This window comes from Triticum urartu, chromosome 2A, assembly GCF_056163025.1.
Source record: "Triticum urartu cultivar PI428250 chromosome 2A, HENAU_Tu73, whole genome shotgun sequence".
NCBI classification, from domain to species: Eukaryota; Viridiplantae; Streptophyta; class Magnoliopsida; order Poales; family Poaceae; genus Triticum; species Triticum urartu.
Genome location: NC_141874.1, coordinates 63336056 through 63408144, shown reverse-complemented (window position 1 = coordinate 63408144; position 72089 = coordinate 63336056). Strand labels below are relative to the sequence as shown.

General features: G+C 47.2%; 1 protein-coding gene and 1 pseudogene across 1 annotated transcript; one reads left to right on the top strand and one right to left on the bottom strand.

The window, feature by feature from the left end:
- The first annotated feature begins 57215 nt into the window (after nt 1-57215).
- Nucleotides 57216-58146, top strand: LOC147983774 (uncharacterized). The gene is made up of 3 exons (XM_087540861.1): nt 57216-57618; nt 57700-57914; nt 58021-58146. Exons 1-3 carry the CDS (start codon nt 57216-57218, stop codon nt 58144-58146), a joined length of 744 nt encoding a protein of 247 aa, XP_087396987.1.
- A 2178-nt stretch (nt 58147-60324) lies between these two features.
- On the bottom strand, nt 60325-61582 carry LOC147983773 (uncharacterized; annotated as a pseudogene).
- Nucleotides 61583-72089: the final 10507 nt, after the last annotated feature.

Sequence of the window (72089 nt, the reverse complement as noted above, 5' to 3'; positions counted from 1 at the left end):
AATGAAATGGACTCCGGAAGCGGAGGCTGCGCTGCAAGACCTGAAGAGATACCTGTCCTCCCCTCCAATACTTGTCGCACCTAAGCCACAAGAGAAGTTTCTGCTGTACATAGCGGCAACCAATCAAGTGGTTAGTGCTGCGTTAGTAGCAGAGAGGGAGGCAGATGATGAGCCAGCAACCGCGGCAAGCGCATCCAGCGACAAGCAGGGAGCTTCCCCGACAAGCTCTGGTCCCGATAAAGATGGATCTGCGCAGATACACGACGAGATACACAAGAAGATGGTGCAGCGCCCAGTTTACTTTGTCAGTTCCCTTCTACAGGGGGCTAGGTCAAGGTACTCTGGTGTGCAGAAATTGCTTTTCGGCCTTCTCATGGCCTCGAGAAAGCTGCGCCATTACTTCCAAGCACATGAGATCACAGTTGTCACTCGCTTTCCGCTGAAGAGGATACTGCAGAATCCAGAAGCGACAGGCAGGATTGTTGAGTGGGCACTGGAACTGTCAAGCTTTGGCCTCAAGTTTGAAAGCACTTCAACTATCCAGAGCAGAGCATTGGCATAATTTATAGCAGAATGGACGCCAACACCAGATGAAGAAATTCCAGAAACGAGAATCCCCGACAACGAAGCAAGCAAAGAGTGGCTGATGTACTTTGATGGTGCCTTTTCGCTGCAAGGCGCCGGCGCTGGCGTGCTGCTTGTCGCACCCACCGATGAGCACCTCAAGTACGTAGTCCAGATGCACTTCCCCAAGGAGCAAGCAACGAACAATACTGCAGAATATGAGGGCTTGCTTGCCGGTCTCCGGATCGCGGCAGACCTTGGGATCAAGAAGCTCATTGTCAGGGGTGACTCACAGCTTGTCGTCCGCCAAGTAAACAAGAGTTATCAGAGTCCGTTGATGGAAGCTTACGTCGACGAAGTGAGAAAGCTAGAAGAACACTTTGACGGCCTACAAATGGAGCATGTTCCAAGAGCTCAGAACGCCATTGCAGATGGCCTGTCAAAGTGTGCCGCACTTAAGTTACCTGTGGAACCAGGGATCTTTGTGCTCAAGCTGACTCAGCCGTCCGTAACGCCATCAACTGGACAGAGCAAGAAGAGGAAGTTGGTTTCTGGTGACTATTTGCCGGCAGAGCTTCCCGAAGCCGCCGCCAAGAAGGTCCCCAAGATCAACGCCAAGAGTGCTGAGGAGCAGTCTGCTCCGGCAGACCCTAGGGTTGGTTCCGTTGAAGCAGGAGCTCCCGACAAGTTTTGCTCCAGCAAGCTTGCCGGGGAACGTCACGCTCCGGCAGAGCAGCAGGTTCTTGCCGTAGAAGCGGATATTCCCGCAGCAGTCTCCAAGATCAACACCAAGAGCGCTGAGGAGCAAGATGCTCCGGCAAGCCCTAGGGTTTGTTCCGTTGAAGCAGAAGCTCCCGACAAGTTTTGCTCTGGCAAACTTGTCGGGGAACGTCAAGCTCCGGCAGAGCCGCATGTTCTTGCCGTGGAAGCGGATGTTCCCGCAGCAGCAGATTTGCCTTTAGTCCTTGTTGTCGAGCCACAAGCTCCAGCATGGGCACAGCAGATTGTCCATTTCCTTCAGACAGGAGGACTTCCCGAAGAGCAAGAAGAAGCGGAGAGAGTAGCCCGGCAGTCAAGTATGTACCAGTTTGTCGACAAGACACTATACAGAAGAAGACTCAACGGTGTGAAATTGAAGTGTATTCCCTGGGAAGATGGCCAAAGCTGTTGGCAGAAATACATGGAGGCATATGTGGTCACCACATTGGCGCAAGAGCACTTGTCGGTAAAGCTTTCCGGCAAGGTTTCTTCTGGCCAACAGCCCTCCAGGATGCAACTGCACAAGTAACCAAGTGTGAAGCGTGTCAGTTTCATTCCAAGCAGATACACCAACCAGCTCAAGCTCTCCAGACGATCCCTTTATCCTGGTCATTTTCGGTCTGGGGGCTCGACATCCTCGGCCCCTTTCCCCGAGCTGTCGGGGGCTTTGAGTACTTGTACGTTGCAATCGACAAGTTCACAAAGTGGCCGGAAGTGGAACCAGTGAGGAAGGTGACAACACAGTCAGCAGTCAAGTTCTTCAGGTCGATTGTTTGCCGCTTCGGGATCCCTAACAGGATAATCACCGACAATGGCACGCAATTTACGAGCCGCACCTTCACGCAGTACGTCCAAGATCTTGGCGCCAAGGTCTGCTTCGCTTCTGTTGCTCACCCGAGAAGCAACGGTCAAGCGGAGAGGGCAAATGCTGAAGTGCTGCGCGGGCTCAAGACCAGAACTTTTGACAGGCTGCACAAGTGCGGAAGAAACTGGATCGAGGAGCTGCCGGTGGTTCTTTGGTCGATCAAAACGACGCCAAATCGAGCCACTTGACAGACACCTTTTGCTCTAGTCTATGGAGCAGAGGCAGTTATCCCCACGGAACTCGTATATGGGTCACCTCGAGTGCTCGCTTATGATGAGCTCGAGCAAAAGCGGCTGCGACAAGATGACGCGCTGCTCCTTGAGGAAGACCGTCTTCAGGCTGCTGTGCGAGCTGCTCGCTACCAGCAAGCTTTGCGCCGCTACCATAGCCGCAAAGTTAACGCCAGAAGTCTCGAGGAAGGCGACCTTGTTCTTCGGCGCGTTCAGTCCGCCAAGAATTCCAACAAGTTGACGCCGAAGTGGGAAGGCCCTTACCGGGTGAAGCGAGTCACAAGGCCTGGCGCTGTCCGCCTTGAGGCCGAAGATGGCGTAGCAGTGAGCAACTCCTGGAACATCGAGCGTCTTCGTAAGTTTTACCCGTAAGGCGCGGTTGTCGGACCCTGTCCGGCAACCACCCTTTTGTACAAGTCTTGCCGCTGTTGCATGTAATCCTTTGTACAAAGCCAGGCGCAGACCCTGAGCACAAGTAAATGAAGCGCTGGCACCCCGGGGTTATAGCATGCATGCTAGGTCGAGTCTCGTCCTTGGTTAGGGTTGATAGTGCCTAACAGCGGCAACCCCTAGCTTAGAGGTCGAGTGTCTGTCCCTTTGCTTCTCTTTCGTTCGCAGGGCTCGCATATCCTGGCCAGACCGCTTGAGGACGAAAAGAAGAAGAAGGGCGCGCCGGCACCTGGGCCCCGGCAAGCCAGTGTTGCTGGGGGCTGCGAGTACCAAGATTCGTCCACGGCAAGCCAGAATTGCCGGGGGCCGTGATATCAGATAAGTCTTTCGTCCCTCATCATGCATCCTCTTATGGACTGGGGAATGCGAAACCGCGTTTCTTCCCGAAAACTGCCGTGCTCCCTCAACTCTAGGCCCTGGGGCTCGTTCTCGGGGCCAAGTTTGGTCGTAGTCGCGGCAGCAAAGGGATGAAACGAGGAGGCCGCACCCACCTCGTTCCCACCTCCGTCAAAGGCGTGAGAAAGGTCGAGCGACGTGGGAAGGCGGCAGGGCCTGTTGCCGGGAGATAAAATGTCTGTCCGAGGGATACAAAGGATTTGCTCCTTGGCGTGGGTTCAACCCGCGAGACAAATAACCCGGCAAGCATCCCCTTTTCATTAAAAAACATCCCACTCAGGTACAGTCCATAGAGGATGAAAAACATGAAAGAGAGGATTACAAGTTTTAGATGCAGCTAAGGCCCGAAGGCTTACAAATTAAAAAGATAAGATGCCCGTAATCCCTTTCCTATCCCTCTCTTCAGGAGGTAGGTCAAGGAGGCGAAAAGGGCAAAAGGGGCGCCTAGGCGAGCTACGGGTGCCAGAAGACACCAAAAGAACATCCCGGGGGCCGTCCGAAGGCTGGACGGTGATGGCGGCGCCGGAAGCGGGACTCGAAGACGGGGCGGCAGGATGTCAGTACGCTGTCGAGGGCACCACGTCCTCGTACTCCGGCTTGACGACCTTGTCGCCAGCCCTCTTCCCCTTCCGCAGCCTCCCTACGCTAGCCGCCCAAGGAGACGACCCCGGGGAGTTCAAGGAGCCGGCGACACGGATGATGGGGTCACCGGTGCCGCACGAAGCGGCGCCCGACACCTAGTCGGACCCGCCATCCCGCCGCCCGCTACCCTCATCGTCGCTGTCGCTCTCCTCCTCGTCACTCTTGCTCGAGGGGGAGCCTTCACTATCGGAGGAGCTGTCCACGCAGCACTTCGCCCGAGTGCCGAAGCACCCGAAGACCTTGACGGAGAGGAGATCGCCCTCCATCAACTTAAAATAGAGGGTAAACCCCTCCATCAAGCTGTGGATACGGGCGAACGTCTTCCATCCTCGATCAAGATACATCACATTAGGGGCTGGGAATACAACACGGACTCACGTGCTGCTGATCCCACAGCCCCTCATGTGCAGCCTCAGTGTCTCGGGCGGGTCCAACTCCATCGCGCTCGCAAACGGAGCTGGAAGCCGGAGGCGACGACGAGGCGCCCGGCGCAGCCTGACGAAGAACTCGCAAGGGTCGTCCCCTATATGGACCGCCGTGGGGAGAGGAACCGCCGGCGGAAGCGAAGCTGGCGCGCCGCCCCGTCCCCCTCTTCCCCGAGCGCCTCGACCTCGTCCTCGACCTCATCCACGACCTCGCCCCCTCCCTCTTCCCCTTATGGCTGGCTCTGCCACCACGGGCGCGGGAGAGGGAGGGGTGCGCTGTCTGGCGGCGACCCTCGCCGCCACCGATGAAGGGCCAGGGTTCCCTTTCTCCATGGCGAATGAGAGAAAGGGGAGCAGAAGCTGAAGAAAGGAGGAGATGAGAGAGTGCGGGCTTCTGTGCTCCCCTCCCGCTCTTTATAAAGGAGCGAGGTGGGGGCTCGGCCGCCCCGCTCAGCGAATCAAGGCATGGGAAGAGCAGGGAGTCGGGGCCGACCCGCTGCCTCTGCTCGCGACGGCCCAGTCTTCCCGCTTCCACCGTCCGCGACCCCAAGCGCATGGGAGCCGCGTGGCAGGGATGCAGAGCCGAGGCGACGGATGAGGCGGCCTCGCCCCACCCCGTGATCGCGGGGAGTGGACGCCTCGAAAACCGCGCACCGGCCCCGTCCAGTAAATGCACCACGCCCCCACGCCTACCTCCGTTTAGGGAGGAGGGCGTGAACCGTCCCCTTCATCATGGCCTGACGCATGCTCGCGGGGCTTAGCCCCGCGCACGCCGCCCACGTCACCCACGACGCCGCGTTTGACGCGTGCCGTTCTGGGCGTGCGCGGTGGAAGCGGAGAGATATGCGGCGTGACCTAGGCCGCGCGTGCCCGTGCCCTGTTTTGGGCGTGGCCAACAACGCTCGGCACCGTGTATGGCCCAGGCCCGGGGGCTCCTGTCGGTGTACTAGAGTAGGTGTACCCAAGTATCCCGAACTTGTGCACGGGCAGTCGCAGCATCCCGCGGCAAGGCTTGCCGAGTGACCGCCAAGACCTCCGTGGTTCCTTTGGAGCCATTCAAGAACAAAGTGTCCAAGTCAAGAAGACAAGACCCCGGCAAGAGAAGCTTGCCGGGAAGGCCACTCAAGGCATACCAAGAAAACTTGCCGCGACGCGCCACGCGTCCCGGCAAGGCCCGGTGAGCGACAAGCTCCCGAACACGACAAGACGACGACCGCGGCAAGGAGCTTGCCGCGGGAAACCCCCACTTCGTGCCCGCGCTCCAGCACACCTGCCAACGTGTCGCTCTAGGACCCTCCCAAGCACACGTGGCAGGAGGCCGTGCAGCTAGGGGTGCGCGGTGGCAAGCAGGCGCTGACAAGATAACCATCGTGGCAAACGGTGGCGTCCCTAGCGGTCCCTTTCGGTACTGTTTAGGGGACATAGACGGGCAATTAATGCCCTTGTCCCCTGCCGCCAGGGTTAGGTATGATACACTGTAACAGGTGGCTGTGCCTACCACAGCACCTTTCCATTTTTGCCCTTTACCTCCGTTGTCACCTGTCGGTAACAGGAGGCCCGTGTGCAACGTAGAGGGGGGGTTAGCCAGTTCGAACACTCACGCTCGGTCCTGCTAGCCGCCGGTGTGTACTGTAGCACTCCGCGCTCCCGAGCTAGAAATCAATACAAAACCACAAAGCAGGAGTAGGGTTTTACGCATCCGTGCGGCCCGAACCTGGGTAAATCGCTCGCGTGCTTCGCCTCGATCTGCTCTTTGCGCGATCTCCGCCCCCGCCGAACCGAAAGGGACCTGGTCCGCCGGTCCCATAGGTGCCCGTGGATCAGCACCCCGGCACTCTACGCCACTCCAAAATCCTTGAGATACAAAATCATGTGACTATTTTTCAGATGCACTTCTGGATGTTCTAAGAAATTTCGTTACAGATAGACCCTGTACCTCTTCTTGTACTAGTTCAGCATCAGCATGCTGATTAAAATACTCGTAAATCTTTGAGTGTATGCAGTCATCTAGTGTTTCCTTAGAACATGTGGGAGGTATCGATGCGTACAAAATAATCATAGTATTTGTTGTGTTACCGTACCAGTACTTGTGATTCTCTTTCGGAATAATATTACATATGATACTTTTTTTTTGAAAAAACATATGATACTTAAAATCCAAGTGTATAGCGACCGAACCTCACGTACTACGCGCATAATATAATGCAGTAGTCCTGAATTCATGTGCTGCGCTGCAACCTTTTTTGGCAATCAATGCAGCCAAAAGGTGCAAGATAAGGAAAAGTGCAAAGCAGAGCATCTGCTAGATATTTGGAGCGGAATCAATCACCAAACCCATATGCTTGGCTTTCACGGAACACCCAACTAACCAAGCATTCTTCACATGTCCTATTACCAATCTTGACACGATCAGCAACCCCTATGAAGATCAACTTGCTAATCAGGACCACCCAGCCGTAGCATCACATATTAATTAAGTTCCTACATTAGGGAAGAAGATCGAGGGGACAGAGCCTTCAGTATGCGCTGCAGTGCACCCCAAATCGACCCATCTACAGTACACAATGCATGCCCAACTAGGGTATGCCACACGTTTAATTAGCAGTGACCTTTATTTAGGTTTGGTACACATGGTTGGGAAGCTGTTTGTTTTGTCACTGTCAAGTGATACTTTTGTCTATGATGAGTAGCAGTGGAAGTTTGAAAAAATGATGGTCAGTTTGTGTTCCCACATAGCTACTCCCCCCGTTCCAAATTACTCGTCGTAAAAATGAATGTATCTAGAATTAAAATACATCTAGATACATCAATACATGCGACAAGTAATTTGGAACGGAAGGAGTATGTCAAACGCAGGCTGCGCATGTAAAAGATTGTGAAAGCAATTGATCGGCGTCCAAGATAAGAGAGAAAACCAAAAAATCCCTGTGTATCTTCCTGTGAAGTGCTGATATTTTACAGAGCCAAGTAACAGCAGCCTCAGAAATCCATGTGTGTCTATTGACCGTTCAACAGACCTACAGAGTTCCAGAAATGAGGAACGCCTCAGCTGCCGACCTTGGCGCTACTCGGGATCATTCACACTGCCGTCTCTGCTCGTGACTCTCGACATCACTCACCGTATGTCAGTTGAAAAGCCGATGAGAAATGAGAAACGACTCGATCCGTTGTGTGTTTCTTTCCGAGAATGACTGGACCGATCGACGCTGGAAGTACCAGTAGCACTGCTGCTGATGGCTCATCCGACGGTGCTGCGCCGCGGCGGCGGCCTCTTTCGCCGGCGTGCCACGTGCGGAGTTGAGTGCGCTGCTCGGGCACTCCTGATGGCTGATGGCTGATGGCTCCTCCTCCGGTTGGCACTCCGGCCGGCGAACAGGTGGCGCGCGCACCGGGCGTTGCAGATAACGTCGCCAGCAGCGAAGCGAATCTTTTCGAGAGTTTCAGAAGCAACGGCTTCGTTATTTTCTTTTAGGTGTATGCGTTTCGGTTTCTCCATAAACCATATGCGTTGGATTAACACACGTATAGGTTCATTAGCCCCCGCAAAAAAAGGTTCATTAGCCTAACTGAAGCGACCGTTTATTAGCCAAATATACGTATGGGTTTGTGTGATGAATCGTTTTCGAGAAGTTTGAGACTCGGATGTGTAATGAGTGAGTGACCTGGTGATGGATACCTGGCTGCAGAGAGGTGGCCGGCGAAGGCACTCAACAGACCCTTGACCTAGGGATGCAAGTGGACGGCGTCTACGTGTCCGTGACCGTCCGTGAAGCAAAAATTGCATCAATTTTTTATTACTTTAATAATTATGTTAGTTTATTTGTTCTGTTCATGGACGGTCACGAACATGCAGACCACTTGCATCCCAAATCGTTCCGAATATGCTATGTTCCTAGTGCCAGCACCTGAATCGAGTAAAATTCGCACTATTTTCTGGAAGGCTTCGTAAACTTTATTTACCAGATGTATGTGTGTGCTTCAGCTAGCAAGCCTCAGCATCGAGCATCCAGATGGTTACTCCCTCCGTTCCGAATTACTTGTTTTGGATCCGTATCTAGACTCATTTTAGTGCTATATATCTCTGTATCTAGACAAATTTAAGACAAGTAATTTGGAACAGAGGGAGTACAAAGCAGAGGTGACAACAGAAACATTTTTCACTGAGCAGCGGCGAGGTCAGGTGATTGATGCGTGCCCCGCCGTAGTTAGTGGCTGTCACGCGGAGGCGGAGACGTGTTGGTTATTTGGCCGGAGACGGGAGTCAAATGGGCAATCAACGAGCTATCCAGGTGACTTTTGGAGTACAGACGCGAGTGAAGTAAGCGTAAAGCGAATTTTGCCGTGGCTTGTCTGCATGAACGGAACAACGCCACAAGAGTTGAGGCTACTAGCTATTGTAGCATAGCGGAGAACAATATTCATGCCCGGGACGTTTTGGTCTTGGATAGGAATCCAGGCCCGTCAATGGCTAGTATGTGTAGAGATTCATCCAAGCTTACATGCAAGATTTGCCTCATCTCATTAAAAAAAAAGGAAGAGTTCACAAGGTTTTAGGCGAGGTTCAACACTCCTCAACAGATGGAAAAAAACCATCAGGGCATGATAGAACTCAAGTGTTTCGCCCTAGCGGAGATCCAATCCTTTCCTCCAGTCTTGATGTGATCCATGATGATTGATGGCATGGTAAATTTAGATTGTGTAAAGACCAAGGTCTGGACCGGTCACAGACCGATGGAGTATCATGTTGGATGGCTTACGGGGTCCGGACCGCTGGGTACGAACGGATACGGACGGTTTGTGGGTTCATGTTGAAGATGTCTTTTACCCTCGCACGGATATATTGTTGAAATTACTTATTACCATGCTAACAAATACCATTTGTTTAGGTTGCCAAGACCGCTACCACCTGTAATAACAAAGTAGTGACTAGGTAATAATACGCGAACTGAGCATAGTTCAGATGGTTAGATTTCTTATGATTGAACCAATCCATCAGGGTTTGAGTCCTAAAATTGGCATTGGTGATCGTATTTTTCTGGATTTATATTAGGCCTTTCGGCGATGTGGAAAGAGACGTTTCCGTCAACTACGAAGGCATCTGTGACGACTTTGTCAAACTGAAGATGATGTGATGGTTCAATCTTTTAAAGATGCTCATATGGGTAGGGTGTGCGTGCTTGGCTTCATAGGGTCTGCGTTTGTACAAAATAATGACTAGGTTTCATGGGCGTTTGAGAGCCGGATTTTGTGTATTCGGCTGTAGATGCTTTAATATTATAGGACATCTCCAACGCCGGCCTACAACCATCCGGACGTGTTTTGCCATCCAACGTTGTCCTGTATCGGTCAGCTCTTTTTAGTACGTCACTTTTCCTGCAAACCGGAGGCTTCGCTGGCATCCGGACCGCTGCCACTCAAGTGTCCGGCAAACCTTGCCCACCCAAACCCTCTCCCACACACACTAGCCCTAAATTTCCTGCCCGAAGCCATCTATCCGCATCCATGCCGCTCTAGAGCGGCTTCTCTGCATTTATGCTGGCCTAGAGCGAATTTGACCTCTCACTCACGCCGGAATTGAAGAAGCTCGCCGGCCGAGGGCGCCGCCTGTGGCGCATCTGCGGTGTCCGCGCCTGTTAAATGTTGGAGAGACATTTACGACACGAGATGGGATGAATATCTACACACCCATTCAACGCCCATCTGTCAGTCCGCCGCCTTTAAAACATGCTCACCAGCCGAGAAACCAACTCTGGTGCCTCCGCATTGACGCACCCGGATGCTTGGCCTCATCGGCATTCACTATTTAAAGGCGGGCACACCCAACTCACACCACACCACAACCCATCCGCTCAACAACATCGTCCTTCAGTGCACCACATCCGCCATGACCGCGAGCGCAAATGCGTTGTGGGAGAGCCTCTCGACGTAGTAGTGAAGGAAATATGCCCTAGAGGCAATAATAAAGTTATTATTTATTTCCTTATATCATGATAAATGTTTATTATTCATGCTAGAATTGTATTAATCGGAAACATAATACATGTGTGAATACATAGACAAACAGAGTGTCACTAGTATGCCTCTACTTGACTAGCTCGTTAATCAAAGATGGTTATGTTTCCTAACCATGGACAAAGAGTTGTTATTTGATTAACGGGATCACATCATTAGGTGAATGATCTGATTGACATGACCCATTCCATTAGCTTAGCACCCGATCGTTTAGTATGTTGCTATTGCTTTCTTCATGACTTATACATGTTTCTATGACTATGAGATTATGCAACTCCCGTTTGCCATAGGAACACTTTGTGTGCTACCAAACGTCACAACGTAACTGGGTGATTATAAAGGAGCTCTACAGGTGTCTCCAAAGGTACATGTTGGGTTGGCGTATTTCGAGATTAGGATTTGTCACTCCGATTGTCGGAGAGGTATCTCTGGGCCCTCTCGGTAATGCACATCACTTAAGCCTTGCAAGCATTGCAACTAATGAGTTAGTTGCGGGATGATGTATTATAAAACGAGTAAAGAGACTTGCCGGTAACGAGATTGAACTAGGTATAGGATACCGACGATCGAATCTCAGGCAAGTAACATACCGATGACAAAGGGAACAACGTATGTTGTTATGCAGTCTGACCGATAAAAGATCTTCATAGAATATGTAGGAGCCAATATGTGCATCCAGGTTCCGCTATTGGTTATTGACCGGAGACGTGTCTCGGTCATGTCTACATTTTCTCGAACCCGTAGGGTCCGCATGCTTAAGGTTACGATGACAGTTATATTATGAGTTTATGCATTTTGATGTACCGTAGGTTGTTCGGAGTCCCGTATGTGATCACGGACATGACGAGGAGTCTCGAAATGGTCGAGACATAAAGATTGACATATTGGAAGCCTATGTTTGGATATCGGAAGTGTTCCGGGTGAAATCGGGATTTTACCGGAGTACCGGGAGGTTACCGGAACCCCCCTGGGAGGTATATGGGCCTTAGTGGGCCTTGGTGGAAGAGAGTAGAGGTGGCCATAGATGGGCCGCATGCCCCTCCCCCCCTTGGTCCGAATAGGACAAGGAGAGGGGGCCGGCCCCCCTTCCTCCTCTCTCTCTCCTCTTTTTCCCCCTCCGTGAATCCTATTCCAATTAGAAGGAGTAGGACTCCTCCTGGCGCGCATATCCTGGCCGGCCGGCCCTCCTCCCTTGAGCCTTTATATGCGGAGGCAGGGGCACCCCTAGAGACACAAGTTGATCCACGTGATCATATTCTTAGCCGTGTGCGGTGCCCCCTTCCACCATAGTCCTCGATAATATTGTAGCGGTGCTTAGGCGAAGCCCTGTGACGGTAGTACATCAAGATCGTCACCACGCCGTCGTGCTGACAGAACTCTTCCCTGACACTTTGCTGGATCGGAGTCCGGGGATCGTCATCGAGCTGAACGTGTGCTAGAACTCGGAGGTGTCGTAGTTTCGGTGCTTGATCGGTCGGGCCGTGAAGACGTACGACTACATCAACCAAGTTAACGCTTTCGTTGTCGATCTACAAGGGTACGTAGATCACACTCTCCCCCTCTCGTTGCTATGCATCACCATGATCTTGCGTGTGCGTAGAATTTTTTTTGAAATTACTACGTTCCCCAACAGTGGCATCCGAGCCTAGGTTTTATATGTTGATGTTATATGCACGAGTAGAACACAAGTGAGTTGTGGGCGATATAAGTCATACTGCTTACCAACATGTCATACTTTGGTTCGGCGGTATTGTTGGACGAAGCGGCCCGGACCGACATTACGCGTACGCTTACGCGAGACCAGTTCTCCCAACGTGCTTTGCACATAGGTGGCTTGCGGGTGACAGTTTCTCCAACTTTAGTTGAACCGAGTGTGGCTACGCCCGGTCCTTGTGAAGGTTAAAACAGCACCAACTTGACAAACTATCATTGTGGTTTTGATGCGTAGGTAAGATTGGTTCTTGCTTAAGCCCGTAGCAGCCACGTAAAACATGCAACAACAAAGTAGAGGACGTCTAACTTATTTTTGCAGGGCATGTTGTGATGTGATATGGTCAAGACATGATGCTAAATTTTATTGTATGAGATGATCATGTTTTGTAACCAAGTTATCGGCAACTGGCAGGAGCCATATGGTTGTCGCTTTATTGTATGCAATGCAATCGCGCTGTAATGCTCTACTTTATCACTAAGCGGTAGCGATAGTCATGGAAGCATGAGATTGGCGAGACGACAACGATGCTACAATGGAGATCAAGGTGTCGCGCCGTTGACGATGGTGATCACGACGGTGCTTCGGAGATGGAGATCACAAGCACAAGATGATGATGGCCATATCATATCACTTATATTGATTGCATGTGATGTTTATCTTTTATGCATCTTATCTTGCTTTGATTGACGGTAGCATTATAAGATGATCTCTCACTAATTATCAAGAAGTGTTCTCCCTAAGTATGCACCATTGCGAAAGTTCTTCGTGCTGAGACACCACGTGATGATCGGGTGTGATAGGCTCTACGTTCAAATACAACGGGTGCAAAACAGTTGCACACGCGGAATACTCAGGTTATACTTGACGAGCCAAGCATATATAGATATGGCCTCGGAACACGGAGACCGAAAGGTCGAGCGTGAATCATATAGTAGATATGATCAACATAGTGATGTTCACCAATGAAACTACTCCATCTCACGTGATGATCGGACATGGTTTAGTTGATTTGGATTACGTAATCACTTAAAGGATTAGAGGGATGTCTATCTAAGTGGGAGTTCTTAAGTAATATGATTAATTGAACTTAAATTTATCATGAACTTAGTCCTGGTAGTATTTTGCAAATTATGTTGTAGATCAATAGCTCGCGTTGTTGCTTCCCTATGTTTATTTTGATATGTTCCTAGAGAAAATTGTGTTGAAAGATGTTAGTAACAATGATGCAGATTGGATCCGTGATCTGAGGTTTATCCTCATTGCTGCACAGAAGAATTATGTCCTTGATGCACCGCTAGGTGACGGACCTATTGCAGGAGCAGATGCAGATGTTATGAACGTTTGGCTAGCTCAATATGATGACTACTTGATAGTTTAGTGCACCATGCTTAATGGCTTAGAATCGGGACTTCAAAGACGTTTTGAACGTCATGGAGCATATGAGATGTTCCAGGAGTTGAAGTTAATATTTCAAGCAAATACCCGAGTTGAGAGATATGAAGTCTCCAACAAGTTCTATAGCTAAAAGATGGAGGAGAATCGCTCAACTAGTGAGCATGTGCCCAGATTGTCTGAGTACTACAATCGCTTGAATCAAGTGGGAGTTAATCTTCCAGATAAGATAGTGATTGACAGAATTCTCTAGTCACATCACCAAGTTAGTAGAACTTCGTGATGAACTATGATATGCAAGGGATAACGGAAACGATTTCCAAGCTCTTCGTAATGCGGAAATTGACGAAGGTAGAAATCAAGAAAAACATCAAGTGTTGATGGTAGACAAGACCACTAGTTTTAAGAAAAGGGCAGAGGGAAGAAGGGGAACTTCAAGAAGAACAGCAAGCAAGTTGCTGCTCAAGTGAAGAAGCCCAAGTCTGGTCCTAAGCCTGAGACTAAGTGTTTCTACTGCAAAGGGACTGGTCACTTGAAGCGGAACTACCCCAAGTGATTGGCAGATAAGAAGGATGGCAAAGTGAACATAAGTATATTTGATATACATGTTATTGATGTGTACTTTACTAGTGTTTATAGTAACCCCTCAGTATTTGATACTAGTTCAGTTGCTAAGATTAGTAACTCGAAACGGGAGTTGCAGAATAAACAGAGACTAGTTAAGGGTCTCAGTATTTGATACTAGTTCAGCTGCTAAGATTAGTAACTCGAAACGGGAGTTGCAGAATAAACAGAGACTAGTTAAGGGTGAAGTGACGATGTGTGTTGGAAGTGGTTCCAAGATTGATATGATCATCATCGCACACTCCCTATACTTTCGGGATTAGTGTTGAACCTGAATAACTGTTATTTGGTGTTTGCGTTAAGCATGAATATGATTTGATCATGTTTATTGTAATACGGTTATTCATTTAAATAAGAGAATAAATTGTTGTTCTGTTTACATGAATAAAACCTTATATGGTTACACACCCAATGAAAATAGTTCGTTGGATCTCGATCGTAGTGATACACATAATCATAATATTGAAACCAAAAGATGCAAAGTTAATAATGATAGTGCAACTTATTTGTAGCACTGTCGTTTAGTTCATATTGGTGTAAAGCGCATGAAGAAACTCCATGCTGATGGGATTTTGGAATCACTTGATTATGAATCACTTGATGCTTGCAAACCATGCCTCATGGGCAAGATGACTAAGACTCCATTCTCCGGAGCGAGCAACTGACTTATTAGAAATAATACATACTGATGTATGCGGTCCGATGAGTGTTAAGGCTCACGGCAAGTATCGTTATTTTCTGAACTTCACAGATGATTTGAGCAGATATGGGTATATTTACTTGATGAAACATAAGTCTGAAACATTTGAAAAGTTCAAAGAATTTCAGAGTGAAGTGGAAAATCATCGTGACAAGAAAATAAAGTTTCTACGATCTGATCGAGGAGACAAATATTTGAGTTGCGAGTTTGGTCTTCAATTAAAATAATGTGGAATAGTTTCACAAACTCATGCCACATGGAACACCTCAGCATAATGGTGTGTCCGAACGTCATAACCGTACTTTATTGGATATAGTGCAACCTATGATGTTTCTTACCGATTTACCACTATCGTTTTGGGGTTATGCATTAAAGACAGCTGCATTCACGTTAAAAAGGGCACCATCTAAGTCCGCTGAGACGACACAATCTGAACTGTGGTTTGGCAAGAAACCAAAGTTATCGTTTCTTAAAGTTTGGGGCAACGATGCTTATGTGAAAAAGTTTCAAACCCAAATCGGAGAAATGTGTCTTCATAGGATACCCAAAGGAGACTGTTGGGTACACCTTCTATCACAGATCCGAAGGCAAGACTTTTGTGGCTAAATTCAGAATCTTTCCAGAGAAGGAGTTTCTCTCGAAAGAAATGAGTGGGAGGAAAGTAGAAAACTTAATAAGGTAATTGTACCTTCTCCCTTATTGGAAAGTAGTTCATCACAGAAATCTGTTCCTGTGACTACTACACCAATTAGTGAGGAAGCTAATGATGATGATCATGTAACTTCAGATCAAGTTACTACCGAATCTCGTAGGTAAACCAGAGTGAGATCCGCACCAGAGTGGTACGGTAATCCTGTTCTGGAGGTCATGCTACTTGATCATAACGAACCTACGAACTACGAAGAAGCGATGGTGAGCCCAGATTCCGCAAAATGGCTTGAGGCCATGAAATCTAAGATGGGATCCATGTATGAGAACAAAGTATGGATTTTGGTTGACTTGCCCGATGATCGGCAAGCAATTGAGAATAAATGGATCTTCAAGAGGAAGACGGACGCTGATAGTAGTGTTACTATCTACAAAGCTAGAATTGTCGCAAAAGGTTTTCAACAAGTTCAAGGTGTTGACTACGATGAGAATTTCTCACTCGTATCTATGCTTAAATCTGTCCGAATCATGTTAGCAATTGCCGCATTTTATAAAATCTGGCAAATTGGATAAACAAAACTGCATTCCTTAATAGATTTATTAAGGAAGAGTTGTATATGATACAACCAGAAGGTTTTGTCAATCCTAAAGATGCTAACAAAATATGCAAGCTCCAGCGATCCATCTATGGACTGGTGCAAGCATCTCAGAGTTGGAATATACGCTTTGATAAGTTGATTAAAGCATATAGTTTTATACAGACTTGTGATGAAGCCTGTATTTACAAAAAAGTGAGTGGGAGCACTACAACATTTCTGATAAGTATATGTGAATGACATATTGTTGATCGGAAATAATATAGAATTATTCTGCAAAGCATAAATGAGTGTTTTGAAAGGAATTTTCCAAAGAAAGACCTCGGTGAAGCTGCTGACATATTGAACATCAAGATCTATAGAGATAGATCAAGACGCTTGATAAGTTTTTTTTTCAATGAGTACATACCTTGACAAGATTTTGAAGTAGTTCAAAATAGAACAGTCAAAGAAAGAGTTCTTGTTTGTGTTACAAGGTGTGAAATTGAGTAAAACTCAAAACCCGACCACAACAAAAGATAGAAAGAGAATGAAAGTCATTCCCTATGCCTCAGCCATAGGTTCTATAAAGTATGCCATGCTATGTACCAGATCTATTGTATACCCTACACTGATTTTGGCAAGGTAGTACAATAGTGATCTAGGAGTAGATCACTGGACATCGGTCAAAATTATCCTTAGGGGAATAAGGATATGTTTCTCGATTATGGAGGTGAAAAAAAAAGGTTCGTCGTAAAGGGTTACGTCGATGCAAGTTTTGACACTAATCCAGATGACTCTAAGTCTCAATCTGGATACATATTGAAAGTGGGAGCAATTAGTTAGAGTAGCTCTGTGCAGAGCATTGTTGACATAAGAATTTTGCAAAATACAGATGGATCTGAATGTGGAAGACTCGTTGACTAAACTTCTCTCACAAGCAAAATATGATCACACCTTAGTAAACCTTTTGGGTGTTGGTCACATGAAGATGTGAACTAATCACATAAAGATGTGAACTATTAGTGTTAAATCACATGGTGATGTGAACTAGATTATTGACTCTAGTGCAAGTGGGAGACTGAAGTAAATATGCCCTAGAGGCAATAATAAAGTTATTATTTATTTCCTTATATCATGATAAATGTTTATTATTCATGCTAGAATTGTATTAATCAGAAACATAATACATGTGTGAATACATAGACAAACAGAGTGTCACTAGTATGCCTCTACTTGACTAGCTCGTTAATCAAAGATGGTTATGTTTCCTAACCATGGAAAAAGAGTTGTTATTTGATTAACGGGATCACATCATTAGGTGAATGATCTGATTGACATGACCCATTCCATTAGCTTAGCACCTGATTGTTTAGTATGTTGCTATTGCTTTCTTCATGACTTATACATGTTCCTATGACTATGAGATTATGCAACTCCCGTTTGCCATACGAACACTTTGTGTGCTACCAAACGTCACAACGTAACTAGGTGATTATAAAGGAGCTCTACAGGTGTCTCCAAAGGTACATGTTGGGTTGGCGTATTTCGAGATTAGGATTTGTCACTCTGATTGTCGGAGAGGTATCTCTGGGCCCTCTCGGTAATGCACATCACTTAAGCCTTGCAAGCATTGCAACTAATGAGTTAGTTGCGGGATGATGTATTACAGAACGAGTAAAGAGACTTGCCGGTAACGAGATTGAACTAGGTATAGGATACCGACGATCGAATCTCGGGCAAGTAACATACCGATGACAAAGGGAACAACGTATGTTGTTATGCGGTCTGACCGATAAAACATCTTCGTAGAATATGTAGGAGCCAATATGAGCATCCAGGTTCCGCTATTGGTTATTGACCGGAGACGTGTCTCGGTCATGTCTACATTGTTCTCGAACCCGTAGGGTCCGCACGCTTAAGGTTACGATGACAGTTATATTATGAGTTTATGCATTTTGATGTACCGAAGGTTGTTCGGAGTCCCGTATGTGATCACGGACATGACGAGGAGTCTCGAAATGGTCGAGACATAAAGATTGATATATTGGAAGCCTATGTTTGGATATCGGAAGTGTTTCGGGTGAAATCGGGATTTTACCGGAGTACCGGGAGGTTACCGGAACCCCCCTGGGAGGTATATGGGCCTTAGTGGGTCTTGGTGGAAGAGAGGAGAGGTGGCCATAGATGGGCCGCGCGCCCCTCCCCCCTTGGTCCGAATAGGACAAGGAGAGGGGGCCGGCCCCCCTTCCTCCTCTCTACCCTCTTTTCCCCCCTCCGCGAATCCTATTCCAATTAGGAAAGGGGGGAGTCCTACTCCCAGAAGGAGTAGGACTCCTCCTGGCGCGCATATCCTGGCCGGCCGGCCCTCCTCCCTTGAGCCTTTATATACGGAGGCAGGGGCACCCCTAGAGACACAGGTTGATCCACGTGATCATATTCTTAGCCGTGTGCGGTGCCCCCTTCCACCATAGTCCTCGATAATATTGTAGCGGTGCTTAGGCGAAGCCCTGCGACGGTAGTACATCAAGATCGTCACCACGCCGTCGTGCTGACAGAACTCTTCCCCGACACTTTGCTGGATCGGAGTCCGGGGATCGTCATCGAGCTGAACGTGTGCTAGAACTCGGAGGTGCCGTAGTTTCGGTGCTTGATCGGTCGGGCCGTGAAGACGTACGACTACATCAACCAAGTTAACGCTTTCGTTGTCGATCTACAAGGGTACGTAGATCACACTCTCCCCCTCTCGTTGCTATGCATCACCATGATCTTGCGTGTGCGTAGGAATTTTTTTGAAATTACTACGTTCCCCAACAAGTAGAAGCACGTGGTGGCCGCCCTTATGACCGCCTGATACGTCCATTTTAGATCATTATTTTCTACTGTAATTTATCTTATTTTAATGATATACTTCACAATTTTGTGCAATTCTAAAACCATTTCTATCTCAAAATGCACATTATACAAAGTGAGAGGGATTGCTGGCAGCTGAAATTCTCGACCTAAAATATCAACAGAAGAGAAAGCAATTCTTCGGAGCTCAACATGAAGCATGGATATTTGGAGAATTATTTTGGAATAGATGACGAATTATGGAGCAAAGATATGCTAGAAGGGACCGACTAGCCAGACACATGTACAGGTGGTGCGGTGTAGCCCCTAGTCATCGCGTCACCTGTCCATGTGGGGCCCTGGTGGCTCACCTCCTGATGCCCTTTGGCCATAAATTCACATTTTCCCTAGAAAAATCACAGAAAAAAATTGAGACTTTCCCCATGGTCTGCGGGGAGGAACTTGAGCGGAACATTTTTGCTCTCCGGCACGGTTCTGCCAATGAACTTCCCTCCAGGAAGCGAAAATCAAAGCATTCATTATCACCAACACTCCGCTCATCATGGGGATCATCATCTTCATCAACATCTTCATCAGCACCATCTCATCACCAAACCCTAGTTCATCCTTTGTATTCAATCTTTCTATCAAATATCAGATTGGTACCTGAGGGGTTCTAGTAGTGTTGATTACATCTTGTAGTTGATGCTAATTGGTTTAATTGATGAAAATTATTGTATTTAGATTGTTAATTATACATTTATACCCACTGATCATGATCAATATGATGAGTTGTGGGTGGTTCTATTTGTTTTTTAGGAATGTGAGAAGTATTTTTACAAGTAATCATGTGAAGTTGATTACCGTTCATTGTTTTTATATTATGTTGTGTTGTTTTTCCTCTAGTGGTGTTATGTGAACGTCGACTACATGACACTTTATCATTGTTGGGACTAGGGGAAGGCATTATGGAATTAGTTTGTAGATGATGGGTTGCAGGAGTTATAGAAATCTAAAACCCAGTTTACGAGTTATTCTGTAAGGGACTGTTTTGGATCCACATGTTTAATGCTATGATTAGATTTATTTTAATTACTTCTCTTGTAGTTGTGGATGCTTACATGGGGAATATAATCATAAGTGGATATCTATTCAAGTAAAGACAGTACCTTAGCTCTGGCCTACCCACATAACACTTATCAAGGCAATGAACGTAAGTTAATGAATGGTGGTGAAAGTAACTTGGTGATATTCGTGTGTGTCCTTAAGAGCATTTTAATTATAAGAAATACCACCGACTTTTTATTAGCACAACTAAGGATTGGGACACTTGCTGCACCTTGCTATATTATTACTTGTTACCTTGTTACAAATTATTTTGCTACCAAACTATCTATCAAAACTATCTTACAACACATGCAGTGAAATCCTTGCTGAAAAATGCCTATCAATTTCTTATGCTCCTTTTTGGGTGCAACACTCTTACATACCAAAAGGACCACGATTGATTCCTTATAGTTGTGAGTCATCACTGCTTGGCAGAGCCGCCGTGCCACCACACAATGAAGACTGGCTCCAACAAGGACTCCGTGCCGCAGCAGGAGCAGGTGTATGCCAGCTTGATGATGGACAAGGCGCAGGCGCAATTCAACATCGTCATGGCGGAGGAGTAGCCAGCGCTGGCACCTATTTCGGCTTCTGGCAGTCGCGGGAGGAGCAATGGTACAACCCGTTCCTTCTCGAGTAGCACCAGCTGACAGATGGCCAAATCTATGGGAGCGCACGAGCGAGGAAGCCATGGCCACGACGAACCACAACTTCGTCGCCAAGCAGCGGGTGCTCTACGAGGCCCCTCGCGCCCACGCCGCGACGCGGTTGGACGCGGAGGTGGCGCTGGCGATCGCGAACGAGAACAGTTCCAGTTGCGCGTCCTACGCACCGCCTAACAACGTTTGGCCACGCCGATGGGACGACGGGCATGCCGGCCCTCCACGTCCATCATAGACCTCTCGTCCACCGGCGACGGACAAGTCGCAGACTCCGACGAGGATGAGTATGGCATGGAAGGAGGTGGGGCCTCAGGTCCCAAGTAATCCGGTTTGTCTCCCATGTTCTACCCTTCCTCCTCCGCGACCACACTTCACTTCGCGGGCCTTATCTGCGCCATTCATGGAAACGGCGAGATGAGCCCGGTGACCGCCGGAAGGGAACAACAAGGACATGGGGGGACTACCGACCGGTTCCGCCATAGGTTATGTTTATGTTCGGTCATTTTTTTCCTTTTCAAAATGTAATGAATGTGATCCAGTTTAAATGAAAATCGTCCAGTTTGCATGTAATTCGTCCAGTTAGTTGAAATCCGGCTTGAAACATATGTGGCTAAGCTTGGATGGCCGATTCTCGCATCAATATTCGTGGACTGATCCACCCTGATCACGGACGGATGCGGTGTCCGGTTTGAGGGACAACATTGGAGAAGACCTAAAGTAGTGGCTCTGTTGCTGTAACACGGTCGCTGGCTAGATCGTGTTGCTTTCAGGTTGATGATCGGAGTGAACTGGGGGTCCCTGAACTGACAAAAGAACTACTGTAGGAGTACCACCCAAGATGCAAAGATTAGGAGTCGGATTCAGTCATGAGTACAATTTGTGATGCATGGCTCCTGTAATTATATCTCGAGGTAGGGCACGAGCCATCTTTATCAAGTGAGGAGACATTTTTGTCCAATCCAGCAGGGTACAAATCGGTCGTTTTGGGGAATCAATGGGTGACCAGTTGTATCTTGATGGATCGGTTCTTGTACTCTCTGCGAGGGTCCTACGTTTGCCTGCATATATCCGATTAAAGACACCATCAGAGAATATATAATGCTGGCATGATTCCGATCACTCGTGAGCTGAGCTATTTGCATGATTAACTAACGCTGTGCGGATGGATACCCTCCTGCGGAACATCACATCGACCAGTCGTCTGTTAGCGCGGGAACAAGACAAGATGGATAGATCATCATGTCCTGCGTGCCTACGAATTTAAAGATACGACTCCCTAACTACCCTCCAAAAGAACCATGCATGGCTAATGGCTTAGCTATTGATCGAAGACAGGAGCACGCATGTGGTACACATAATCGGTGGCCACGTAGTACGTAAGTAACTCAGTGCCGCGCCGAGACTTCAAAACTAATCGTTGCAATGTTAATCATGAAGTTGCATAACGCTTTCACAGAAATGAAATTGTAAACTAATTATTGATTGATTTGCTTTCGGCAGCACAGTCACTTCCCGGCCGTCGTCAAACACGGTTGGATTCTAGTTAAGTTTACGTCTTTGGGCGGGATGAACACAGCTATGATTTGCTGCCTTCAAGCAGAGGTCACCTCGGTCTCGGTTAAGCGTACAAGCACACGACGTGTAACCCATTTTGTTTCTTTCACTGTACTTAACCGCGGTAATGCGCCTGCCCTTCCAGAAGAATTACTAGGGCCTGCTAAGCGCTTTATTGTTATTCAACTTAGCGTATAATCATGAGATAATATCTTCTAAATTACTGCTGTTGCTATCTGAATGTCATTCTGAGTAGATGCTAATTATTGCTTATTTATGTCTCTAGGTCGCACTCTAGTGCAAGTCACATCGGAGAAGAGACGGGCTGCTTATCCTTGGTCCAGAAGTTAAAACTCACTGGCTTCAGTATGTTTGATGTCAATTTCTGTTTTTTTTAGTTGTACACTTTGATCGTCCATAGATATATACAACCATCTTGGAAAAACCGGCTTGGTGGGGCGCCTCATGACAAGTCATTTTTGACAAACGAAAAAAGAAATTAATTGTAACTCTGAAAGAATTGTGCTTTCTAGTCCGAGGGGTGGGAGTGTTGGGAATGCATCCCATGTCTTAATAGATTATGATGGATCTGCCGCCAATGGTAATGGGAGACATTTCCCAGTATTGACAACTTTTTTGGCTACTTCAGTAGGTGTGATGTTACCATTTATTTTTTTCCTGATTAACTGGCAGAAAAACGACCTTTACAACCGTCTTTTTGGCGGGGATAAACCGGAAATGGCGCGAAAAAGAATGTCGACTACTCGCACAAAAGGAAACTACATGAATGTTGCATGCGGATGTTGGCCAAGGCTTGATGGGCCACCAAGAAAACCACTACACACGTGTGCTTTCTAGCGTGAGGGGCGGTAAGAAATTCGTCCCAACATTAGTTTATAGATTGCAATGGATTGGGCACAAAGGTGATGGGTAAAATGTCCAACACCGCCCTCTAGCTGTTTCAGCAAGCTTGATGTTGCTTTTGGTGGTTATTTTCGAGTAACTCGCGGGAACTCTGTCGGAGCCTAGCTGAAAATCCGCACGAAACGACGGGCCGATAACTCAAGCAAAAGGAAACTGCACGATTTATGCACATGGATGCTCGTCTAGGGTAGGTGGGCCACCTCACGGCAGGTCATTCTTTTGCAAAATAATAATAATAATGTCGCTTCCTCAAGGAAAGCACACTTTCTAGTCTAAGGGGCAACAAGGGAATTAATCCCACCGATTTATAGATAGCGATAAATCATGCCAAAAAAAATCGACACATGTCCCAGCATTGACCGCTTTTCGGCACCTCCGACATGAAAGGGGCAAACTCTATAGCCATAGGTGTGTAACTGTTTCTTTGCTTTTTATTTTGAGAATCTACCATTTCTTTGCTCGCAAGACACAAGTGGCAGCTTGGGCTATGGGCTTGGCCCATGATTGCAAGATTCTTCCAAGTGAGAATTTTTTAGGTAATGCGATCCTTGCAATTTCCTTTCATATTTTTGCTGTGTGAAAAGGTTGCCCATGGGCCATGGCTAACAAAGCTACGTTCACCCCACAAAAAAATGCATCCAGTAGGCTGTGTTGGTACAATATTTAGTACATATGCATGGTATGCCTCTGTAACACTATGTAGACTTGAACGGCGAATTGTTTACTCTGGATACAAATCAACATATTAATCAAATATGATAGCACACTTACTTTCAAGTCATAGTTTTGGAGCTCCATGCGAGGATCATGTCATCACTCATCATTGCAACGGATTTCAGAAGACTATCAACCCGGCAACGACGGAGCTATGTGGTGGGCGGGGCACAACCCCCAGCCTTGGAGATATCCCTAAAGATTTTTTATTTAAAGGGCGTAGATTAGAAAAAAAAAATAGCGTTTGCCCGCCTCCTCCCCTGCCAACTCTTCATCTTTTGCGTTTCGCCCATCCTCCCTCCCCCAAATGTTTTGGGTCTAGCTCCGCCATGGCAACCCGGAGTTTGTAACATGAAATCTCATTCCATCCACTAGCCAGCCCTCCACGTCACGTCACACATGTCAACGTGTGATAATTTAAATCCACAAGCACACACGCTTTTCTACACACTTCATGACACGAGGTATCTGGACCCTGGAGCAATATTGGTAAAAAATTTCTTGCAGACCAAGTAGAAGGAAAAATTCGTAGAGTTGATGAGATGGAGATGAGTAGATGCCACCTGGATAAGGATATCCCCATGTATATGTATCTGGCGCCTCTACGTCACTCCAAAATCTTTGGGATACAAGGCGAGTCAATCTTCTGAGAAATTTCGTTACAGATAGGCTCTGTGTACCTCTTCTTGCACTAATTCGGCATAAGTTTGCTGATTAAAATACTCTAGAATCTTTCAGTATGTTGCAGGAATATACTCTTTGTTTTAAACACATGTTGGACGTATCAGTGTGTTAAAAATAACAAATGTTGTCATTGTGATCCTCTTTGGAATCTACTACATATGATACTTTAAATCCAAGTATACTGAGGTAGCAGTACTATGCACATAATATAATGCAGTAGTCCTGAATTCATGTGCTGCGCTCCAACCTTTTTTTTGCAATCAATGCAGCCAAAAGGTGCAAGATAAGGAAAAGTGCATATGGTTGGAGAGTTGTTTGTTTAATTAGTGGTGCACCATAGACAAAAGGTGCACCCCAAATGCATGCCCAACTAGGGTATATGTCACACGTCTAATTAGTGGTGACCTTACCATGTTAATTAGGTTTGGTACACATGGTTGGAGAGTTGTTTGTTTTGTCACTGTCGACTGTTCTTATTTGGAGTACAAAAACCTAGCCAAGTGACACTTTTGTCTATGGTCGATCAGATTCAGAAGTACATGAGAAGTTGTGAACAAATGACGGCCAGTTTCTGTTCCCACGTCGCTATGCCAAACGCAGGCTGCGCGCGTAAAAGATCGTGAAAGCAATTGATCGGCGTCCAAAGACAGAGAGAAAACAAAAGGATCAAGAGTAGAAGTAGTAGTAGTAGCAGCCTCCTGTGAAGTGCTGATATTTTACGGGGCCAAGTAACGGCAGCCTCAGAAACCCACATGGGTCGATTGGCTGTTCAACGAACGGAGCTGCAGAGTTCCAGAGATGAGGAACGCCTTGGCTGCCGGCCTTGTCTCTACTCGAGATCACTCGCACTGCCGTCTCAGCTAACCGACCGTATGTGAATGTGAGTATGTCAGTTGAAAAGCTGATGAAATGACTTGATCCGTTGTGTGTTTCTTTCCGAGTCAGGCGGCCACATCAACCGATCGATGGACGTTGCAAGTAGCACTGCCAGTCATCATCCGACGATGCTGCGGCGGTCTCTCCCGCCGGCGTGCCACGTGCGGAGTTGAGTTGAGTGCGCTGCTCCTCCTTCGTCGTGGCACTTCGGCCGGGTCCTCCTCCTCTTGGCACTCCGGCCGGCGGACAAGTGGCGCGCGTGCACCGGGCTGTTGGAGCTAACGTCGCCAGCAGCGAATCTTTTCGAGAGTTTCAGAAGCAACTGTTTGGTTATTTTTTTTTAGATGTACACGTAGCAAGTGTGTGCGTTTCTCCATAAATCTTCATTAGCCTAACTGAAGCAAACCGTTAATGAGCCAAATATATGTATGTGCGTGTGTGATGAATCGTTTCCGAGGAGTTTGAGATTCGGATATGCCATGAGTGACCTGGTGATTGCTGCCTGACTGCAGGGAGGTGGCCAGCGAAGGCACTCAACAGCCCCTTGACCCACCTCAATCCCGAATATCTTAGTGCGAGGCTGCGAGCACCTGAATCGAGTAAAATTCGTGCTATTTTTCGGGAGTCCTCTAAAACCTGTTTATGAGATGTATGTGTGTGCTTCAGCTAGCGAGACATTAGCATCAGCAGCACGAGAATGGCAACCCAAAACAAACTGATCAAAATTGGTGTGCCGGTCAGTCAGTCAGCCAGTGTGTCTGTAAGCAGGCTAGCTAGGCAGGTAAAGATACACTCTCAGCTGAAAAGAGAGCCGGTGCATCAAGCATCATGTGCAAGTGCAGGCCAGATGGTTACAAAGGAGAACTGACAATAGAAACCTTTTTCCGTCGACGAAACTTTTCTTGTTCTCTCAGCATATGGCCGTGGATATCCATATGCATACAGTGGCCGCCATTATCACAAGTGGAAGCTAGAGGCGGCCGAGCGGGGGTGAGGTCAGGTGATAGACGCGTGCTGGCCGGCAGGACCCGCCGTGAGAAGTCAAGCCGAAGCCGTAGTTAGTGGCTGTCACGGGAAGGCGGAGGCGTCCTGGCTTGATTCGGCCGGCCGGAGACGCCAGTCAAAAGGGCAATCAACTAGCTATATATCCATGCATGTCCATCGTAGGTGCGATGCGCCGGTGGAATCTCAGCAAAATAAATGAAAAGTCGGTCCGAACACGCTTAAAATTGGCACGGACTCACGCACTCAAACATCTTTTATGCAAAAAAAATTAAATAAATCAGTTATTTTATTTTATTTTTGTTTTACGGGCAGGAGCAGACGAGCTTGGAAGCCATTTCGCCACTCTCCTATTATATGCCCCGTCTTTGCATATTACAAAAAGTGCACTTTCAGTGAAAATTGTGTGCAAGTTTTTCAAGTATCTTTTCCTTTTTCTTTCTTAAATGGTACTCCCTTGTCCCTCAAAAAATGTCTTACATTATGGGATAGATGGAGTATTACCAATGCCACTAGTTCATTCTTACTTAGAAAATTTTATTCATGTAATTTGGTTTTGATTTTGGTTTTATTTAAGGGTAACACCAATGCCCCCAATTCATTACTTCGTAGGATTTTTTTTGAAAATTCAACTATTATATGCTTATTCTTTATAAATAACATAATTTCTGTGTAAATTGGGTGTAAATTTTGTCATTATTTCTATTAATTCATTTCAAACAAATTCTTCTGAAGGGGTAATATCGTTGCCACTAATTCATTCTTTGCTAGAAAACTATATTATTTGATTTAGTTTTATATGTTATATTATTTCTTCTTCTTAAAGGTATCACCAATTTCACTAATCCATTCCTGTTAAATATGATGAACCCACATTTGGTGTTCTCCACATATGACATCTGTCTTTCCTCTAAAAAATGCCCACACACTTTTGCCCCTTCTCCATGTGGCGCACCACTTCGTTCCACCGCGTGTTAATCGACAGAGTGGAGCTTCAGGACCCAATAAGGATTTGATCGCCGACCCAGGCGTGCACAAGGCAATGGACCGCCTAGTTGAAAGGGCAATCCTTGCAAAGGTGGATGGCAGTTTCCAGAGACCCAGTGCAACAATGACAAAAATGTTGACGAGGTCATTGCACTACCAGCCATTGTTGTGAAGGACTAGTATTTCAGTAGATTTACCGAGAATGTTTTCTTGATTTTCTTGAAAAAAAACTGCATTTCATTGTGAATCACGGACCGTCGTTGAGAATAAAAGTATACTACTCCCTCCGATCCAAATTAATTGACCCAACTTTAATACAACTTCATTTGATCCTGAAATGTCAACAGAAGTACTGTACCACCCAAGATGCAAAGATTAAGAGGGTGCTTGGATACGTTTTAATCTCATGACTAAAAGTAGTGGGACTAAAACTTGCTAGCCTCACCCATGCTTGGATCCAAATAATAAAGAGACTAAAATCAAGTTAATGAGCATTTATTATTCTCCAAACCCTCCAATCCAGAACTCGTCGGTGCTAAAGGAGAGGAGTTAAATAAGAAGAGAGAGGACTAATCCACATTTTAGTAGGGGTACCCCTGATTAAAAACTTTTAGTTTCAAGATTAGTTTTAGTCCCTCTTTAATCAGGGGTGCTTGGAACTTTAGCCTCTTAAAGAGACTATTTTTAGTCAAACTAAAATAAGTTTTTTGGATCCCAGCACCCTTTAAGAGTTGGATTCAGTCATGATTAATTCAATTTTCTGATGCATGGCTCCAATAATTAATAGCTCAACGAAGGGCACTAGCCATCTTTATCAAATGACGAGACATTTTTGTCAGATCCAGCAGGGTACAGATCGGGCGTTTTAGGGAGTCAATGTGTGACCAGTCGTATAATGTGATCGATCATCTGTTGTACAGTACTTTTTACGAGGGTCCTACGTGCCTACGTACATACTCCCTCCGTTCCGAATTACTTGTCGCAGGTATGAATGTATCTAGATGTATTTTACTTCTAGATACATTCATTTCTACAACGAGTAATTTGGAACGGAAGAAGTATAATGCTGGCATGATTTCGATCACTCGTGAGCTGCGCTATTTGCATGATTAACTAACGCTGTGCAGATGGATACCCTCCTGCGGAACATCACATCACCGCCGTCGATTAGGGCGGGAACAAGACAAGGTGGATAGATCATCATGTCCTGCGTGCCTACTAATTTGAAAATACGACTCCATAACAACCCTCGAAAAGAACCATGCATGGCTAACTAGATCGAAGACAGGAGCATGCATGCGGTACACATAATCAACACGTCAATTATCAATTATCAATTATGAAGTTGCATAATGCTTTCACAGAAATTGAAATTTTGAATTGATTTTTTAAGTTGCTTTCGGCAGCACTGTCACTTCCCGGCCGTCGTCAAACACGGTTGGATACTAGTTAAGTTTACGTCTTTTGGAGGGATGAACACAGCGAGGATTTCTGGCTTCAAGCAGAGGTCACCTTGCTCTTGGTTAATCTCAAGCACGACGTGTAACCCTTTTTCTTTCTTTCACTGTACTTAAACACGCTGTAATGCGCATGCCCTTCCAGAAGTAGTATTATAAGGCTGCGAAGCACATTATTGTTACTATTCAACTTAGCGTATAATCACGAGATAATATCTTCCAAATTAGTGCTGTTGCTATCTGAATATCTTTCGATGTAAATGCTAATTATTGCTTATTTATGTTTCTAGGTCACACTCTAGTGCAAGTCAACACAGAGAAAGGGACGGGCTGTATATCCTTGGTCGAGAAGTTAAAACCCACTGGCTTCTTCGGTAAGTTTGATGTTGCCTTTTGTCTTTCTTTTAGTTGTGCATTCTGTTCATTCATAGATATCAACTTTTTTTGTGAGGCTAAGGCTGGCTATAGTGGGAGTAACATAACTAGTATCATATACTTGGGACTCGTAAACATACTTATGTGGCAGATAATTAAAGAAGAGAGAGAGAGGGTCATAGTAATATAGGTAGATACCGTAACATAATAAATGTTATGCTACTATGTGTCATACATGGTAATAAATGAGACCACATATGATACTACTTTATGATACTGTGTACTATAGATGTAGTTACACTAGTATCATATGCATGATACTAGTATATGTTACACCCCACTATGACCAGCCTAAGACGAAAAACATGCTAGGTGGGCCACCTCATGCCAGGTCATTTTTGACAAATGAAAAAGAAATTAATGGTTACTCGGGAAGAAATGCACTTTCTAGTCTAGTGAGGGAATTTATCCCATCATTGACTAATAGGTTGTGATGGATCTACTGCCAATGGTAAAGGGAGACATGTCCCAGCATTGACTGCTTTTTGGCTACTTTAGTACGTGTGATGTTGCTCTCTTTTTCACCGAGTAATAGGAAGAAATACTATCTTCACAATAGACTTTTGGGCAGCAATAAACTGAAAACCGCATGATAAGGCATGCCAACTATTCACGCAAAAGCAAACTACATGAATTATTCATGTGGATGTACTCCAAGGCTTGGTGTGCTACCTAAAAAACCACTACACACGTGTGCTTTCTAGTGTGATGGGCGGCAAAAAATTCATCCCACCATTTGTTTATACATTGCAATAGTTTGTCTATGAACCGTGATGGGGAAGGTGTCCAACACTTCCTTCTAGCTATTTCAGTAAGCTTGATGTTGCTTTTCATTTTCTTTCAAGTAAGCCCATGAAAGTCTGGCAGAGCTGGGCTAAAAACCAGCACGAAACGGAAGGATAATAACTCGCACAAAAGAAAACTACACAATTTATGCATGTGTGGATGTTTGTCTAATAAGCTAGGTGCCCCCCCCCCCCCCCCCCCCTCCCCTCACCGTAGCTCATTCATTGGCCAAAAATTAATTGTACGGTTCCTCGAGAAAAACATGCTTTCTAGTCTAGACAAGGGAATTTAATCCCACCAATTTATAGATAATGATGGATCGGCATCAGCAAAAATCAACACATGTCCCAGCAGTGACAATTTTTCCGCACCTCCGACATAAATGGCGCAAACATTAGATCATCTACAACCGAACTTATCAAATCCGACCCCTCAAACGCCCGCGGATGCGTCCAGGCGCGTCGCAGACACTGATCGGTCACACCTCAAATAACTGGTTCCACAACCGGTTACCTTAAATTAGAAACCTCAAATCCATACTATTACATGCAACGTAAACCTAATCTTAAGAGGAGCACGTCCGGCTCTGTCGTGCCCATGTCCGGCGGCCGGCTACACCCCTCAGAGTGGTCTAGTCGCGGGTGATGTAGAGTAAGACATGGGACACAGCCCGACTCATGGGACTCAAGGCGACGCCGTCTCCCATGCCCTACTCTTCCTCGTTGGAGCGCGGAACCCTGCCGTTGCCGGTGGACGTCAGATCGATGATGGATCCGTCATGGGAGGAGCCGCGACATCCACCAGGACACAGGTGCGGCACGCGGGGTTGCGGGCCATCCGTTGGGGTGCCAAAGAATGCGACTTCACCTCTCCAAACATCCACTGCCCCGAGGGTTGCCACCACCTCCAGCGCCCGCTGCCTCATACGGCGGGAACACCGCGAACGCGGCGCCATGTTATCGTCAGACGACGCCCATGGTGCGTTCGTGGCCTCGGTGCGTCAATGGAGGGGTTGCGCGTCCGCCACCGCGTTCGGACGCTAGACGGACCGCACCGCCTTCGGTGAGGCAGCGACGGCACACCTAACGCCGGATCCATGAGCCATTTGGGCAGACACAATGGATTCCCGACAGAAGTAGTCCGACCGCTGCCTCGGACGGGTCTCCTCCCGGGAGCGGTGAAGTGCAAGCCGTACGACCATCTCCTCCTCAGGGCCGCGTGGGATGAGCTCGGGGTCGACGGATCTGAAGGTGTATGACTCGGATCCACTGCTTGCGATGCTAGAGAAAGCCGAAGATCGCCGGATGGGAGCTTCTGTGGTGGAGGGGAGTGGAGCGAAGTGGCTAGGGTTTGGTCTGGGGAGCGGATTGGGAGGAATATATTTGGGGTCGGATGGGTCAGCATGGGCCAGGGACGACGTGACGGACGCCCCTCATATCCGCCTCAGATTTGAGCTGGATATATGAGGGGTGCCGGTCAGTCTGGATGTATGAGGCCTGTTTGAGGCGCTCGTCTGGGTTGATTTTTGGTGACCGCTCAGTGACCGGGCCGTCTGTCCGGACATTTCAGACGGGTTTGAGGCGCCCTGGTGTAGATGCTCTGATAGCAATAGGTGCGCAGCGATTTGTTGCTTGATAGACACAAGTGTCAGTTTGGGCTATGGGCTTGGCCCATTATTGCAAGATTCTCCTAAGTGTTTTTTAGGTATTTCGAGCCATGCAATTTCCTTCCATATATTTGTTGGGAAAAAAGGTAGTCCATGACCAACAAATTGCAACCACCCCACAAAAAAAACTACATCTTTTTTTTTGAGGGTACAAAAAAACTACATCTGGTAGGTGCAGCTGGTTGAATATTCATTAGAGATGCATGATCCAGTTTTGAGTGGATGGAATCATGGTTCGTCAACACTATGCAGACTTGAACGGCGAATTGTATACTATGGATACAAATCAACGTATAAATCAAAAGTGATAGCACACTTTCCGATAATATTTTTGGAGCTCGATTGGAGGATCGTGTCATCATTCATCATTGCAACGGATTTGAAAAGACTATCAACGCAAACTTTGAGTGCCTTGGTGGGCCATGAGAGAAGGCTGTAACCGGAAGTCTCATTTCGTCCATGAGCTAGCCCTCCACGTCACGCCTGACGTGTCGACGTGTGCTAGTTTAAGCCAAATGCATGCACGTCACTATGTAGCTGGACCCTGGAGCTACGGAACCCCGCCCCTCGCATATTTGGTTTGGTAGTAATACTTTTTCTTGTAGACCTAGTTGAAGGGAAAAAAACTGTAGAGATGAAATGAAGATTAGTAGATGTCACCTGGATAGGTCCATACGATGTTTGTTGTGGAAAAGATGCTAGAGAATGTGTCATGTACAAGGGATGTGGACGTCAGGATGTATAGGTAACATGGAGCCTCTTTTCACCCCAAAATATTTGGGATACAAGACGAGTCAAAGAAAGCAAATTATGTCATTGCTTTTCAGATCCACTTCCGCATCTTTTGAGAAATTTCGTTATAGATAGGCTATGTGTACCTCTTCTTGTATTAATTCAGCATAAGTGTGCCGATTAAAATACTCCAAAATCCAGCAGTATGCTGGATGAATATACTCTCTATTTTAAACACGTTGGAGGTATCAGTGTGTAAAAGATAAAAAATGTTGTTTTTTGTATTATCCTACCATTTGTGATCCGATTTGGAATCTACTACAACATATACTACTTTAAATCCAAGTATGCTGTGGTAGCGGTACTATGCGCATAATATAATGCAGTACTCCTGAATTCATGTGCTGCGCTCGAACCTTTTTTCGTAATCAATGCAGCCAAAAAGTGCAAGATAAGAAAAAGTGCAAAGTAGAGCATCCGCTGGATATTTGGAGCTTGAATACCGGCAAGATATCAGTCACCAAACCCATGCTTGGCTTTCATGGTACAGCCAATTGGATCCGGCTTGCCTGCTCCCTTCCTGTGCTCTTATCCGTGCTCCCACCTCATTCAACGGCTGTTTTTTTTCTTTCTAATTTAATCATCTTCTTCCCGATTTTAAGGGGGTGGGGCCGGGCCTTATTTTGTTCCAATCAAATCAAGCCACGTATGCGGGAGTACGGATGGGGATGGGCACACGGGAGGGGAGCAGGCAAGTCTCGTCCCAGCCAACTAACCTAGGCATTCTTCACATGTTCTATTACCAATCTTGATATGATGAGCAACCCCTATCTAGATCAACTTGCTAATCAGACCGACAGAGATCAACCACCCAACCATAGCATCACATATTAATCAAGTTCCTACATTAGGAAAGATAGAGAGGACAGACCGACAGAGCCTTTAGTATGCATTGAAGTGCACCCAAATCGACCCAATCTGTAGTACCAAATGCATGCCCAACTAGTGTATGCCACACTTGAATTAGTTAGCACCAGGTTAATTAGGTTGGAGAGCTGTTTCGTCACTGTCTGTCCGATTGTTCTTATTTGGAGAAGGATTACCTAGTAAAGTAATACTTTTTTTGCGAGAAAATTTCCGATTTATTCATCTTAAGTCATGACAGTACAACGTCCATGGTAGATCAGGAGTTCCATGCGAAGGTGGGAGCAAATGACGGCCAGTTAGTGTTCTCACGTGGATTTGACAAATGCAGGCTGCGCATGTACTAGTAAAAGATGGTGAAAGCAATTGATCGGCGACTGAAGATAGAGAGAAAACCAAAAGATAAGAGTAGAAGTACTGGTATCTCCTGTGAGGTCCTGCAGAGTTCCAGAGATGAGGAACGCCCTGGCTGCCAAAACTGCCACTCGTTCCAACCGTATGTCAGTTGAAAAGCTGATGAAATGACTTGATCCGTTGTGTGTTTCTTTCCGAGTCAGGCGGCCACATCAACCGATCGATGGACGTCGGAACTAGTACTGCCAGTCCTCATCCTAACCTAACGAACAGGCCAGGTGTGGGGAATCTGCTGATGGCTCATCCGACGGTGCCGCCGGCGTGCCACATGTGGAGTTGAGTTGAGTGCGCTGCTCGTGCTCCTCCTCCGCTTGGCTCTCGCGCCGGCGAACAAGTGGCGCCGGGCGTTGCAGACAGATAACGTCGCCAGCAGCGAATCTTTTCGAGAGTTTCAGAAGCAAGGGTTTGGTTTTATTTTTTTTAGGTGTACACGTAGCAAGCGTGTGCGTTTTTTTATAGACCATATGTGTTGGATTAACACACGCATAGGATCTTTAGCCTAATTGAAGCACCGTTATGAGCCAAATTTATGTGTGGGTTTGTGTGATGAATCGTTTTCGAGAAGTTTGAGATTCAGGTGTGTCATGAGTGACCCGGTGATGGCTGCCTGACTACAGAGAGGTGGTCAGCGAAGGCACTCAACAGGCCATCATTTGTGGAGCCCCCTTGACCCGCCGCAAAGCTTCCGGAAATAGACAACGCTGCTGTCCCATTTGCCAGAAAGTTCTATATCCTGGAATATCTTAGTTCGAGCACCTGAATCGAATATCCGCGTGCACTAGTTTTCAGAAATGATGTAAACTTATTAGAGCATCTCCAGCCGCGTCCCCAACAAGACCCTCCAGGTGACTTTTCGCCCACCGGCGCTGAAAAATCGACCCAGTTACATTCCAAGGGCCAATTTTTCGTCGGCTCAGTCCGAAATTGGCGCCGGCGGATCCAACCCGAATACGGCGCGCTGGGGGCGCTCGGGGTCGCCGGACGAATCGTTTTTGGCGCGAAACAGCCGCGGCCCCTCCTTGCCAGCGACTCGTCTCTCTTCTTGCCGCTTCGTTGTATTTATCGCCTCGTTTTCCGTGGCGAATCAATGCCAAAGCTGCCGCGCTGGTCAGCCTTCTCCATTGATGCCTCACGGGCGGCGCAGTGACCGGACGACGCGCGTCGCCTCGCTCGCCACGCATACACGCGGCACCTCCGCCTATATAAGCCGACCCCCAGCACGCCGATGACACACACAGAGTCTCCACCATCGCAGCGCCATTTCTCCCCCTTTCCTCCCTCTTCTCTCGCCGTCTCCAGTTCAAAGCATGGCCGAGCGCTTCCCAGGCGACGGTGCGGGGGCGAACGGCTTCGGCCGCCGCCACCTTCACGAGGACGAAACTCGGCTCCTCTTCAAGGCCGAGTACCCGGTCCCGTCGGACATGCGGGTGCCCGGGTCGTGGAGGATCAGCGCCGGCGGGGTCCCGGTGCCACCACCGCCCACCGGGGCGGCGCGGCGTCCGGAGACCGCGCGTATCTGCGCCTCTCTGCCGCGGGCGGCGAGGGAAGGTCCACGGTACGTCCCCGACAACCCGCTCTAGGAGCCCTATTTCCGCCGCCGCCACGCCGAGCAGCTCGAGGCCACCAACGGCGTCGTGCCCTCCGGAAGGCCCAACTCCGAAGGCCGGCGCCGATGGTGGGGCGTACCCAGTCGTACGCTGGAGGCGGTCCTCGAGCACATCGAGGGCGGCCACACGCCGAGGCTGAAGTACCCCGCTCCCCCGTCCATCTCTCGCCGGCGTGGGAGCTCATGGACACCGAGGCGCATGGACCCGGGGGCGTCCTCCTCGTCGTCCGGCCGCTCGTCCGACTCTCCCTGCCTCCGCCCCGTCAAGCCGGAGCCCCAGGACACGCCTGTCAGCGCGCGCACCCGCAGCTCCACGTCCGCATCGACAACTCCGCTCCCGCCTCTGGCCGCCTCGTCCTCGTCATGCCGAAGCCGGAGCCCGGCCTCCCCGCGGAGTACGAGGAGATAGCCCGGCACGACTTCTCCGACGAGGACGCCCTACGGTGGGCGCGGGACGACTACCTCTGCGACGAGATGGTCCGGCAGCGCCGTAATCGTGGGCGTGAGAACGAGCACGGCGTCGTAATCCTCGACAGCGACGACGACAAGGACGTCCCCGGACCGTCCAACCCATCGCGCCAATCGGGGAAGGGTTGCAGCAGGGACGGCGGCCGCGGAGGAGGCGGCGACGACGACGGCGGCGACTACACGCAGTTCTACCGCCTCCTCGGCATGTAGAACTGTAAGGGCGGCGGGCGGCGAGGAGCGGCGAGGGAGACGACGAGGAGCAGCCTAGTAGCGTTTTTTTCTTTTTGTAAAATATTTCAAATATGTACGAACTCACTGAAATTTTGTAAAATATTTTAAATATGTACGAACTCACCGATTTTTAGCGCCTCTTGGAGGGCCAACAGCTGGAGATGCTCTCAGGGAGATAAGTATAGGTGTGTTGCAACTAGCATGCCATCAGCGTCTGGAGCACAAGAGTGGCAGGCGAAAACAAACGAACCGATCTTTTTTTTTTCAAGGATACAACTGATCAAAAAATGTGTGCCAGTCAGTCAGTCAGCTGGTCAGTGTGTGTGCATGCGCTTTTTCTTCTTCTTTCTAACGGGTGTGTATGCAAGCTAGTTAGCTAGATACGGAAGTAAAGATATACTGAGAGTGGCCGGTGCATGAGGCATCATATGTGCAAGTGCAGGCCAGATGGTTACAAAGCACAACTGACAATATAAACCTTTTTCCCTTGACAAAGCTTTTCTAGTTCGCTCAGCTCGTCCCGAACCGGATAGCAGCATATGGCCGTAGATATCATCCATGCACTCAGTGGCGATCACTACCACCAGTAGAAGCTAGAGGCGGTGAGGTGATGCGTGCCGGCAGGGCCCGCCGTGAGAAGTCAAGCGGAAGACGTACGTAGTGGCTCTCACGCGGAGGCGGAGGCCGGCCGTAGTCCCGAGTCAAAAGGGCAATCAACAAGCTATCATCCATGTCCATTGCAGGTGCGGTGCGGCGGTGCCCTGTAAGAGGAGATACTAGCTCGATAGATAGTGGATTGATTGATGGGGCCGGGGAATCAAGTAAGCGTAAAGCGCGCTTTGCCGTGTCGTGTCTACGTGAACGGAACAAGGCCATATAAGGGTTAAGATATGTATAGCCAAGAACAAGATCCGGACCCGGCACGTTTTGTCTTGGATGAGAATCCTGGACCGTCGATTGCTCTAGTGTGTACTCGGAAATTGTAGCCGGTTCTAGTTGTTATGTGTCTATGTAATGGTTCCAAAAGTATAGAAAGAAATGGTTCTAAAACTATAGCAAAATGTGATCAGGATTTTTCGAGCCTTCGGTATAATAGCATCTCTAGGAGTGAATTGCAAGAAACCACCACATTTGGGCCTTCTCTTGCAGAAAACAATCTGGTCGCTAATCTTTTGCAAAAGTCACCGCGTATTTAGTAAAAGTTTTGCAGAGTGCACTGAACCTGTCATTTGGCGCGGTTGAGGGCGTTTCCGACAGGTGGGGCCCAATTTGGGTGACGTGGCCTAACGGACGCGCGGACGGCGCTGTTTGGTTAAGACCGACGCGGTCTGGTCGCGCCGGACAGACCGACCGCCCGCACCCGACCAGACCAGACCTCTCCCTCCAGCTCCAATCCATGGCGACGACGAAACCTGGCAGTGTGGACAGCGGCGGCGGAGTTGCTGCCGGTGGGGATGCTCCCGGCGGCGGTGCTGGAGATCCACCGGAGTTCTGCGGGAGCTTCAATCCCTCGAGCGCGCTGCCTCTTCCCCAACCGTCGTCGCCGCCAAAGTCGTTGGAATACGCGGTGGCTACTGCGTTCGCCCAGGCGGTGAAGGCCAATCCGACGGGCAGCCAACATTTTGCCTCCTCCTTCGGCGGTGTGGAGTAAGTCACCCTCCTCCTTCTTTGTCATTTCCCCGATTGGCATTCTAGGGTTAGGGTTCTATGGTTAGTGTTCTTGGGTAAGTGTAGTACGGTTAAGGTTCTAGGGTTAGGGTTCTAGCATTAGGGTTAGTGTTATATGATACCCTCTTTGTCACATGATTGTTGGTCTCACAGAAATTAATTTTAACATGAGTAATTTGACAGAAATCCTCTCTGTCTGTTGTTTGATCAAATACTGGTCTTCATCAACTTTAGTATTGTAAATTGAATCAGAAATTTCTGTTGCCACCAATTTTAACACTGTTAACTAAATTTTTTCAACTTATTAATAGGGCTATGAACTGACCCATTTAACACCAATCCGACCTCTTAACAATAATTTTAACATTGTTAAATGAATTATTTAATCTTATTCTTATACCTGTTAACTGACCTACTTAGCAGCAAAATTAAATGAATTTTATCTAAATTTGTAGCTTGGATGATGAAGAATGGGAAGTGAGGTTCCATTTCCTAGACAGAGATAACTTGGAAAGAACAATCTGTTTATTAGACATAACCTTCTGGAATCTCATTGCCCTAATAGAGGTAGAAGGCTATAGTTCAAGGGATTTTATGTATTATGTTAGAGATCCAAGAGTTGGGGTGTCAGGAATGGAAGGATTAACTGATGATGACAAGGTGGAAGAAATGTTGGATCACATAGCTAGTAAAGGAAAGAATGTTGTTAACATTACAGTTATGAGAAGTGATGCACCTAGACCAGTTGATTTGAACATTGGTCATGTTTATGAAGAGCAGGTTCCTTTGTCAGAAATAGGTGTACCAGTTGTCTATGAGGTAGACAATTCAGGAGTTCTTTTCCCCAGTCCAGTGAAACACCAACCACAACAGTCCAAGTAATGAACACACAGGAGAGCTCTTGTTTGTTAAAGCAAAAGGGCCCAAGTGAACCTGAGTTTGCTTTGGACAATGGTAATGAGAGGCATGAGTATTTCATAGAGACAGACCATGAGCAAGAGCACATTGAGCAGATGATGGAGCAGAAAAGAAATGAAGAAATTCAGAGGTACAAGAGTAATAAGATACAAAGAGAGAAGTACAAGGCAGCAAAAAGAAAACTCCCACAACTGCTTGCTGAGGAGTTCACTGATAGTGAAAGTGAGGATGAAGATCTAGACGATGAGAACATATTGGCTAGGTTGGAGGCAATGAAGAGGCATAGGGATGATCCACTATATCACTTTGAAGGAGACACTGATGTAGAAGAGCTATATGGACCAGATGAGGAGGAGGAGTGAGGGAGTCCTGAATTAGGGGGTGTCCGGACGGCCGGACTATACCTTCAGCTGGACTCCTGGACTATAAAGATACAAGATTGAAGACTTCGTCCCGTGTCCGGGAGGGACTTTCCTCGGCGTGGAAGGCAAGCTTGGCGATACGGATATGTGGATCTCCTACCATTGTAACCGACTTTGTGTAACCCTAACCCTCTCCGGTGTCTATATAAACCGGAGGGTTTTAGTCCGTAGGAAAACATACAGAACAACAATCATACCATAGGCTAGCTTCTAGGGTTTAGCCTCTCCGATCTCGTGGTAGATCTACTCTTGTACTACCCATATCATCAATATTAATCAAGCAGGACGTAGGGTTTTACCTCCATGAAGAGGGCCCGAACCTGGGTAAAACTTCGTGTCCCTTGCCTCCTGTTACCATCCGGCCTAGACGCACAGTTCGGGACCCCCTACCCGAGAGCCGCCGGTTTTGACACCGACATTGGTGCTTTCATTGAGAGTTCCTCTGTGTCGTCGCCGTTAGGCTTGATGGCTCCTACGATCATCAATAGCGATGCAGTCTAGGGTAAGACCTTCCTCCCCGGATAGATCTTCGTCTTCGGCGGCTTCGCACTGCGGGCCAATTCACTTGGCCATCTGGAGCAGATCGAAAGCTATGCCCCTTGCCGTCAGGTCAGATTTGGAAGTTTAAACTACACGGCTGACATCCGCGGGGACTTGATCTTCGACGGATTCGAGCCACTGCCGAGCGCCGCACTGTCACGACGAGCATGATCTAGCTCTGCCGCCGAACAGTGCCCTGGAGGCCGCACCCGCATCGGCTTCGACCCTTAATTTGGAGCCAACTGCGATGATCGAGGATGGGTGGTTGGACGCCGCCTCAGGGGCTGCGATCCCAACGGCGATCGAGCCGAACACCAGCCCCGCACTCCACGAGACTCGTGACTCCAAGGAGCCGGACTCCGAACCCTCCGCGTCCCTGCCAATCGAATCCGATTGGGCGCCGATCATGGAGTTTACTGCCGCGGACATCTTTCAGCACTCGCCTTTCGGCGATATTCTGAAGACACTAAAGTCTCTCTCTTTATCAGGAGAGCCCTGGCCGGACTACGGTCAGCAAGGTTGGGATACGGACGATGAAGAAATTCAAAGCCCACCCACCACCCACTTTGTAGCCACTGTCGACGATTTAACCGACATGCTTGACTTCGACTCCGAAGACATCGACGGTATGGACGCCGATGCAGGAGACGATGAAGAACCAACGCCTATTGGGCCCTGGAAAGCCACCTCGTCATATGACATATACATGGTGGACACCCCAAAATAAGGAGATGGCGATGGAACAGCGGAGAATGACCCCTCCAAGAAACAGCCTAAGCGCCGGCGTCAGCGGTGCCGCTCAAAATGCCGCCAAAGCAAATACGGTGATTCCAGCACGGGAGATAATAATACTCCGGAGAGTGCCGAAGAAAACCCCCTCCAGCAAGATTCAGCACAGGAGGATGGAGAGTCCAGCCCTCATGAGAGAGCGGCAGACAGAGAGGTTGAGGACGATAATTATATGCCTCCCTCCGAAGACGAGGCAAGCCTCGACGACGACGAATTCGTCGTGCCAGAGGATCCCGTCGAGCAAGAGCGTTTTCAACGCAGGCTTATGACCACGGCAAGAAGCCTCAAGAAAAAACAGCAACAGCTTAGAGCTGATCAAGATTGGCTAGTCGACAGATGGACTGAAGTCCTTGCGGCCGAAGAGCATAAACTCGAACGCCCCTCCAAGAGCTACCCAAAGCGCAGGTTTCTACCCCGATTAGAGGAGGAAGCACTTAAACCTATATCACCAGCACTTGATACGGCCGACCGGCCACCTCATGGCCGCGATAGAGAGGCCTCTCAGCCCTCCACTCAAGCCGCACCCCGTACCAAGGCACGGGAAAATGCGCCAGACCTGCGAGACATGTTGGAGGACAAGGCAAGGCAAACAAGATCAATCTACGGATCACGTGGGCGCCCCACGACTCGAGACGATAACCGTCACGCCGGACACAAATCCTGTAGGGCCGAACACAGTAGACAAAGCTCATTGGAGCTACGTCGTGATATAGCCCAGTACAGAGGCGCCGCACACCCACTATGCTTCACAGACGAAGTAATGGATCATCAAATCCCCGAGGGTTTCAAACCCGTAAACGTCGAATCATATGATGGCACAACAGATCCTGCGGTATGGATCGAGGATTATCTCCTTCATATCCACATGGCTCGCGGCGATGATCTCCACGCCATCAAATACCTCCCACTCAAGCTTAAAGGACCAGCTCGGCATTGGCTTAAAAGCTTGCCAGCAGGATCAATCAGTTGTTGGGAGGACCTGGAAGCCGCATTCCTCGACAATTTTTAGGGCACTTATGTGCGACCACCAGACGCCGATGACCTAAGCCACGTAATTCAGCAGCCAGAGGAATCGGCCAGGCAATTCTGGACATGGTTCCTAACAAAGAAAAATCAAATAGTCGACTGTCCGGACACAGAGGCCCTAGCAGCCTTCAAGCACAACATCCGTGACGAGTGGCTTGCCCGACACCTTGGACAGGAAAAGCCGAAATCTATGGCAGCACTCACAACACTCATGACCCGCTTTTGCGCGGGAGAAGACAACTGGCTTGCTCGTAGCAACAATATGACCAAGAACCCTGGTAATTCGACTACCAGGGACAGTAGTAGCAGGTCGCGTTGCAACAAGCAGAAGCGCCGCATTAACGGCGACAATGCTGAGGATACGGCAGTTAATGCCGGATTCAGAGGCTATAACTTCGGTCAGCAGAAAAAGCCATTCAAAAGAAATCCTAGGGGCCCGTCCAGTTTGGACCGAATACTCGACCTCTTGTGCCAGATACATGGCACCCCCGAAAAGCCGGCCAATCACACCAACGGGGATTGTTGGGTGTTCAAGCAGGCAGGCAAGTTAAATGCTGAAAATAAAGACAAGGGGCTGCATAGCGATGACGCCGAAGAGCCCCGGCCGCCGAACAACAGTGGACAGAAGGGTTTTCCCCCACAAGTGCGAACGGTAAACATGATATACGCAACCCACATCCCCAAGAGGGAGCGAAAGCGCGCGTTAAGGGACGTATACGCGGTAGAGCCAGTCGCCCCAAAGTTCAACTCATGGTCCTCCTGCCCGATCACCTTTGATCGAAGGGACCATCCCACTAGCACCCGTCATGGCGGATTCGCCGCATTGGTTCTAGACCCAATTATTGACGGATTTCATCTCACTAGAGTCCTTATGGACGGCGGTAGCAGCCTGGACCTGCTTTACCAGGATACAGTGCGGAAAATGGGCATAGATCCCTCGAGGATTAAGCCCACCAAAATGACCTTTAAAGGCGTAATACCAGGTGTAGAGGCCAACTGTACAGGCTCAGACACACTTGAAGTGGTCTTCGGATCTCCGGATAATTTCCGAAGCGAGGAGTTAATCTTCGACATAGTCCCATTCCGCAGTGGCTATCACGCACTGCTCGGACGAACCGCATTCGCCAAGTTCAATGCGGTACCACACTACGCATACCTTAAGCTCAAGATGCCAGGCCCTCAAGGAGTAATTATGGTCAATGGAAACACCGAACGCTCCCTCCGAACGGAGGAGCACACGGCGGCCCTTGCAGCAGAAGTACAAAGCAGCCTCTCCAGGCAGTTCTCCAGTCCAGCCATTAAACGTCCGGACACCGTCAAGCGCGCCCGGAGTAACCTACAACAAGACCGCCTGACACGTTCTGAGCAGGCGTAGCAATGCGGACCCAACCCCAGCCCTCGCAAAAATGCGACACCAGTGCTTCGCGTACATAACTACGCTCTAGAAATACCATGGGTACAGGGGGAGGGGCACCATCATGGCACGCCCGAAACACGGCTTCAACCGCACCAGGGGCTACCGATTTTTAAATTTTCTCTTACTTTCGGGACTCCATTCTTCGAAAGGCCTGTTCGGCAGTTCAATTGCCGCACAAACGATGCAAGAACCAGGGAAGCAGACAAGCCATGCCGCATTACAGAACTCGCAGGTGGTCTCTATCACGAGCAGTATACCTGTTTCGCATACCATTCCGCAGCCTGCCCCTGGAACGGACATGTTAAATAGTCCAACCTTTTGCTTATCGCATTATTTGTATCGTTCTGCTTTGATCGCAGCCCTTTTTAATAAACAATGCATAGCTTCTGTCTATTTTTGCATTACTCTTTTTTTTACAAATATATGTTCCTTAACGACATGTTGCACCCGTACACTTTGGTACGGCCAAAATACGCCAGGGGCTTTAGTACCCCTCAATATGGTGTGAGAAGTCCGAACACTTTAACAAGTGCGACACCCCGAACTTATAGCATTATATGCATCGGCTCCGAATCATGTCTTGGGTCAATAGTTGGGTTTGCCCGGCTCCTATGTTTTGGTGCCTTACGTTCCGCTATGTCGGCTAAGGTAGCACTAGGAGAACTACTGCGATTGTGCCCCAGTTGAGCTGGGTCGAGCACCTTAGTAGAGAAAGCTAAAACTGACTGTCATGATGAAGCGAGAGCTGGTCGCTGTTCGAGAGGTTTTTTGAGTCCCTAAAGACTTATGCCGCTTAGAGCGAGGAGTCGGCTATGTCCGGCCAAGGCGTGGATAGCGCCCCGAACTCGGTCTTCCGAATACCAGGGGCTTCGCCGAAATTTAAAATTATAGAATTCTATGGCTAAGTGAGAGTGTTCACGCATTATAGTCTGATTGCCTTGTTCGTTGTGCTAAGTGCCTCCCTCGAAGGACCCAAACATGGGAAAAAGAGCGCCCAGGTCTATCCCCGAACACCCCAGCACTAGCGGCACGGGGGTAGAAGCCGACGAGTCGCCATCTCTCAGAATTGATAAACAGCCGCATAGAAGGTAATATTTTAAATTCCAACAGCATTGCTTAGCGCATATGAATAAGTTTTCAGCGCACAGGACAAAACGAGCGAGTTTTACTCAAAATTTACATCCCTGGAACATTCATCCACCATAAGGCGGGCACCCTTCAGAACATCCTTATAATAATTCTCGGGCTTGCGATGCTCTTTCCCCAGCGGTGGCCCGTCCTTCACAAGCTTCTCAGCATCCAGCTTGCCCCAGTGCACCTTAGCACGGGCAAGGGCCCTACGGGCACCTTCAATGCAGACGGAGCGCTTGATGACTTCGAGCCTTGGACAGGCCCCCACCAGCCGCCGCACCAGCCCGAAATAGCTCCTAGGCAGAGCCTCTCCAGGCCACAGCCAAACTATGAGGCCCTTCATGGCCTGTTCGGCCGCCTTGTGGAGCTCGACCAGTTGCTTCAACTGGTCGCTCAGGGGCACGGGGTGTCCGGCCTCAGCATACTGAGACCAGAACACCTTCTCTGTCGTGCTGCCCTCCTCGGCTCGGTAGAATGTGGTGGCATCGGACATGCTACGGGGAAGATCTGCGAATGCTCCTGGAGAGCTCCGGATTCGGGTAAGTAACAAGTAACTCACGTTTATGTGTTTGCTTTGCATAAAGAATGCCTTACCCGCCGCTATCTTTTTCACCGCATCCAACTCCTGGAGGGTCTTCTGGGATTTGTCCTTGGCAGACTTGGCATTTTCAATAGCCACCGCGAGCTCGGACGCTCGCGTCTTTGAGTCAAGCTCCAAACTCTCATGTTTTTTCATGAGAGCCTGGAGCTCTTGTTGCACCTTGCCAACCTGGGCCTCATACTTCTCCCGCTCGGTGCGCTCCGTGGCCGCCCTCTTCTCGGCCTCGGACAGCGCTTGCTTAAGGGTCGCCACCTCAGACATGGCCCCTACAATAGCCACGATAATCCTGTCATTTTTTGCAATTGCACCTTTTTTATATATATTTAAACAAGGTATTTCTTACCTTCCTTGTCCTCGAGCTGCTTCTTGGCACGCCCGAGCTCTTGCTCGGACTGCTCGAGGTTCTGCTTTAGCATGTCCACTTCCGTAGTCAGTGCGGCGGACGCCAGCAGAGAAGCCTGCATACGCATATTGACTCCTTTTTGTTAGACTCCTGCGAATTTTATTTGATCCTCTATTCGGCTTTTCTTCCCGAACGCCAAACAGAGCATTAGGGGCTACTGTCTATGCGGTAAGATTATTTACACATTCTTTACTTACCTCAAAGCCTGTTAAAAGGCTAGCACAAGCTTCAGTCAGTCCGCTCTTGGCGGACTGAACCTTCTGGACCACCCCACTCATAATGGTGCGGTGCTCCTCGTCGATGGAGGCGCCTTTGAGCACCTCCAACAGATTGTCTGGCGCCTCCGGTTGGACGGGGGTCACCGGCACACTGGGCTTGCTCCTCTTGGAAGGAGGTCGCCCGCCGGACTCTGAAACCTTTGAAGGTTCCGGAGCGGTGTCCGGCCTAGAGCCGGACTTGGAGCCCTGGGGGTTTTATCCCCTTTACTCCTGGAGTCCGGGAGGTTGCCTTGCGGCGCCTCCAGGACCACCTCCTCCTGGCTTGGAACCTGTTGGGACAACACTTCGGCGTCGTCCGTAGGGCGGGGGGAGGTAGCCGTTGGAAGAGAATTCACATCCGACGAGTCCAGTGAACCGCTTGACGATGCGTCGAGCCGGTCTTTGGGTGGGCTGCATAATCATATTCGACATAAGGGAAAGCTGTGCAATAAAGGAATACTATGAATTACTCTGGTATCCGGATACTTACGATTTCGCCAAGGGCTTGGCCCTGAGCGGCCACTCCTCTCCGCCGTCGTCGGCGTTGGTGGAGTAGTCCGGAGGAAGAGTTTTCCCCTTCTTGGACCCTTCGGCCTCCCCAGTAAGGGCGGCCTTCCTTTTCTTCTCTCCCCCGCTAGAGGGGGAGAGGTCTCTTCTTCCTCCTCCTTGCCTTCACGGGAGGAATGCGCCTTGGAGCCGTCGGATGATGAACCCGACACCTCCTGGCGCCAGGCACTTGTTCGAGTCCCCGTGGCCTTCTTCATGGCCTTCTTCTCCGGAACCACATAGGGTGCCGGAACTAGCAGCTTCGCCAAGCGGGCATCGGCTGGGTCTTCGGGCAAAGGAGCCGGACAGTCGATCTGTCCGGACTTCGCCTGCCAATCCTGTCAAAGGTAAGGGAGCTTAGATCCCGCATAGAGTTAAACTATGAAAAACTAATACCCTGTAAAAGGTACAAACTGTTGGAAATATGCCCTAGAGGCAATAATAAATTGGTTATTATTATATTTCCTTGTTCATGATAATCGTTTATTATCCATGCTAGAATTGTATTGATAGGAAACTCAGATACATGTGTGGATACATAGACAACACCATGTCCCTAGTAAGCCTCTAGTTGACTAGCTCGTTGATCAATAGATGGTTACGGTTTCCTGACCATGGAAATTGGATGTCGTTGATAACGGGATCACATCATTAGGAGAATGATGTGATGGACAAGACCCAATCCTAAGCCTAGCACAAGATCATGTAGTTCGTATGCTAAAGCTTTTCTAAATGTCAAGTATCATTTCCTTAGACCATGAGATTGTGCAACTCCCGGATACCGTAGGAGTGCTTTGGGTGTGCCAAAAATCACAACGTAACTGAGTGGCTATAAAGGTACACTACAGGTATCTCCGAAAGTGTCTGTTGGGTTGGCACGAATCGAGACTGGAATTTGTCACTCCGTGTAAACGGGGAGGTATCTCTGGGCCCACTCGGTAGGACATCATCATAATGTGCACAATGTGATCAAGGAGTTGATCACGGGATGATGTGTTACCAAACGAGTAAAGAGACTTGCCGGTAACGAGATTGAACAAGGTATCGGGATACCGACGATCGAATCTCGGGCAAGTATCGTACCGCTAGACAAAGGGAATTGTATACGGGATTGATTAAGTCCTTGACATCGTGGTTCATCCGATGAGATCATCGTGGAACATGTGGGAGCCAACATGGGTATCCAGATCCCGCTATTGGTTATTGACCGGAGAGTCATCTCGGTCATGTCTGCATGTCTCCCGAACCCGTAGGGTCTACACACTTAAGGTTCGGTGACGCTAGGGTTATAGAGAAATAAGTATGCGGTAACCCGAAAGTTGTTCGGAGTCCCGGATGAGATCCCGGACGTCACCAGGAGTTCCAGAATGGTCCGGAGGTAAAGAATTATATATAGGAAGTGCTATTTCGGCTATCGGGACAAGTTTCGGGGTCACCGGTATTGTACCGGGACCACCAGAAGGGTCCCGGGGGTCCACCGGGTGGGGCCACTTGCCCCGGGGGGCCACATGGGCTGTAGGGGGTGCGCCTTGGCCTGTATGGGCCAAGGGCACTAGCCCCAAGAGGCCCATGCGCCAAGAGATAAGGGAAAGAAAGAGTCCTAAAGGGGGAAGGCACCTCCAAGGTGCGTTGGGGAGGATGGACTCCTCCCTGGCCGCACCCTTCCTTGAAGGAAGGGCCAAGGCTGCGCCCCCCCTCTCCCTTGGCCCTATATATAGTGGGGGGAAGGGAGGGCAGCAACACCTAAGCCCTGGCGCCTCCTTCTCCCTCCCATGACACATCTCCCTCCTCCCGCAGCGCTTGGCGAAGCCCTGTTGGAATCCCGCTACTTCCACCACCACGCCGTCGTGCTGCTGGATCTCCATCAACCTCTCCTCCCCCCTTGCTGGATCAAGAAGGAGGAGACGTCGCTGCTCCGTACGTGTGTTGAACGCGGAGGTGCCGTCCGTTCGGCGCTAGGATCATCGGTGATTTGGATCACGACGAGTACGACTCCATCAACCCCGTTCTCTTGAACGCTTCCGCGCGCGATCTACAAGGGTATGTAGATCCACTCCTCCCTCGTTGCTAGATGACTCCATAGATTGATCTTGGTGATACGTAGAAAATTTTGAATTATTGCTACGTTCCCCAACAGTGGTATCAGAGCTAGGTCTATGCGTAGTTTCTATGCACGAGTAGAACACAAAGTAGTTGTGGGCGTTGATTTTGTTCAATATGCTTACCATTACTAGTCCAATCTTGATTCGGCGGCATTGTGGGATGAAGCGGCCCGGACCGACCTTACACGTACTCTTACGTGAGACTGGTTCCACCGACTGACATGCACTAGTTGCATAAGGTGGCTAGCGGGTGTCTGTCTCTCCCACTTTAGTCGGATCGGATTCGATTAAAAGGGTCCTTATGAAGGGTAAATAGCAATTGGCATATCACGTTGTGGTTTTTGCGTAGGTAAGAAACGTTCTTGCTAGAAACCCATAGCAGCCACGTAGAACATGCAAATAACAATTAGAGGACGTCTAACTTGTTTTTGCAGGGTATGCTATGTGATGTGATATGGCCAAGAAGAATGTGATGAATGATATGTGATGTATGAGATTGATCATGTTCTTGTAATAGGAATCACGACTTGCATGTCGATGAGTATGACAACCGGCAGGAGCCATAGGAGTTGTCTTTATTTATTTATGACCTGCGTGTCAACATAAACGTCATGTAATTACTTTACTTTATTGCTAACCGGTAGCCATAGAAGTAGAAGTAATAGTTGGTGAGACAACTTCATGAAGACACGATGATGGAGATCATGATGATGGAGATCATGGTGTCATGCCGGTGACGATGATGATCATGGAGCCCCGAAGATGGAGATCAAAAGGAGCAATATGATATTGGCCATATCATGTCACTATTTGATTGCATGTGATGTTTATCATGTTTTTGCATCTTATTTGCTTAGAACGACGGTAGTAAATAAGATGATCCTTCATTAAAATTTCAAGAAAGTGTTCTCCCTAACTGTGCACCGTTGCGAAAGTTCGTCATTTCGAAGCACCACGTGATGATCGGGTGTGATAGATTCTTACGTTCGAATACAACGGGTGTTGACGAGCCTAGCATGTACAGACATGGCCTCGGAACACATGCGAAACACTTAGGTTAACTTGATGAGCCTAGCATGTACAGACATGGCCTCGGAACACAAGAGACCGAAAGGTCGAGCATGAGTCGTATGGTAGATACGATCAACATGAAGATGTTCATCGATGTTGACTAGTCCGTCTCACGTGATGATCGGACACGACCTAGTTGACTCGGATCATGTAATCACTTAGATGACTAGAGGGATGTCTATCTGAGTGGGAGTTCATAAGATGAACTTAATTATCCTGAACATAGTCAAAAGGTCTTCGCAAATTATGTCGTAGCTCGTGCTTCAGTTCTACTGTTTAGATATGTTCCTAGAGAAAATTTATTTGAAAGTTGATAGTAGCAATTATGCAGACAGTAAAAGGCTTATATCCTTAATGCACCGCTTAGTGTGCTGAACCTCGAACGTTGTCTGTGGATGTTGCGAACATCTGACATACACATTTTGATAACTACGTGATAGTTCAGTTAAACGGTTTAGAGTTGAGGCACCGAAGACGTTTTGAAACATCGTGAACCATATGAGATGTTTCGAGGGCTGAAATTGGGATTTTAGGCTTGTGCCCACATCAAGAGGTATAAGACCTCCGACGATTTTCTTAGCCTGCAAACTAAGGGAGAAAAGCTCAATTGTTGAGCTTGTGCTCAGATTGTCTGAGTACAACAATCATTTGAATCGAGTGGGAGTTGATCTTCCAGATGAGATAGTGATGTTTCTCCGAAGTCATTACCACCAAGCTGCTAGAGCTTCGTGATGAACTATGATATATCAGGGACATATATGATGATCCTTGAGATATTCGTGATGTTTGACACCACAAAAGTAGAAATCAAGCAGGAGCATCAATTGTTGATGGTTGGTGAAACCACTAGTTTCAAGAAGGGCAAGGGCAAGAAGGGATACTTCATGAAACGGCAAATCAGCTGCTGCTCTAGTGAAGAAACCCAAGGTTGAACCCAAACCCGAGACTAAGTGCTTCTGTAATAAGGGGAACAGCCACTGGAGCAGAATTACCCTAGATACTTGGTAGATGAGAAGGCTGGCAAGGTCGATAGAAGTATATTGGATATACATTGTGTTAATGTGTAATTTACTAGTACTCCTAGTAGCACCAGGGTATTAGATACCAGTTCGGTTGCTAAGTGTTAGTAACTCGAAACAAAAGGCTACGGAATAAACGGAGACTAGCTAAAAGGTGAGATGACGATATGTGTTGGAAGTATTTCCAAGGTTGATCAAAGATCGTACGCTCCCTCTACCATCGAGATTGGTATTAAAACCTATATAATTGTTATTTGGTGTTTGCGTTGAGCATAGACATGATTGGATTACGTCTATCACAATACGAATATTCATTTAAGGAGAATAATGGTTACTCTGTTTATTTGAATAATACCTTCAATGGTCTTACACCTAAAATGAATGGTTTATTGAATCTCGATCGTAGTGATACACATGTTCATGCCAAAAGATATAAGATAGTAATGATAGTACCACCTACTTGTGGCACTTCCACTTAAGTCATATCGGTATAAAACGCATAAAGAGGCTCCATGTTGATGGATCTTTGGGCTCACTCGTTTTTGAAAAGTTTGAGGCATGCGGACCATGTCTATTGGTGTATATGCATGAAGAAACTCCATGCAAATGGACCGTTTGGACTCACTTGAGACATGCAAATCATACCACATGGGCAAGATGACTGAAAGCCTCGTTTTCAGTAAAATGGAACTATAAAGCAACTTGTTGGAAGTAATACATTTTGATGTGTGCAGTCCAATGAGTGCTGAGGCATGTAGTGGATATCGTTATGTTCTTACTTCACAGATGATTTGAGTAGATGTTGAGTATATTTACTTGATGAATCACGAGTCTGAATTAATGAAAGGTTCAAGTAATTTCAGGGTGAAGTTGAAAGATCGTCGTGACAAGAGGATAAAATATCTATGATATGATCATAGAGATGAATATCTGAATTACGAGTTTGGCATAGAATTAAGACATTGTGGAAATTGTTTCACAACTAATACAGCCTGGAACACCATAGTGTGATGGTGTGTCCGAACATCATAACTGCACCCTATTGGATATGATGCATACCATGATGTCTCTTATCGAATTACCACGATAGTTTATGGGTTAGGCATTAGAGACAACCACATTCACTTTAAATAAGGCACCACGTAATTCCGATGAGATGACACCGTATGAACTATGGTTTAGAGAAACCTAAGCTGTCATTTCGTAAAAGTTTGGGGCTGCGACGCTTATGCGAAAAAGTTTCAGGCTGATAAGCTCGAACCCAAAGAGGATAAATGCATCTTCATAGGACACCCAAAATAGTTGGGTATACCTCCTGTCTCAGAACCAAAAGCAATAAGGGATTGTTTCTAGAATCGGGTCCTTTCTCGAGGAAATGTTTCTCTCGAAAGAATTGAGTGGGAGGATGGTGGAGACTTGATGAGGTTATTGAACCGTCTCTTCAACTAGTGTGTGGCAGGGCACATGAAGTTGTTCCTGTGGCACCTACACCAATTGAAGTGGAAGCTTATGATAGTGATCATGAAACTTCAGATCAAGTCACTACCAAACCTCGTGGGATGACAAGGATGCGTACTACTTCAGAGTGGTACATGATCCTGTCTTGGAAGTCATGTTGCTAGACAACAATGAACCTACGAGCCATGGAGAAGCGATGGTGGGCCCGGATTCCGATAAATGGCTCGAGGCCATAAAATCCGAGAGAGGATCCATGTATGAAAACAAAGTGTAGACTTTGGCAGAACGGCTCGATGGTCGTAAGGCTATTGAGTACAGATAGTTTTTAAAAGGAAGACGGACAATGATGGTAAGTATCACCATTAAGAAAGCTCGACTTGTCGTTAAGATGTTTTCTGACAAGTTCAAGGAGTTGACTACGATGAGACTTTCTCACTCGTAGCGATGCTAAGAGTCTGTTGGAATTATATTAGCGATTACTGCATTATTTATGAAATATTGCAGATAGGATGTCAAAACATTGTTTCCTCGATGATTTCTTGAGGAAAGGTTGTATGTGATACAATCCGAAGATTTTGTCAATCCTGAAAGATGCTAATAAGTATGCAAAGCTCCAGCAATCCTTCTAAGGACTGGAGTAAGCATCTCGGAGTTGGAATGTACGCTTTGATGAGATGATCAAAGATTTTGGGTTTATACAAAGTTTATGAGAAACTTGTATTTCCAAAGAAGTGAGTGGGAGCACTATAGAATTTCTGATGAGTATATGTTGTTGACATATTGTGGATCAGAAATGACGTAGAATTTCTGGAAAGCATATAGGGTTATTTGAAAAGTGTTTTTCAATGGAAAACCTGGATTAGGCTACTTGAGTATTAAGCATTAAGATCTATAAGGCTTAATAGTACTTTCAAATGAATACATACCGTGACAAGATTTTGAAGGAGTTCAAAATGGATCGGCAAAGAAGGAGTTCTTGGCTGTGTTATAAGGTGTGAACATTGAGTAAGACTCGAAACCTGACCGCGGCAGGAAGGACGAAGGTCGTCCCCTATCCTTTAGACGTAGGCTCTAAAATATGCTATGCTATGTACCGCACCTGAAATGTGCCTTGCCATGAGTCAGTCAAGGGGTACAAGAGTGATCCAAGAATGGATCACAAGACAGCGGTCAAAGTTATCCTTAGTAACTAGTGGACTAAGGAATTTTCTCGATTATGGAGGTGGTAAAAGAGTTCGTCGTAAAGGGTTACACCGATGCAAACTTTGACACTAATCCAGATTATTCTGAGTAGTAAACTGGATTCGTATAGTAGAACAGTTATTTGGAATAGCTCCAAATGTAGCATAGTAGTTGCATCTACAAGATGACATAGAAATTTGCGAAGTACATACGGATCTGAAAGATTCAGACCCGTTGACTATAACATCTCTCACAAGCATAACATGATCAAACCCAGAACTCATCGAGTGTTAATCACATGGTAATGTGAACTAGATTATTGACTCTAGTAAACTCTTTGGGTGTTAGTCACATGGGGATGTGACCTTGAGTGTTAGTCACATAGCGATGTGAACTGGATTATTGACTCTAGTGCACGTGGGAGACTGTTGGAAATATGCCCTAGAGGCAATAATAAATTGGTTATTATTATATTTCCTTGTTCATGATAATCGTTTATTATCCATGCCAGAATTGTATTGATAGGAAACTCAGATACATGTGTGGATACATAGACAACACCATGTCCCTAGTAAGCCTCTAGTTGACTAGCTCGTTGATCAATAGATGGTTACGGTTTCCTGACCATGGACATTGGATGTCGTTGATAACGGGATCACATCATTAGGAGAATGATGTGATGGACAAGACCCAATCCTAAGCCTAGCACAAGATCATGTAGTTCATATGCTAAAGCTTTTCTAAATGTCAAGTATCATTTCCTTAGACCATGAGATTGTGCAACTCCCGGATACCGTAGGAGTGCTTTGGGTGTGCCAAACGTCACAACGTAACTGAGTGGCTATAAAGGTACACTACAGGTATCTCCGAAAGTGTCTGTTGGGTTGGCACGAATCGTGACTGGAATTTGTCACTCCGTGTAAACGGGGAAGTATCTCTGGGCCCACTCGGTAGGACATCATCATAATGTGCACAATGTGATCAAGGAGTTGATCACGGGATGATGTGTTACGAAACGAGTAAAGAGACTTGCCGGTAACGAGATTGAACAAGGTATCGGGATACCGACGATCGAATCTCGGGCAAGTATCGTACCGCTAGACAAAGGGAATTGTATACGGGATTGATTAAGTCCTTGACATCGTGGTTCATCCGATGAGATCATCGTGGAACATGTGGGAGCCAACATGGGTATCCAGATCCCGCTGTTGGTTATTGACCGGAGAGTCATCTCGGTCATGTCTGCATGTCTCCCGAACCCGTAGGGTCTACACACTTAAGGTTCGGTGACGTTAGGGTTATAGAGATATAAGTATGCGGTAACCCGAAAGTTGTTCGGAGTCCCGGATGAGATCCCGGACGTCACGAGGAGTTCCGGAATGGTCCGGAGGTAAAGAATTATATATAGGAAGTGCTATTTCGGCTATCGGGACAGGTTTCGGGGTCACCGGTATTGTACCGGGACCACCGGAAGGGTCCCGGGGGTCCACCGGGTGGGGCCACCTGCCCCGGGGGGCCACATGGGCTGTAGGGGGTGCGCCTTGGCCTGTATGGGCCAAGGGCACCAGCCCCAAGAGGCCCATGCGCCAAGAGATAAGGGAAAGAAAGTGTCCTAAAGGGGGAAGGCACCTCCGAGGTGCCTTGGGGAGGATGGACTCCTCCCTGGCCGCACCCTTCCTTGAAGGAAGGGCCAAGGCTGTGCCCCCCCCCCTCTCCCTTGGCCCTATATATAGTGGGGGCAAGGGAGGGCAGCAACACCTAAGCCCTGGCGCCTCCCTCTCCCTCCCATGACACATCTCCCTCCTCCCGCAGCGCTTGGTGAAGCCCTGTTGGAATCCCGCTACTTCCACCACCACGCCGTCGTGCTGCTGGATCTCCATCAACCTCTCCTCCCCCCTTGCTGGATCAAGAAGGAGGAGACGTCGCTGCTCCGTACGTGTGTTGAACGCGGAGGTGCCGTCCGTTCGGCGCTAGGATCATCGGTGATTTGGATCACGACGAGTACGACTCCATCAACCCCGTTCTCTTGAACGCTTCCGCGCGCGATCTACAAGGGTATGTAGATCCACTCCTCCCTCGTTGCTAGATGACTCCATAGATTGATCTTGGTGATACGTAGAAAATTTTGAATTATTGCTACGTTCCCCAACACAAACAACTTACCGCGCTAGCGTGACGCTGCGCGCTGAATCCGCGATCCTTGGTAGCGGATGCGGGAGCCTCGGCGCCCTTGAAAAGCACCTTCCAGGCATCTTCGTACGTCGTGTCAAAGAGCCTGCTCAGAGTTCGGTGCTGCGCCGGGTTGAACTCCCACAGATTGAAGGCCCGTTGTTGACACGGGAGGATCCGGCGGATGAGCATAACCTGGACTACGTTGACAAGCTTGAGCTACTTGTTCACCAGGGTTTGGATGCATGTTTGCAGTCCAGTCACCTCTTCTTTGCTGCCCCACGACAGGCCCGTCTCTTTTCAGGACGTGAGCCGCGTTGGGGGTCCGGACCGGAACTCGGGGGCTGCGACCCACTCAGGGTCGCGCGGCTCGGTGATGTAAAACCACCCCGATTGCCACCCCTTCAGGGTCTCCACAAAGGAGCCCTAGAGCCATAAGACGTTGGGCATCTTGCCCACCATGGTGCCTCCGCACTCCGCCTGGTTTCCGTGCACCACCTTCGGCTTGACATTGAAAGTCTTGAGCCATAGGCCGAAATGGGGGCGGATGCGGAGGAAAGCCTCGCACACGACGATAAACGCCGAGATGTTAAGGATGAAGTTCGAGGCCAGATCATGGAAATCTAGGCCATAGTAAAACATGAGTCCCCGGACGAATGGGTGGATAGGAAAGCCCAGACCGCGGAGGAAGTGGGGAAGGAACACTACCCTCTCATGGGGCCTTGGGGTGGGGAGGAGCTGCCCCTCTTCGGGAAGCCGGTACGCGATGTCGTTAGACAAGTATCCGGCCTTCCTCAGTTTTTTGATGTGCCCCTCCGTGACGGAGGAGACCATCCACTTGCCTCCCACTCCAGACATGGCTGGAGAAGGTTGAGGTGGGGAGTGCGGACTTGGGCGCTGGAGCTCGAGTGCGCATAAATAGATAGGCAAAGGAGGAAGAAGGCGTAGGTGAAAAGGTGGGTCCTTATCCCCTTATATGGGTGGACGCAACTACGTGTCACCACCAGCCTGGTAAAACTCGCTTATCTCCAAGCGCCGTAATCAATGGCGCAGTTGGGTTACCCACGCCCGTATTGATGAGAATCCCGGAATAAGGGGACACGATCTCTGCTTTAACAAGACGTGCCAAGGAAACCGCCTCGCATGACACACTGATGTGGGATAATAAAACGATTCGAATAAAGGCTTGGCCGTGGTGTTGTCATGCTACGGAATACGTCAGCAGATTAGATTTGTGTAAATATTATTCTCTCTATGGCAATATGTGGAAACTTATTTTGCAGAGACGGACACTATCTTTGTGTTCAAAATCTTCTATGAAGTACTTGGAGGAGGAACCCGTCTTGCAATGCCGAAGACAATCTGCGCGCCGGACTCGTCGTCATTGAAGCCTGGTTCAGGGGCTACTGAGGGAGTCCTGGATTAGGGGGTGTCCGGACGGCCGGACTATACCTTCAGCCGGACTCCTGGACTATGAAGATACAAGATTGAAGACTTCGTCCCGTGTCCGGGAGGGACTTTCCTTGGCGTGGAAGGCAAGCTTGGCGATACGGATATGTGGATCTCCTACCATTGTAACCGAGTTTGTGTAACCCTAACCCTCTCCGATGTCTATATAAACTGGAGGGTTTTAGTCCGTAGGACAACATACAGAACAACAATCATACCATAGGCTAGCTTCTAGGGTTTAGCCTCTCCGATCTCGTGGTAGATCTACTCTTGCACTACCCATATCATCAATATTAATCAAGCAGGACATAGGGTTTTACCTCCATCAAGAGGGCCCGAACCTGGGTAAAACTTCGTGTCCCTTGCCTTCTGTTACCATCCGGCCTAGACGCACAGTTCGGGACCCCCTACCCGAGATCCGCCGGTTTTGACACCGACAAGGAGAATGAAGGAAGAGATGAAAAGGAAGGACATGAGGAGCCACTAGATGAGGGCTTGAGAGGAGGAAGCAGTGTAGGAGGAAGCAGTGCAGGAGGTAGCAGCTGCACAGGAGGAAGTAAGAGGAGGGGGAAGGGGCCAACAACAAGATCCCATGCAAGTTTGGATCAAATCATAGAGCAAGGCTGGGCACCTTCATCTGATGAGGAGAGCAACCCAGGTGACTTAAGTCAGGAAGAGAATGATTAGGCTCAGCTTCCACCATTTAAGCTACCAAATGGTAGGAAGAGCAGGGCCAAAAAGAATAAAGTTAGGGTTTGGTATGATGAGAAGAGGGAAAACCCACAAGAACAGTTTGTCAAGAAACTTTGTTTCCTAGATGTGCAGCAGTTTAGAAGGGCACTGCTTACATTTCACATCTCACAAAACAAGAACTACTCATTTCATAGGAATTGCTCAGATAGAGTTATTGTAGTTTGCAGTACAGACAACTGTCCTTTTTTCATTGCTGCTTCCAAAATTGCACATGAGAAGACATTTTGCATAAAGAAAATGAACTTGTACCACAATTGTTCTGCTGTTGAAGAGAGCACCAACGTGACTGCTAGGTGGTTGGCACATGAGTGTGAGCAACAGTTAAGGTCTGACATAAACACACCACTCCAGGCAATAATGGACAATTTGAAGAAAAAACATGGAATTGAAGTGTCCATTCACATGGCCTACAGGGCAAGGAAAGCAGCTAAGGAAGTTGTCCAAGGAGATCAGAGGGCACAATACACTAGGATAAGGGATTACCTCCAAGCTGTGCTGGATACCAATCCTGGAAGTAGATGCATTGTTACAACAAAGCATTTAAAGACTCATCCTAACAAAAACCCTATATTTCACGGCTTGTTCATGTGCATCAATGCTTGCAAAGAGGGCTTCCTAAATGGTTGCAGACCCTTCATAGGTATTTGCATAATTATTTTCCCAACATCTTTCCCATTGCATTTGGTTATGTTTGGTACTAATGTGTTATGTTTGGTTTTAGGTGTTGATGGTTACTTTGTTAAGTTGACAACAGGGCAACAAATATTGGCTGCAACTGGGAGAGATGGTAATAACAACATCTTTCCCATTGCATTTGCAATTGTTGACAAGGAAGACACTGCCAGCTGGTCCCGTTTTCTAACCCAGCTCAAGTATGCTCTTGGTGGTGAGTCAGGGAAGTATGACAACTACACTATCATATCTGATAGACAAAAGGTACCTCACACATCATCATTCTTATATTTACTGAAGTTTTACCATGCTTAGTACTGTCAAATTGTTTGTTGTTATACTATATTTTGAACACTAGTTATTTAAATAGGGCCTTCTTAAAGCCATAAACAATGTCTTCCCAAATTGCCCTCAAAGATACTGCCTTAGACATATTTATCAGAACTTTCAAACAGCTGGCTTTAGAGGTGAAGAGTTAAAGAAGTATATGGATTAGGCTAGTTATTCATATACCGAGCATGGTTTTGATCAAGCAATGGAAGACATGAAAAGAGAGTGTAAGGCAGCTTGGAAATGGCTTAGAAAGATACCCCAAGCATACATGGGCTAGACATGCCATGGACAAAAATTGTAAAACTGATTTGGTTGTTAACAATATTAGTGAAGTTTTCAACAAAATGATACTTGATGTGAGAGGGAAACCAATTAAAACCATGGTTGATGGCATCAGAACTAAATTGCTAGTTAAGTTCAATGCAAACAGGACCAAGACTGAGACAGCCAAGTGGCAGATATGCCCAACATATGCTGAAAAGCTAGAAGAAGCAAAACACCATGCTAGATACTGTCAGTCCATCAAAGTAGGACCTGATCTATACCAGGTTAGCAGTGGAGAAAGCACATATGCAGTAAATCTGCAAGTGCACACATGTGGGTGCAGCAAATGGGACATGACTATGTTCCTTGCAAGCATGGTGTTTCTGCAATTAACAAGGCAAAACTTCATTCAGAAGATTTTGTTAGTGATTTCTTCAAGAAACCGATGTACCAAGAAGCCTACAATCCAATTGTGTATCCTGTGCCTAGGCTTGATCTATGGCCAAATACTAGGACCCCTGACATAGAACCACCAGTTTTCAGAGACAAGCCAGGAAAGAAGCAGACTAAGAGGAGAAGGGATCAGTTTGAGAAACCAGCTCACAAGGATACTTCAAGGATGACAACAATAACTTGCAGCAATTGCGACTTGACAGGTCAAAGGTACACTAGCTGCCACAAAAATCTGAAGCCAGCCCTAGCAATGAAAAGGAACCAACACCAGGTTAAATCTTGTGTATATATGTTTTCACTGTAGGTTAAATCTTGTGTATATTTAATACTATGTTCTAATCTGTCTATATGTTGTCACTGCAGAAAAACAGGAGAGTTGATGCACCAATGGCAGCTCCATCTGCTCCACCGGCAGCAAGGGCAAGAGCTCCTGCTGCAACAGTGCAACACCAAGGACAACTCCATCAGCTCCAGCTGCAACTAGGGCTGCAACTAGGGCTGCACCTAGGGCAGCTCCTTCTGCTCCTGCTCCAACAAGACCAAGTTCATCTTCTGCTGCTGCTGATAGGCCTAGTTCATCTTCTGCTACTACTGCTAGGACAAAGGCAAAGAGAACATTCATACCACCAAGAGTGTCAGGTACTGGAAGAGTGAGAAAGCCATCATACAAGATGTCTAACCGGTTCAATTGTTCTCAAGGCAGCAAGAAGTGATGTCATGTTGAAACATGTTTAATTCAGCCTGTTTTCGCTAGTTTGTGATGAAGAATATTAAGAATTTCATGTTGAAACCAGTTAGTTCAAGTCCAAGTGGTGGACTATGTAATGTACCTAATGGTTGTGATGCACTATGATACTCTGGTTATGATGATATGATGATGAACTTATTAGTTATGATGTTTTCAAGAAGTTTTCATTCTGTTGTTGTGATGATGATCATAGTTTTCATAGTTGATATGATGATGATCTTAGTTTTCATGGTGTTGATATGTTGGTGATCATAGTTTTCATAGTTGATATGATGATGATCTTAGTTTCAATAGTTGATATGTTGATGATCATAGTTGATATGTTAGTGATCATAGTTTTCATAGTTGATATGATGATGATCTTAGTTTTCATGGTGTTGTTATGATGGTGATCACTTGGGCATTTAGGTTGCCTCGGCGTCGACAAACCCCAAAATGGATCCACTTGGGCATTTAGGGTGCCTCGGCGTCGACAAAACCCTAAATGGATCCTCTTAGCCATTTAGGGTGCCTCGGCGTCGGCAAAACCCTAAATGAATCCACTTGGGCATTTAGGGTGCCTCGTCGTCGACAAGACCCTAAATGGATCCATTTGGGCATTACTAATAATTCATCACAAGCCAATAATTTAAGAACAATTGAAACTGATAATTCATCACAAACTCAACTTAATCCAAGCTGATAATTCATCACAAACTGAACTTAATTAAAGCTGATAATTGAAATTGATAATTCATCACAAACAACATACAATCCAAGGTTCATTGCTACAGAAATAATAGAGTTCACCATAATAAATCTTAACACATTACAAGCTTTCCTCCATAGCTACTACAAAAGACATCATTGACACACATGGTCAGACAACAACACAACTTAGTCCTCATCACAAATAGCCTTAATCTGGTGAAGCTTCCTCTTGTTGCTATCACCTGCTGTCTTGAGGTCAATAATGCAGGAAGCAAGAGTACTCTTCTCCATGGTCAACTTCTCCTTCACTTTCATCAGCTCAGCAATGCAACAATTGACCTGATCATTCTCTTTCTTCAGGTCAGCATAGCAAATCTCCAAAGTCCTCTTATCAGAGCTCAACTTTTCCTTCTCTTTAAGATGGTTGAACTTCAAATTCCTAATGACAGTGGCTTGAGCTACATGAATTTGCTTTAACTGGTCAACAACAGCCTTCAATTTTTTGATCTCAGCATCCTTTGCCATGCTGCTTTCCACACTCACTGAAATGTTCTCAGCATCATTCTTCTGGTTTACCTCAGGCTGGCTATCCTTATAATCCAAGAGGTTGTTCACATCTTCAACAAACTTCTCATATGTCTCCCGCAACAATTTTTTATGATGTGTGAGATTGTGTACAGTGCATGAATGCTCCAAGTATGCCATCTTGTTATTATGCTGGCTATCCTCATACATAAGCCACAACTTATGAATAGCATTCTGCAGATGCTATGGCCAATGCTCATCTACCCACTGCACTAATCCACAATTTGCAACACCCTACAACAGAAAAAATCATTTCAAAATTATAGACATTACTTACAAATTCAGTTAAATAGCTGATTCAGAATCAGGTTCATTTATTGATGACTAATTATGAAAACTACAACTAAGAACAGTACCTATCAACCCTAGAACTAAATTCAGTAACTATGAAACCTACAACTAAATTCAGTAACTATGAACCCTATAACATGAACAGTAACTATGAACCCTAGAACATGAACAATAACTATGAACCCTAGAACATGAACAATACCTACAAACCCTAGAACAAGAATTGGTATGCTGCAAAGACACAACTTGAAACTTACTTCAGTGGCATAGGCAATGAACCTCCTCCCAGTGCTTATCCCCTCAAATGCAACACATTTCCTCCCTGGATTCCCATGCTCACAAATCACATTCAAGTCGTCAGCAAGACCCTCGAACGACGGCTCATCAATTGTAGCTGGGATCTGAGAAATCCAACAAAAACTTGTTCAAATCGAGCAAATGTTGAACCCTAGAAACCATATAACACAAATGAGCAATAGAAGGTTCTGACCTTGTCAGGGGAGTCGTCGGAGGAGATGTACTGCGCGGCAGAGCCCTCAGTGCTCTCGCTGTCGCTCTAGGACACCATGGCGGCCGGCGGCCGGCGGCGACCGGTGAGGAGAGGAGCAAGAGGGAGGGGAGCGAGCGAGCGTGAGAGCAGAGAGAGTGAGCGAGATGTGGTCGGGCACAGGCGGTCTGTCTCTCGTGACCCGACCGCGTCGGTCTTAAGGAAACGGCGCCGTCCGCGTGTCCGTTAGGACACATCAGAGATTTTGGGCCCCACCTGTCGGAAACGCCCTCAACCGCGCCAAATGACAGGTTCAGTGCACTCTGCAAAACTTTTACTGAATGCGTGGTGGCTTTTGCAAAAGATTAGCGACCAAATTGTTTTCTACAAGAGAAGCCCCAAATGTGGTGGTTTCTTGCAATTCACTCCATCTCTAGCCAATCCCTCAAACCGGTTAAAGATATCTTCAACACGGGCCCCTAAAACAAAAACAGTATCCGTCCACGGATGCACCCGTGGACAGTGATATGAAAGTCGGCCAACCAATGGTGCCAACATACATTTAAAAGCAAATTTGAACAAACCGGATGCTTTTCATTTCTCATACAAACTAGATGATTTAATTTAAATAGGAGGACCAAACTCATATTATTTCGAGATATTTCAACTAAGCAAAAGCGGACGAGACTATTTTAACCTAGTCTAAATGATCGTCAGCCGTGATGGCAACCGTGTCCCACGTTTTGTCTCTCCCGTGTCCGGCGACCTCAAGGCGTGCCATGTCCTATTCTTCCTCGCTGGAGTCCGCCTTGTCGACGGTGCCGGACGCGGCCCAGCCAGCCTCTTGGTCATGGCGCGGGGCGCAAACTGACAAAACGTACTGTACTACCCGAAGATGACAAGATTAAGAGTTGTATTCCGTCATGATTAATTGGATTTCCGCTGGCTCCAATAATCAGTATCTGGATTGTAGGGGATGTGCCGTCGATATCAAATGGCCAAACCTTTTTGTCCACTCCCGTGTACAAATCGGCCGGATATATAGGGAATCAATGTGTGACCATGTATATGATCGATCATCTGTTGTCCTTTCTGCAGGGGTCCTACGTATGCCTGCATATATCCGATTGAAGACACCGTTAGCGAATACATAAGGCCGGCATGATTCCGATCACTCGTGAGCCAAGCAATGCCCCACGCAATGTACACTCCTTTGTCCAAACCTCTGCATGATTAACTAACACACTGTGCAGATGGAGACCTTCCTGCGGAACATCACGTCGACCGTCGTCTGTTAGCGCGAGGACAAGACAAGATCGATAGATCATCATGTCCTGCATGCTTACGAATACGAAGATAAGACTCCCTAACGACCCTTGAGAAAGGACCATGCATGGCTAACGAAGACACGACGCAGGCCATGTGAATATGTGAGATGCACATTATCATATCAATGCCACGTACTCCCTCCATTCGGAATTACTCGTCGCAGAAATGGATGTATCTAGAATACATTTAGATACATCCATTTCTGTGACAAGTAATTTCAAACGAAGGGAATAGGAACGTAGATCAATAGCGTGCTGAAACTTCTTTCTTTTTGGCGTGCTGAAACTTCAACACAAATAAATTGCAATAGTAATCGTGAAGTTGCAAGATAGGAGTACTTTCGTAGGAATGAAAATGTAAATAGACTTAAAAAAAATCTTTCAGCTGTATCATCACTTCTCCACACAGTTGGATACAGTTAAGTTTACGTCTTGGGTGAACATGAACACAGTGAGGATTTGTTGGCTTCCCACGTCGGTGTCGGTTAATCGTACAAGCACGACATGTTAACTATTTTCTCTTCTTTCACTGTACTTAAACACGACAATGCTCCTACCCTTCTAGAAGTATTGCTAGGGCCTGCTGGCCGATAAGCACATTCTTGTTCTTCTACTTAGCGTAGTAATCACGAGAAAATACCTTATCGCCGACATGCAAGCGTGTAGTGCAGAGCTACTTAACTACTTCCTCCGTCCTATAATATAATAATGTTTTTCAAGCTAACATAGTTTGAAAAACGTTCTTTTTCTTTAAGGGAATTTGAAAAACGTTTTTATATTATGGGACAAAAGGAGTAGCTGGATTAACAGAGATAGTAGTGGTTCTGCTGTTGGGCTGAATGCCCTGTCTGTAAAACGGTGGTTAGGTCCCTGCACTCCTCCTTCTATGAATTCATAAGATAAGCATGCTTGTATGTATCCCAAAAAAAAAACTTCCACATAATCACTGTTGCTGTTCTTATCTGGACATCATTGGAAGTAAATACTACTCCCTCCGTCTGAAAATATTTGCCATCAAAATGAATAAAAAAAGATATATATAGAACTAAAATACACCTAGACATATCCTTTTTTTATGAGAAGTATTTTCGGACGGAAGGAGTAGTAATTAGGAATATTGCTTACTTAATTATTCTCTGTGGATGCAATTCGAAGAGCTCCGGTACACCAAAGTATAGAGCTAATGCTTATTCCACTTACCTTTCAAAAACCAGTTCGCTTTCCATGGCTTATGGGAATTGCCATTCGATGCATGATTTTTATGTCTGTGCGTGCGCACGTGTGTGAAGCCCGCCCAAGGTTGGTCAGGTCCGCGCTCGTTGCTTTCCGGTTGTGATTAACACGGTATAGGCTTCAACGTTGGAGCATTAACCAAACTAGTGATTGGGGCGCCATCCTATGGCACCGCTTGAGAGAAAATTGTGCGCATGTTTTCATTTAAAAAAATACATAGAGTCCTCGAATCCTCGCCTCCGTCTAAAAAAATATATTAAAAAAATCCTCACCTTTATCTAAAAAAAGTAAAAACAAAATACCACAACAGCCTACCAGCGAGTGCCACTTTGCATCACCCTCCATTTAAAAAATACCAAAGGTCCTCATCTTCATCTAAAAAAATACATTTTAAAAATAATCTACACCTTTATCTAAAAAATTTGCGAAAGATTTCTCACCATGGTCAACCAGCTTGCGTCACATGGCATAGCTGGTTGACCGTCCTTCACGCATAGCTTAATGGTTTTAATATACAGTAGACTACCTCAACAAATTTTTTATAAGCTCGATGCGAGGATCATGCCATCACTCATCATTGCAACGGATTTCAAAGGACTATCAAATATCAAGACAGACCCTGCAAGAAAAAAATCAACGCCGAGTTTTTTGATAGGTATCAATGCAGATTATTGGTGCCTTGGAGGGCGACAGGAGAAGTTTGTAACCCGGACGTCTCACTCCGTCCACGAGCCAGCCTCCACGTCACGCCACACGCCCACGTGGGCTAGTTTAAACCCACACGCACACACGTCACTAGGTAATTGGGCCCGGGGCGTGTGGAGCAACGGGACCCTCGCCGTTGGAGTAGTCTTCTTTTTTCTTGGAGACCAAGAAGCAGGAAAAAATCTTCGATGTGAGATGGAGATGAGTGGATGTCACTTGGACCGTTGGACGGGTTCGTGCGTCTCTGCAGGAAAAGAGACGAGATAATGTAGTGTACAAGGGACGTTGATGTCTGGATGTACATGTATCTGAAGCCTCTTACGTCCCTCCAAAATCCTTGGGATACCTCACCCGCAAAAAAATAAAAATCCTTGGGATACCTGGCTGGTCAAAGAAAGCATATTCTTTCCAGATCTACTTCTGCACCTCCTCGCAAATTTCCTTGAAGATAAGATTCTTTGTGTAGCTACTATATATTGTACTGATTCAGCATAACTATCCTGATTAAAAATACTCCAAAATCTTTGAGTATGCTGCAAGAATATACTGTTATTATACACACATGTTCAAGGTATCAATGTTTACAAAATAAGCAATGTTGTTTTTTGCTTTATCCTACGAGTACTATTTTACGATTCTCTTTTGGAATACATGGGTTCCACTATCTGACAGAACCTCGGATACAAGTACTATGGATGCAAGGCGAGTCAAAGAGAGCAAATTATGTCACTACTTTTCAGATTGACTTCTGTATGTTCTGAGAAATTTCCCTACAGATAGGCTTTGTGTACCTCTTCTTGTACTAATTCAGAATAAGTAAGCTGATTAAAATACTCCAAAATCTTTGAGTGTTGCAGTCATTTATTGTTTTTTTAGAGCATGTGGGAGGTATCAATGTGTAGAAAATAACAAATATTTTTTTGTGACTATTTGTGATTCTCTTTCGGAATCAACTGTACATGTGATACTTTAAATCCAAGTATACAGGGCTGCCACTATCTGACGGAATCTCGGGTAGCCGCAGTACTATGCGCATAACATAATGCAGTAGTCCTGAATTCATGTGCTGCGCTCCAACCTTTTTTCGCAATCAATGCAGCCAAAAGGTGCAAGATAAGGAAAAGTGCAAAGCAGAGCATCTGCTAGATATTTGGAGCTTGATACCGGCAGGATATAGGAGCATAATTAGTCAATTTGGAGCTTGGCTTTCATGGAACAAGCAACTGCCCAAGGCGTTCTTCACATGTCCCATTACCAATCTTGATATGACGAGCAATCCCTATCAAGATCAACTTGCTAATCTGGACAGGACCACACAACCATAGCATAACATACTCATCTGGATAGGAGTATTAATTAAGCTCCTACATTAGGGAAGAAGATCGAGGGGACAGCCTTTAGTATGCGCTGTAGTGCACCCCAAATTGATCCGTCTCTGGTAGCAAATGCATGCCCAAGTAGGGTATGTCACACGTTTAATTCATGTTAATTAGGTTTGGTACACATGGTTGGAGAGTTGTTTCGTCACTGTCGACTGTTCTTATTCGGAGTACAAAAGCCTAGTCAAGTGACACTTTTGTCTATGGTTGATCAGAAGTACATGAGACGGCCAGTTTCTGTTCCCACGTCGCTATGTCAAACGCAGGCTGCGCATGCAAAAGATAGTGAAAGCAATTGATCGGCGTTCAAAGACAGAGAGGAAAATTAGAAGATCAAGAGTAGAAGTACTTACTGATATTTTACAGAGCCAAGTAACAGCAGCCTTAGAAACCCACGTGTGTCGATTCTCTGTTCAACGAACGGACCTGCAGAGTTCCAGAGACGAGCAACGCCTTGGCTGCTGGCCTTGTCACTACTCGACATCACTCGCACTGCCGTCTCTGCCCGTGACACTTGTTCAGTTTTCCTTGGCATCATCTCTGTCCGGCCACGCGTTCCTTACACTGGACTGAACCAACCGTATGTGAATGTGAGTATGTCAGTTGAAAAGCTGATGAAATGACTTGAACCGTTGTGTGTTTCTTTCCGAGAATGATCGACGTTGGAAGTAGTAGTACTGCCAGTCATCATCCTATCCTAACGAACAGCGCCAGGTGCGGGGAATCTGCTGATTGCTCATCCGACGATGCTGCGCCGCTGCGGCGGTCTCTTTCGCCGGCGTGCCACGTCTGGAGTTGAGTGCGCTGCTCGGGCACTCCTGATGGCTCCTCCTCCGCTTGGCACTCCGGCCGGCGAACAAGTGGCGTGCGTTGCAGATAGATAACGTCGCCAGCAGGCAGCAGCGAATCTTTTCGAGAGTTTCAGAAGCAAGGCTTTGGTTATAATTTTTACGTGTATACGTAGTAAGCGTGTGCGTTTTTTCGTAAATAATATGGGTTGGATTGTAGGCTCATTAGCCTAACTGAAGCAACCGTTATGAGCCAAATATATTTGTGGGTTTGTGTGATGAATCGTTTTCGAGAAGTTTGAGATTCAGATGTGTCATAGTGACCCCGTGATGTCTGCCTGACTAGAGAGGTGGTGAGCGAAGGTACTCAACAGGGCCCCACCCGCCTCAACGCTGCTGTCCTGTTTGCCAGAAAGTTTCTGTATCCTGGAATATCTTAGTTCGAGCACCTGAATCGAATATCCGCGCGCACTAATTTTCAGAAATGATGTAAACTTATTAGGGGGATATATGTGTGTGCTGCAACTAGCAAGCCATCAGCATCCGAAGCACAAGAATGGCAGCAGAAAACAAACGAACCGATCATTTCTTTCCCAAGGATACAACTGATCAAAATTGCTGTGCTAGCTAGTCAGTCAGTCAGCTGGTCAGTGTGCGTGCATGCAAGTTTGTTTTCTTCTTTGGAAACGGATGTGTATGCAAGCTACTCCCTCCGTTTCTAAATATAAGTCTTACACTACGGACTACATACAAAGCAAAATAAGTGAATATATACTCTAAAATATGTCTATATACATCCGTATATGGTTTATAGTGGAATCTCTAAAAAAAACTTACATTTAAAAACGGAGAGAATACTTAGCTAGCTTTTCAAGATAGCGCCCAGATGGTTACAAAGCACAACTGGCAATAGAAACCTTTTTCCCTTGACGAAACTTTTCTAGTTCGCTCGGCCAGTCCGGAACCGAATAGCAGCATCTGACCATAGATATCCATCCATGCACTCAGTGGCGATCACTACCACCAGTGCAGAAGCTAGAGGCCGGCCGTGAGGTGATGCGTGCCGGCATGACCCGCCGTGAGAAGTCAAGCGGAAGACGTACGTAGTGGTTCCTGTTACAATAAATCCGAGACGTTCCGTCGATCTATCAAAGACCAAGCAATAACACAAGCATAACACCGATATTTGTTATCGAAGTTCACCGATATGGTTACTTCCCGAGGTTTGACTATAAGCACTCCTTCTTATGACACCGCTACAATACCGCATCAGGTCGCTTTGGACACCGGCACATGTCGCCAACTTTCCCTGCGTTTCTGTGCTATTATGTTGGCATAAGGTACATCGTGTGTCTACCCCGCTATGTATGAGGGGCCTAGGATACACGTGTCTTACTTGGATACGACTTCATATCCTATCTAAACACAACCTTGTACACTATATTCGACACAACTCTAACAAACTCAATATTCGTGAATATTCTCCACCACCTTGAATTCATCAATGCGTCAAACTTCCATATACATTAAACTTGAGCTTATCCCATGAGTATCGCTGTTACTCCAAAGACTCCATGTGACTCCACCTGTAACTTATAGTCCCTTCTTTTCTTGACCACAGTAAACACTCGAGCAAAATTAAGTTCCTTCTTACTCTAGTTTGTGCTCCCAACTTCCAGAGTATCCGTCCAACACCATCACACAATAATCACAGACCTGCGTGAAAGTTTAACAACTCACATATTGGGTGACACACATAAGAGTTACCTGAACTCAACATCACCGCTTCTTTCTTGACCGCTTATCTGAAACTTGAAGGAATTTCACCATTGCCTATAGTCATCTCGAGTCAAATTCGCAGTTGTCACACTATATGTATGACCACCAAAGCCCTGGCCCGTCTCCATGTTCCGTGCGCTTACCGCACACCTCGCCGCTATTACCGCGTCGAGCCTCCGCTGTCCCGGTCGAGTCTCAAGGATTGTGAACCCACACCACTCAACCCCCACTGCAGAGTACCACCGATCATCACCGACCGATGACGAGTTTCACGTTTCCATCAGATCACTTGGCTCCAGCCCGAACCAAGTGTGACTCGCTTATTTCACCAGTTGAATAGGCCTCGATTTCCTGGATCCTTACACCGTAGCCCCTCAGTCCAGCTCCACCTTCAACATGACTCCATGGTAGATGATCAGTCCACCCTCGCGCCCTGTTGACTTCAAACTCTCATGTGCACCATCTTGAATCAACCCCGCGCCATAGTCTTGTTGAAGCCACACAAGCCCTCGGGGCCCGCGCCACGTGTTTCCATGCCCGGAAGTCGGTCATCATCAGCATCACGCTCCTATGTCGTCGTCGCCAATCCCATAACCGTCTTCTGTACCAATCGACATCCATGTCGATCCATCAGACTGTCCAGACCAACTACCCTATGTGTCTGATCCGAGCCGACATTTCTGACTGCAACCATCTGCAACTCCTCACAGCCCTCGTCATCCATCTTAATTGGTTGACATCCCACAACACCTTCAAGCATCCTTGTTGTGCCAACAAATCTTTCACCTTGACTATCATAACCCAAGGTTTTCAGTTCTGTCGAACTTCTCCACCTCAAACTTAGTACCCGTTGGCACAAGATTCTTTGGATGACTGACCCAGTGAATAGAAATAACTAAGATTCTTTCCACGATGCCAAAGTACAAAAAGCAAACCTACGTGCTCGCTTCCCAGTACTAGTAGCAATTTCACGTGGTGTTGCACCTGGCTCAATCCTGATGCTAGTTTGCTTTGCCCTCCTGATGAATTTTCCTTGGATCTGCTTCTGTAGGCTGACTTGATGTTAACACGTTGTTGGTCGGAGTCGATAGTTTTTTCTTCCAAACTAATATCGCAATCGCTACATCCTCTGGCTCGCATCGCGCGAGAGCCACGCACACCAACTAGCACGCTGGACGGCTACCTGGGCCAACCCGCCTGCACGCCTCGCTGCCATGCATAACGCCGTCACCACACGTGCCATCCCCGTACGCTCGCCCGATCAATGCGTTGATCGATCTCCTCACGTTCCTTGCTGTCGTAGTGCGCACGCGAGCCTTTCCACTAATCCGACACCTGCTGCAACCGTTGCTTTCCGGCCTCGCCAAAAACTCCGCCAGTTTCGAATTTCTTCTGTCAAGTACAACTCGATCAATCTGTTTCTCGATCATAACTCGCCGACGAACTTCGCCGTGTATCACGACCGCTTCTCACAGATTTTTGTTGACGTTCTTACTCTTGTAGATCAATCTCAACGGCCTCTTCGAACCTTGCTCATGATACCATTTGTTAGAATAAATCCGAGATGCTCCGTCGATCTACCGAGGACCAAGCAATCACACGAGCACGACACCGAGATTTGTTAACGAGGTTCACCGATATGGCTACATCCCTGGGGCCTGACTATGGGCGCTCCAACCCATGACACCGCTACAATACTGCGCCAGGTTGCCTGGACGTCGGCACATGCCGCCGGCTTCCCCTGCGTTCCTGTGCTATTATGTTGGCATAAGTTACATCGTGTGTCTACCCCCGCTATATATGAGAGGTCTAGGATACAAGTGTCCTACTTGAATACGACTCCATATCCTATCTAAACACAATACAACTATAAGGCCAACTGTAACCTACCTTGTATACTATATTCGACACAACTCTAACAAACTCCACCTTTACGAATATTTTCCACCACCTTGAATTCATCAATGCGTCAAACTTTCATGTACATTGAACTTGAGCTTATCCCATGAGTACCGCTGCTACTCCAAAGACTCCATGCGACTCACCTGTAACCTGTAGTCCCTTCTTTTCTTGACCACAGTGAACACTCGAGCAAAATTAAGTTCCTTCTTACTCTAGTTTGTGCTCCCAACTTCCAAAGTATCCATCCAACACCATCACACAATGATCACTGACCTGCGTGAAAGTGAACAACTCACATATTGCGTGACACACATAAGAGTTACCTGAACTCAACATCACCGCTCCTTTCTTTACCGCCTGTCTGAAACTTGAAGGAATTTCACCATTGCATGTAGTCATCTCGAGTCAAATTCACAGTTGTCTCACAATATGTATGGCCACCAAAGCCCTGGCATGTCTCCATATTCCGTGCGCTTACCGTACACCTCACCACTATTACCGTGTCGAGCCTCCGCTGTCCCGGTCGAGTCTCAAGGGTCGCGAACCCACACCACTCAACCCCCACTACAGAGTACCACCAATCATCACCGACCGATGACGAGTTTCACGTTTCCATCAGACCACAGGGCTCCAGTCCAAACCAAGTGTCACTCGCTTTTTTCACCTGCTGAATAGGCTTCGATTTCCTAGATCCTTACACCGTAGCCCCTCAATCCAGCTCCACCTTCAACATGACTCCATGGTAGATGATCAGTCCACCCTCGCGACTGATGGTGTCCTGAACTAGGGCGTACTCACCGCGTCGTCTCCTGACCAGCTGCATCAGTCCGAGGACCCCCATGGCAGTTCACTCACGAGCCACTTCGGGAATCCCATGCCGCACACGAGTAAGATTCCACAAGACTTGATGATCAAGACAAGGACTCCTCTCCACCAATGTATTCGATTAGGACTCTTGTTATCCTAGGCCTCCGGTAAATTATATAAGCCGAGGCCAGGCTAATCGCTAGATTATTATGACATTATTCACCATACCCTTAGGTTTTAGACGACATCATATGATCTCGTGGTAGATCAACTTTGTACTTGATAATCCATCAATATAAACAAGAGCATGACGTAGGGTTTTTATCTCCATCAAGAGGATCCCAACCTGGGTAAAACATCGTCTCCTTCGTTCATGTTACAATTGATCCGAGAATCCACAGCACGGGACCCCCTACCCCGAGATCTGCCGTTTTTGACACCGACAATGGTGCTTTCATTGAGAGTTCCACTGTGAGATCGACAAAGGATCAATGTCTCGCCTGCAGATCAACTGCAACGTCGGCGTCTTCGTCGCCGGCTCGACTGGTCACCTTGGCTTGACCAAGTACTGTGCCTCGCCTCCAATCATCATGTTTGGATGAGGGCCTTCATTAAACATCAACTCCGATCTCTATCATGATCATAGAGGAATCATCCTTGGAGCTCG

Bases quoted from the DNA above. Each gene is read 5' to 3' on its own strand.
- LOC147983774 (XM_087540861.1), top strand. From the start codon at position 57,216: ATGAACTTGTACCACAATTGTTCTGCTGTTGAAGAGAGCACCAACGTG. The intron at 57,619-57,699 runs GTATTTGCATAA...GTTTGGTTTTAG, and splicing joins TGGTTGCAGACCCTTCATAG to GTGTTGATGGTTACTTTGTT. The intron at 57,915-58,020 runs GTACCTCACACA...TTATTTAAATAG, and splicing joins TCATATCTGATAGACAAAAG to GGCCTTCTTAAAGCCATAAA.